Genomic DNA, 60,400 nt, shown 5'->3' on the forward strand with positions numbered 1-60,400 from the left:
AACACCAGACTTTCCTTGTGAATTAGTAGTCTTAACCCACTGAAAAGATTCGAAACCAGTTCCTAAGAAAAAAACCTGCATGTGCTGTGGGCAGCCGCACCACTCACAGTAACCACAAGGTGGAAACAAGCTCGCAGATGCAGCCGTGACAGGGGAGACAAACCCACATATCTGTGGAGGAGGTCCCTGGATAACCGAGGAGGCACAGCCAAGCTCACAGCCTCGCCATAGAAAATGTGAATGCAGCTTCCGATGCATCAAGCGGTGTTGTAGCAGGGGTGATGGTTACCTTCTTTGTAGTCACTTGAGTGGGCCGTGCAGATGCTTGTCACTCTTACGCCAGTAATTCAGAGTAATTCTACTGCTCATGTGCCAAGACAGCAGCATTGTTTGTCTAACAGCGTCTGTGAGCAGGACCAGGCTAAGGACCCTTCTGCTAGGCTTTGGAACCAGCAAATCCCTTTGGAACACAGTCGGGTACCCTAAAGGAAGTGTGAAGGTTTTGCTTTGAGACCAATTCTAGAAATGTCAGATTTTTTTGGGAAACTTTCTTCCTTTTGTGAAAACTTTTGGACTCCTTAGAGTAGGTTATTTCTTTCGTAACTCTTTCTAAACTCACATTGCCTGATTCTGCCCAAGAAAAAGATCACGATTCCCTCTTGTCTGGAAAACAAACAAACATCTAATGCTTGGTCATTTATTACTGTTCCTCCAAGTAAATCATTGCCAGGGACTGGTTTCTTAATGGTGTTGAGTACACGCCCTTCCTTCTGAGGGGACAGATTTAACTCACTCACACTTCCTCCTTTGTTAGAAGAGCTCTGAGTCTCAGCAGCTGGATTGCCTCAGCTGGGCTCCACTTTCTCTCATGGCTCTTGCAGATTTTCCAGCCTCCCTTCCTCCTCTGTGTGTGTGTCTGCTGCTGGCCTCTGGCTTTGTCCAGGCAGGCAGGCTGCTGGTGGTCCCCATGGATGGGAGCCACTGGTTCACCATGCAATCAGTTGTGGAAAAGCTCATCCACAAAGGACATGAGGTGGTGGTAGTCGTGCCAGAGGTGAGTTGGCAACTGAGAAAATCCCTGAATCTGACAGTGAAAACATATTCAATTTCTCACACCCTAGAGGATTTAAACCGCGAGTTCGAGATTTTTATGGATGCTCAGTGGAAACCGCAGCCCTCAGGACTGGTTCCTCTACTAACAAGTCCAGCTCAACAGTTCTTCAATTTACTGTTTTCGCACTGTAGGGATTTGTTTAATGACAAGAAGTTAGTGGAGTACTTGGAGCAGAGTTCTTTTGATGCTGTGTTTCTGGATCCTTTCGATGTGTGCGGCTTAACTGTTGCCAAGTACTTGTCACTCCCAAATGTGGTCTTTGGCAGGGGAATATTTTGTCACTATCTTGAAGAGGGTGCCCAGTGCCCCAGCCCTCCTTCTTATGTTCCCAGAGCTCTTTTGAAATTAACAAGAACCATGACTTTCACGGAGAGAGTGTGGAACCACCTGGCCTACATGACAGAACGCACATTTTGTCATAACTTTTTCAAAATTGCTACAGAAATTGCCTCTGAAGTTCTCCAGGCCCCAGTGACCATGAATGACCTCTTCAGTCAAGTGTCCATATGGTTGTTACGCACTGACTTTATGTTGGAGGTCCCTAGACCTATGATGCCCAACATGGTCTTCGTTGGCGGGATCAACTGCCACCAGGGAAAGCCGATTTCCAAGGTATTTTCTCTCTCCTTTAGCACATGAAGGGAGGTGTTAAGGAATATTATTTTAACTAGGCAAAGATGTGTTACATTTGTTTGTGCTTCAGAATATTACTTTAACTATGAAAAGCTGTGCAACATTTATTTCTGCTACCTTTGTTAATGAATGTAAAGATGTGTTACATTTGTTTATTTACTTTTGTTGCATTTGTTTAACCATGGAAAGGCATTTTTTTTTTTTACCTTGCCTGCCTAGGGCACCTGATTGGTCTACTCAAAAGCTGAACAGCCAATAGTTAGGCTGAGAGAGATGGGAGGGGGCTGACATGCAGAGAGAATAAATAGGAGAAATCTAGGCCAAAGAAGAGAGAAGGGAGAAGAGCAAGAGAATAAGGGAAATTTATGAATATTGCTTCTTGATTTGTGTGTACATCACTGACATTCCTGTACGTAATCACCAACCTGCATTGTTTTAGGAAACAGAGTGAGAAACACAGTAAGAAATGAAGCCTCATGTTGCTCATTCCTGTACATTATCTCTTTTTTTAAAAAATACTCGTAAGAGTCAAGCATCAGTCAGGACATTAGGTTCCTCGCCTTTTTCATCTTCCAGTAAGTGATAGCCATCTTCTAATACTTGTAAACTTAGTGTTATGATTTGTTTTATATATAGAGAGAGAATCACATAAGTGCATACCATATAGTTTGATCAAATCCACCTCCCACTCTATGTTCCCCGACTCCTCCTGTCCCCTTTCACCACAGTGTGTTGTTGTAGATGTACCTTTGTCTTTTTAACCGTCCAATATCGATAGACATTTAATTCCAGGACTAGTTACTCTCAGTCCCTTCTTAAACTCACAGAACTTCCTACTTCTTCTCTTCTCTCAGGCGCACAGGACTCTGGGAGCGGAGTTTCATTAGATTTGAATAATTTTGCATAGCTGCTCCCCAGTCTTCAGCTCTTGCTTTCCTAGCCAGTTGAGTCCTTTCCGTTTCCTTGTGGTGAATAGCACACTCACATCTTCTAACCAACATTACCAGTTACACTCCTCTGCAGTTCAGGGTTATCCACACACAGCCTTTCAAATTTGTGGCCCTCTCCCCAACCCCACACACTGTTTGCTTTAAATGGTAACTTTTTCTTAAAAAATTCAAGACTTCAACATGTTTTGTGTTTTCTGAATCTCAAATATCTGAGTGTTTTTAATCCCTGTAACAGTGATAATTTTGCTTGGGTCAACATTTTTTTGGTTTATGTTTTTCTTTTATTGCTGTTGTTACGCATATTTTACACATATACAAATATAGCTTGCTGAGTCTGTTTTTGTTGTTTGTGTGTGTGTATGGTTTCAGGACTGACCACTTGGTATTGGACAGCCAATAAAGGGTTCATGCCTCAGAAATGCTAACTCTCCTCCTAGTAGTCATCAATTGCCTGTAGTTCTTTGTCTAGGGATGGGACCCTGTGAAATTTCCTCCCTTCTGGGTTAGCATGAACATTGGTATTGCAGTTGCTCTGGTTTTATTTATGCAGGTGGATTGTTTCACAGCAGACTTGGTATTCTGACTCTAAATCTTTGTGGCCCCTCTTTCTCAATGTTCTTTGAGCTGTAAATGAAGGAGCTGTGATGCAGATACATCCAGTGGGGGAAGAGTTAGTTCATTGTCTGTGGTGGGGGTGGGGATGGAGTAGGGGGTTGGTGCTAAGGCTCCTTCCCCTCACCCATTGGAAGCAGAGGCAGCATGTCATTTTGGAGCAAAGAGTCTGGTAGTCTGAAGAAATCACACCCATTTTTCTTGGAGACCACACCAGTTCCAGAGATGAAAGGGTTATTTTTTTTTTTTTTGAAAGTCAATTTCCCCTACTTTTGGGGTCCTTGGAGCCACACAAATTTCTTCATAGCTGTTTGTAAATTGCCCAATGATACATTGCGCACCTCGGTCCATGGCTGAAGATTTTAAGCTTTCTCGATCAGGGAGATGTACAATTGGCAACCCAATGAAGATTACTCATTTGTTATTGCTCTTATTGGTTACCCACTGTCAGTGAGTGTGCCTTGACATGTGTGAGTACATGCCCTCCACAAGGGGATGTTTGTCCTTGTATGCCTCCCCACCCTCCTGCACCTCTCCCTTCCCCCATGAATCAGAGCAACAGAGACCCAGAAGCTGGATTGTTCTGGGCTCCACTTCTCCCATGGCTCCTGCAGATTCTCCAGCCTCCTTTCCTCTGTGTGTGTATCTGCTGCTGGCCTCTGACTTTGCCCAGGCAGGCAGGCTGCTGGTGGTCCCCATGGATGGGAGCCACTGGTTCACCATGAAGATGGTTGTGGAGAAACTCAGCCACAGAGTGCATGGTGGTGATTGTAGTTGTGCCAGAGGTGAGTTATCACAAGGGGACAATCAGTGAATGTTATGATAAAGCCATACATAAAGTCAACTTCTCACACTCTGGAGGATTTGGACCACAAATTCAAGATTTTTATCGACAAGGGAAGACATAAGAAGTACACTTCCTCTATTAATGAGTCATCAAATGGTATTTTTGAAAACTTTTTTAACTGTAGGAGTTTCTTTAATGACATCCATTTGCTGCTGTGTTTCTGGATCTTTTTGGCTTGATGTCTGCCTGCCTAGTATTTTCCTCCTTTCCATAGTCTTCAACAGGGGAATATTTTGTCACCATCTTAAAGAAGGTATTCAATAACCCACTCCCATTTCTTATGTCCCCAGAGCTCTTTTGTGAGTCACTGACACTATGACTTTCAAAAAATGAGTGGGGAACCTCTCTCCTATGCGAGGGAGCATGTATTTTGCCCTTGGTTTTTCAAAACCACCCTAGAAATAGCCTCTGAAGTCTCAGATACCTGTCACAGTGCATGATCTCTTCAGCCAAGTGTCCATTTGGTTGTTAACACATTGATTTAGTGCTGGAGTTCCCCAGATTTATACTGTCCAACAGAGTCTTCATTGGGGGAATCAACCTCCACCAGGGAATGCCACTGCCCAAGGTATATTGCCTCTCCTTCATGAAGAATGAGCTGGATGGTTGGAGCTTTGGCTCCCTCACAAGTACTTGCCTAGTATGTGTGAGGCTCTGAGCTTAATCTCCAGTAACCCTACTGTGCTGGCTAGTTTTATATCAACTTGGCATAAGCTAGGATCAGTTGGGTAAGGGAACTCTAAATTTAGAAAATGCCTTCATAACATTTGCTTGTAGGCAAAAGTTTAGTGCATTTTCTTAATTAGTGATTGATTTACGAGGGCCCAGTTCATTATGGGTGCTGTCCTAGATAGGTAGTGAAAGACTGGCAGAGTGTGGACTTTCACGCTCCCACTCAGGAAAGGCGACCCCCCAAATTACTCACGAGAAGCAGTCTTGATGTAAAAGCATGAGGTCTTTTATATTCCAAGTGCACTGGAGCCCACAGTCATGTGCCACACATGGGTAGAGGACTGAGGACCCTGAGTACAGAATTAAGACAGCTTTTATAGGGTTACAACAAAGCCTGCACATCTTAAACCAATCATCTCATAGCATCCAGAGCCTGCACGTTGCGGACCAATCAATTTAAACCATCCAAGCCCGCGCTTTATAGACCAATCACTTTTCTATAGCCCTGGAGGTCTGCATTTGCACGGGCTCCTGGGTAGGGTGACAAAGCTCATTTCCTGTACTCACATACTTATAGGTCCTGTTGTAAAAAGCAAAGAATGTGACCTTTTGCCTACTTACTGCCAGGGTACAGGGTCTGGAATTTAAGGTATTTAGGGCTTCTTTAGACTTCTAGTTTCCTGGGGTCATTGGAAGTTAGGCTATATTATTCCATCCTTACAGTAGTCCTGGGATGTATAAGAAATAGGCCGAGCAAGCCTTAAGGAGCAAGACAGTGAGCAGCACTCCTCCATGGCCTCTGCTTCGGTTCCTGCCTTCAGGTTCCTGCCCTGGCTTCCCTCAGTGATGGACTCATAAGCTGTAAGACAAAATAAACCCTTTCCTCCCCAAGTTGCTTTTGGTTCTGATGTTTTAACACAGCAATAAGACATCTGTGAATCAGGCTCTGGACATTGAGAAAGAAGAAACTTTGTATTCAACTGTATCTTCTCCTCTATGTTCACTGCAATGAGGATTTCTGCTTCATTGAATCTCTGTGTCAATTCTTTTATGTGGCCCTGACAATTTTATAAATCCATCCTTACAGATAAACATTTGTAGTCACCTATCTAATGTGTTTGAGAACTAATTTCAAATCTTGGCACTAACAGGAAGAGATCATGGGAGTTTGGGTCTTTTCATGGCGTCTACAACTCTTGACATTGTCTAGCTTTTAGAGTCTCTTGACTTTTCTGGGCAAGACAAGGCACTGGTTTCAGTTCTCAATGCTTGTTTTTGTGGGCACACTAGTCATTCACATGTCTTCTTTAGTGAGTTACGCATTCACATTCTATAGACGTCTATAGAATTATAGACAGGAATATTTGATGATGAGCTCCTATGAGCTTCTTGAGGATTTGGCATCTAGCACTTCCGGCTTTGCATGCTCTGCAGGTACTTCTCCACTGATAGCTCTTCATCTTTTCCCATTCAGAATTTTCCCTTTGGGGAAATTGAAGAAATTTGTCTTCGATAAAATCTGCACTTCAGCTTGTTAATTTCTTTACCAGTTAAACTTGTATGCACATTTTCTCCATGCTGCAGTTAAAGTGTTTAATTCCTCCACTGTTAAAAACTTTATTTTACTTTCTGACGAGATTATTATTTTTTTTTTAAAGATATAGTGTAAAAGATACACTGTGTGTGTGTCTTCTCAAAGGACAGCCTTAATGTCATTTACTGTTATTTCCATTATTTGGCCTCTAAACTGAAATGCCTATTTATCATATTTAATTTTATGGAGTTCTTGTGTCTGCTGCTCAATTCTCTTCTTGTCCCATTGACTAACTTGTCCACCCATGATCAGACCCTGTCCTGATTAAGCAGCCTCATAGTAAATTAGTGTCTGGGAAATGTGCTCCCAAGCCCTGCTTTCATTTTTCTGAATTTCCTTGTCAGGCTCCAGAATGCACTTTCCTTCTTAAAAATTAAAATGGTAGCAGGGGAAGAAGAGGGAGGGGACACTGGGGTTGGAATGTAAAAAAATAAATTATTTTTTAAAATTTAAAATTGTTTTGTTTGATTCTAAAAAACAACCAACCAACCAACCAACCAAATAACACCACCAACAAAAAACCTAGTACACCACTAAGGCTCTGTTAATATCATGTAAAACATCTTGTCTAATTTGAGAAACATTAGCAGGGTTTTTCTTTGATATCTTCCTATTCAGAATTAATCTGCTATTTTGCTGCTTCAGATCTTATTTTATATCTGTTGATAAAAGTTTGTTAACTTACTTTATGTGCCTATTTTTTATTACAATTTATTCCTAGGTATTTTATTGGCTTGGGAGAAATGATGTTACAAATGGCCTATTTTCCTTTACTATTTTGAGTGGTCATTGATAAAGTACAGCTTTGCTTTTTGCATGTGTATCTTGCATATTGCCACATTCCTAAACTCTGATTAGTTTTTAAAAGATATTAGCTGTGATATATGCACAGTTTTCCCTTCTGAAATCTATACCACTGGTTTCTTCTTGCTAGAACATATACCTTTAAAACATTGTGGAATAATATTGTTGATTCAGGCCATTTAAATTGTGATCCATTTACTTTCAAGTAAAAATGTTTCCATAAATATGAGCATAACATTCTTGGCAAGTACACTGCACCTAATCTCTGGTATGTCCGTGTATAGTTTGGTTAGGGATGGGTTGTGCTTTGTTATCTATTGTTCTGACCACTTACAAGGTTCAGTAGACCTTGTAACTGGGACATGTCTTCTCATAAATTGACAAGTTCTTATGAGAGGAATGAACTTTTAGGCAAAGGCTTTATACAAGGCTCTCTAGCCTTGTAGATTTAGTTGTATTAAAATGAGGAATAGGGTGGGAAAGATGGCTCAGGAATTATGTGCTGTTCTAGAGGACCTGGGTACAATTCCCCAAACCCATACAGCTGCTCACCATCTGTAACTGGGGTCCCAGAAGATCTGATGCCCCTCTTCTGGTTCTGAAGGGCAATAGGCATACAAGTAGTGCTCAGAGATACAGGTACATACACATACATAAACATTTAAACCATGAATCAAGGCTTTCTGCTCTAGGAACAGCCAGGCAAGGGAGTTGCAACTGGTAAGATCTTAAGAGGGTGAGTCAGTCCAAAGATTCTTTTCTCCCCTTTACTCCCCATCAATAAAGTGCCAAGCACTGCCCAGACCCTGCCTTCACCCTTGCCCCCTTTCTAGGGCGGGACCTGAAATTCTCTGAACAGCAGTGAAACTATTGAGGCTCATCGCACCACTCCAGTGTATAAAATATAACCATATTGTTGTATTGAACCATAGTTTACAGATAAGTATTGTTTTTACATGCATATGATTTTATGTGTCTGCTAAAGGGTCTGTCTATATGAGGGGAAGGTCTTCTAAATGTATAAGGTTATTTATAGATAAGTGTAAAGCAAGACAACTTCACAAAGAAGTGTTCAGAACTCAAAGATAGCCCTTTCACCAGGGCCAAGGGCATGGTATCAGTAAAAGGTAAATTTTCACTGAGTGACATCTAGATGTATGCATTTCTTCATCCCTGTTTCAGGGGAGAGAGTTATCTCTTGGAAAACCACACAGATTTCATGTTGCTAGAGAATAGGATTTCTAGCCTGGGTCTTGTATCTGATAAGGAGGATACATTGCCTGGGGGAAAAGTATGTGTGTAGTTGTGTGGGGTGTGTGTGCTTGAGCGTGCATTATGATGCACAGGTGTATTATGATGTGCAGGTGTGTGTGAAGACTGGAAGTCAATATCAAATGTCCTACTCTGTTGCACTGTATCTTATTTTCCTGAGTTGCAGTCTCACTGAATCTGCACCTCACTGATTTATCTGAACGGTCTGACAAACAAGCCCCAGGACTCTTTCTGTCTCTGCTGCCCCAGTACTGAGGTTACAGGTCCATGCTGTGGTGCTTGGATGCTGCTTCCTGAGTGGCTTGGGCTCTAGAACCCTATCCCAAGAACAGAGAGCCTCACCTCACAGTTTAACCCTGGCTAGCTCAGGCTGTGAGAAAATGAAGACAGGACAGACACACATGCAACAAAGCTGGGATCACATGAGGTTCTCTACCTCTTAGCTGGCCAATGTGGATAATGGCTTTGCCAATTTACTGTGGGCCAGTTGGTCTCATGCCATGCTCCTGTGAAAATATACATTCACTATGAACTTCCCTCACTCAGGGTTTCCTCACCTCTCTACACTTGGAATTTTATGTAGATGTTGGGGTCCAAACTCAGGTTCTAACACTGCATGAATTATTTATGTAACTTGATGAACTGAGTATATTGCTATGTGGTTATAATTATATACGTATGTGTCAAAACATTAGCATGACTGCTAGTTTAGTTACCAGCTCCATACAACCAAGAGTCACCTGGTTTATCTAGATTGGGTTGGCCTATGGGCACGTCTGTGGGGTTTGTCTTTGTTGCCAGAATGGATGTGGAGAGATCTGTCCTGAATGGGATCAGGACCATTCCTTGGTCTGGGTCCATGGGCTGTGTAGAAGTAGAGAGAGCTAGCATTCATTTTTCTCTGCCCTTGACCGTGGACCTGACTAGCTGCTGTCTTGACTTCTCTGTAATGATGGGCTAGAACCTGGACTTGTGAATGAAAATGAGCCCTTCTCCCTCAGCTTTTGTGTGTGTGTGTGTGTGTGTGTGTGTGTGTGTGTAGGTATTAGTGTATTTTAATCATGGCAGCAGAGATAAAACTAGGGCAATTAATCAATTTGACTTTATTGTTTTTATGTTCTAGATTCAGATTTTTCAAGTCTCAAATTGTTCTGTATGTCCTTCAGCATCCTGGAGGTCCCAGGTCTTTTATCCATGGCCTGCAGGTATCTGAAGGATCTGGAAGGATGAGTAACTGAGGAGGGAATTCCTCTACATGGCCAACCTCTCCAGACCACACTCAGAACCTGGTGTGAAACTGTCCCCTGCAAACCTTTGACCCCCCTCCCCCACACTCCAAATGCCAAGTGTCCTTCACTGGTACCTACTCATTATCCACAGAGGCTGGTTCCATCCCAGGGTCCTTCTCCTCATTCCACTGGAGTGTGCCCCATGCCTGAGTTGTTTGTTCTCCACAAATCCCTGGGTGAAAGCTGACCTTTCCCTGTACACTCATGAGAAGTGTGGGGATTCCTGTAACACCTCCCACAGCAGGATTGGGCCTCCTGGTCAACAATTCTTTAGGGTTCAAACTTTTGAGTAACAGACATGCCAGACTCCCTTTTCTAGTGTCAAGTACAGAAACACTCCCCACACTCTCACACCTACACACCCTGTGCCTGTGTGCACTCATGTGTACACACACACACACACACACACACACACTTGCATGCACCTACCCACACAGACTAGTCTAAGAAACAGTAGTCAAATCTCCTGAGCAAAGCTTGCAAGGTCCTTCTCTGTGACAGCTCCTTGTCTTCCTCTCCTGCCCTCTTCCTGCTTCAACCTATGTCCCTTTGGACCTGCTGGGAATAAGAACATGGCTTCCTCCTTCCAGCACCCAGGTGAGCCTGATGATTTTCTGAGCAAGACTGCTCCAGAGGGCCCACATAAAAATCCGAGGTTGCAGTTCCTCTTGCTTCTCCCGGTTTATGCCAACTTGCTCAAAGCCTTTCTCTCTCCAGAGTACTTCCTGTTGTGGAAAGAACCTGGCTCAGCTTCTCAGGAAGGATAGGACTGCAGTGTGTTTCCTTGTGAGTCTCTGAGGGAGGGGTTTCTCAGTGCTGTGTAGACAGATACAGAATGTGGGCACTCTCTGGTCATCGCTCTTAATTCTGGGTAAAAAACAAAACAAAACAAAAACCAACCCTGAGGATGCCTCGCCTCAGCTTGGACTCAGTGACTGAGTCTTTGTATGCCTTGAATGAGGAACTTTCATCTTGGCTGTGTTCCTGGAGCCAGGCTTTGCCCTTGGGAGGTCCCTTAAATCTGCTTTCTTGAGCCCCATCACACTAGGGTGCCAAGGTTAAGGCAAGCTTTGGCAAGCCAGATTATGCATGTGCGTGACAAGATCTGGGCAAGCTAGTTCCTCGACGCAAAGAACACCCTCTGCCTGGGCAGCCTGCTTTCCTGATCCATCACTCCCTGGTCCGCCCTCAGAACAAACACGCCCCTCCCTCTTTGGTGGCGGTTGGGAAACACGGAGTTCAGGGGCTGAATTGCTTCACTGGCTGATGGTGGCTGACGGAGAGCAGACTCCTGGGTTTCTGGTTCTTTCCTAAAGGGCCCTCATCACGTGCTACCTAGCAGCACACTTCTCTAGCCTTAATATCTTAAAGGCAAGTAACAGATTATGTGTCTTTGAATAGATGTGTCTTTGTCCTCATCTCCTGTTCAGAGTTTCACAGATGCCTGCAATTTCCTGAGGGATTAGAGGGCTAAGCTGTACTGGTTCATTATATGTAACAGGCGGTTTTACTTTTTTTTTTTTTTCCTTAGTTTATGCTAAAGGGGTGACTTGTGGAAAGTTTCTGAAGGAGGGGAGCTGGGACCAACTTTGAGATTAGAGAGAAGTGCAAAGAGAGAGGCTGAAGGTTGGGTGGATTACTGATCAACAATAACGAAATCAATTCAGTGTATTGCATAATGAAGCCCGTGTGAAAGCATGGAGGGAGCGGTTTGGGTTGCTGCCAGGCTGCTGAAGATGGGCGCGCTGCTCCAAGAGCACAGGGAACGTCCCTGTCCCTGCACCCACACCCATGGCACTTCTCCATCTGTGTCTTGTTGCACGGTGGGCAACATTCCCTGTAATAGCCGGTGACTGAGTAACGTTAGTGCTATGAGCGGTTCTCACAGAGCTCACAAAGCCAAGTGAAGAAGCCTCTGGTGTGTAGCCAAGCAGTCCAGGAGCTGACAGTGTCTGAAAAGGAGAAAGTCTTGTGTGACTGAGTCCTTAACTTGAGGGCTTTGTCAACTCTGGTAAGTGCCGGAGTTGAATCATACATACCAACTGGGAGGGAGCACTCCACCTCCACCACCAGTCTGCTAACACAAGTGCTGTGTGAGTGAGGAAACAGTTGGCTTTTCCTTCCTCAAGAGGAAGCTGGTTCTGTGCTTCTTGTTCCTTGAGCGAAAATGAAGCACACACGGATAAAATGGAGAGGCAGCCGCAAAGCTAGTCCATTCTCCCTCAGACATGGATTGAGAGCCTCCTGTATGCCAGCCACTGATGGATGCTGCAGAAACAACAGAGAGTAAGAGGAGTGTTGATTGACCCTGCCCTGCCTGTTCTCCTGATAGTCAGGGGAGATGCAATAAATGTGCAATAGGGGAGACAATGATGGCAAAGAAGGGAGGGGACTCCAGAGTGACAGTCTTGACCATGGGTTTCCCAGGGGAGGTATCACAGATGGGACACTAGCAGAGCTCCAAAGAAAGGGGTTGATCAGAGCTGACATCTTGGGTACCATGCATATCTGCTAGGGGGGAGTGTCCCAGTCAGGCTTTTATCGCTGTGAAGAGATGCCATGGCCATGGCAGCTCTTATAAAGGAAAGCATTTCATTGGTGCTGGCTTACAGTTCAGAGAGGATCAGTCCATTATTGTCATGGCTTGAAGCATGGAGTTGTGCAGGCAGACATGGTGCTGGAGAAGGAGCTGAGAGTTGGACATCTAAATTGGTAGGCATGAGGGAGAGAGAGAGAGAGAGATTGTGCTAGGCTTGAGCATCTGCAACCTCAAAGCCCGTTCCCAGGATACACTTCCTCCAACAAGGCCACCTGTTTCAATCCTTTTCAATAGTGCCCTTCCCTGTGAGCCTACAGGGGGCATTTTCATTTAAACTGACACAAGAGGTTTAGAAGGCTGTAGACCTCTGGTCGCATCTGACCTGAGCTTTGCTGTCACTGGAACATGCTAATCATATTTGTTCAGTATTGTGGATGTCATTTTCCATATCTCTGTCATTTCGTGGAGGTCAATGATAGGCATCAATAAGAAAGGCTTGAGCCATTAGATGGAATGTTTATTTACCCTTAATATCAAGCAAATGGGTTTCAAAATACATTCTAGGAGTCCTGTGGCTTTTTTAGTTCATTTTAGGACAGCTGAAAGGCTACACTGTTCTCACAGGAGTACCAAAATGGTTATTTATTTTTCCCAAGTGCATCTTCTTCTAAGGGTCCTATAGAATTGTCTGGAAGCCATAGGGTATGTGACATTGCAATAGAATAAATGAAGAAGGAAATTAGGGATTGCAGCTGTTATGGAAGGGGCCAGACATTAAATGGACTTGAGAGGACAACATCAAACAAAGCCACTTGATAGATTTCTAACCCTGGGCTGACATAGGTTGGCAAAATGGGTTTATTCTTATTTGTATAGGTTAACTAGGAGGGGTTTGTGCATGTCTGGGCATGTCAACTCTAATTTCTGAAGTAGTCCCTTTGACTATGTTAACCCACACGGGCACTGTGATGAGTGTGACATCATACGTTCTGAAGGCCTTTGGCTTGGCTGACTCCCAGGTTGGCTCCCTATAAAACTCACTCCATCTGAGGTATTGCCTGATTCTAGAATTACAAATAAAATCCACTTAAGTTCTGTTTCAAAAATTTGCTTTGAGATTTTATTTATTTTAATTTTGTGTGTGTGGGTGTTTGCCTATATGTAAATCTGTGTAGCGTGAGCACGCACTGCCCACAGAGGTCAGAAGAAGGTACCAGAGCCCACGGAGCTGGGTTTATACATAGCTTTTAGCCACTGTGAGGGAGCTGGGATTCAAACTTGGGTCCTCTAGTAGAGTAGTCAGTGCTCTTACCTGCTGAGCCTCATCTTCTGGCCACCTCCTGTTTTTAAGACAAACACTCATGCACTCCAGGTTGTTCTCAAATTCACTGTGTAGCTGAGAATGACCTTGAACTTTGACCTGTCTGCCTCACCTCCCTGGTGCATGGTTACTGACTAGGCAAGCATTCTATCATCTGAACTTCATCCCTGGTCCTCAATTAAGATTTTTTTAAAGATTTATTTATTTTATGCTCATTGCTATTTTGCCTACATGTATGTCTATGTGAGGGTACCAGATCCTCTGAAATTGGAGTTATAGACAGTTGTGAGCTGCCATGTTGGTGCTGGGAGTTGAACTTGGGTCCTCTGGAAGAGGTTCCTAACCACTGAGCCATTTCCCTAGCCCCTCAGCTTTTTAAACTAAACTTGCCATCATTCTTTCACCATTTGATGACCACAAAGGAATTCTAAGTCCAATAGTTTGTGAACAGATGAGCTAGAAGTAGCTAATTTTAGTTTTCTTTCAAAAGCTACAGGGGTTACAAGACATATCCTTTGCTTAGACAGCATCCTCAGTTTCTTGCTGGCCATAACTGCATTCTGAGCTTATACTGGTTGAGAAGATGGGTGGGGGGTTAAGGCCTAACTTGTGTCACCCCCCCCAAAAAATAAATTGAAGTCAATGCTCAGAAACTTTGAAGATGCCCTTGATTGCAGTCACTGGAGTTAGTGAAGATGGGTCCCACCATAGTAAGACTGGCATTCTTATAAACATACAGTCATATGGACTCAAAGACACTCAAGAGAAGGTGGAGATTAAGAATTTCGAGAAGAAAGCTGGGCAGTGGTGGTACATGTTTTTAATCTCAGCACTCGGGAGGCAGAGGCAGGTGGATCTCTATGAGTTCGAGGCCAGCCTGGTCTACAGAGCCAGTTCCAGGACAGGCTCCAAAGCTACACAGAGAAATCATGAATGGAAAACCAAAAGCAAACAAACAAAAAAAGAATTTGCAGAGGACAGGACTCTTTGTTGCTCTGAACATTGGATATAATATGTCCTCTGTTAAGTTAGTGCTTCTTCCCTGTTGTGAACAAAGTTGACAAAGTGTCACAGCATTGATAGCCATTCCTCCATTGACCTCACAAGGTGCCCCCAGAACCCCCTCCAAGTTGTTCTTAAACAGTAGCAATGCTCCACCGGAAAGTGGGGGGGGGGGGAGTCCATTGTGGAGATAAAGATAAGAAACCTAGATCTCCAAAGAAGGTTGATAAGCTCTGAAAAGTGAGCTGTGTGCTTAAATGTGGTTAAATATTAACTTAGCTTCCTTTATACTAGAGGTCATGATTCAGGGCAAGGGAGAGGAAGGCGGGGAGTATTAATTAAATCACTGGGAGCATTTGAGGGGGTAGGTCAGAGCCCTGTGGCTGCAGGAGTGCTCACTGTTGTTGCTTTAACTTCCTCTAGGATGGCTTGCCTTCTCCCTGCCCCTGCGGCTCAGAGAGTTCCTGCAGGGTTTCTCTTCTTAGTGCTTTGGGGCTCGGTTCTAGGTGACAAGCTGCTGGTGGTCCCCCAGGATGGAAGCCACTGGCTTAGCATGAAGGAGATAGTGGAGAATCTCAGTCAAAGGGGACATGACATCACTGTGCTTGTGCCAGAAGTCAGTTTGCTTTTGGGAGAATCCAAATACTACACAAGGAAAATCTTCCCAGTATCCTATGACCTCGAAGAGCTGCAGACCCGTTACCGCTCCTTTGGAAACAACCACTTTGTTTCTGGCTCCCAGCTGGTGGCTCCTTTCAGAGAGTACAACAACAACATGGTTATCATTGACCTGTGCTTTTTCAACTGTCAGAGCCTCCTGAAGGACTCTGCCACCCTCCGCTTCCTCAAGGAGAGCAAGTTTGATGCTCTGTTCACAGACCCAGCCATGCCCTGTGGTGTGATCCTGGCTGAGTATCTGAACCTGCCCTCTATCTACCTCTTCAGAGGTTTCCCATGCTCCCTGGAGCACATGCTTGGGCAAAGTCCTAGCCCTCCGTCCTATGTTCCCAGATTCTACACCAAATTCTCAGACCACATGACATTTCCTCAACGGGTGGCCAACTTCGTTGCTAGCCTCTTGGAGCACTACCTATTTTATTGTTTGTATTCCAAGTATGAAATCATCGCCTCAGAACTCCTCAAAAGAGATGTGTCCCTACCAATCTTACACCAGAAATCTCTGTGGCTGTTACGGTATGACTTTGTGTTTGAATACCCCCGGCCCGTCATGCCCAACATGATCTTCATTGGAGGGACAAACTGCAAGAAGAAGGGAGAACTCTCTCAGGTGGGTGGATTCTGTCTTCTGGTTGCATCATCTCTTCCCAGGCAGATGTGGCTCCTGTCAGATGGGGCCCCATCCTCTGTATTTGGCATCAGTGGCACCTCACTGGGAAGATGGCTCACATAACACAGTAGTAGGCAAGGGATGCTGGGCTCAGAGTAGCAAGATGCGTGTGCTTGAGGCTGGATGAGTATAGGGCTCTTGCTTGGTATCAGGAAAAAATATGCTTGGTTTGGTGATATGGTGACAGTCTCAGAACCTTTGAATGATGTGATACTTTGACTCGGGACAGACTAGATCCAAACCTTTCCAAGCAGCTCTGTCCCACGCTTAGTTCATGGGCCCTAAGTCAGAGGTCAGTCGATAAAGGTCAGAGGTTATAGCTCCCACAGACTTGCTTTCACATGAGCTATGTAAGCCTGGTCAGTATAGCTGTAAAGGACTATTGACAACTGTGGAAGAATGTGTAGCAGGATGTATGTGGCTTTCAAAATCTGATCGTGTGTCCTCTGGTCTTTATCAGAAAGATGTGGTGGTCCGAGTAAGCATCTCTTTATGACTTAGGGTATGCAACTACTTTGGAAAAATAATAATGTGAGTTTTTAATTCAAAAGAGTTGAGGGTGTCATGCCATTCCAGTCTTTTATCTAGGATTTTCATCTGAGAGAAATCCTCAAACAGACCCCAAGATCCCTTTTTGACATTTTCCCATATGCTGTGATGGGAATGCTTGCCTCCAGGTGGACTGGTGGTTAACGCTGCAAACATTGTGAAAGTCTGATTTGGGTTTTGGGGTGTAGCTAAATAGGAGCATGCTTGTGGTTTACATAGCATGTTAGAGGCCCTGGGTTCAAGTTCCATCACAGGATAAAGAAAAGCAAAGGAAAGAAAGATGTAGGGAGAGAAGGAGGAAGGAAGAAAGGAAGAGAGGGAGGGAGGGGTTATCTCTGTGGTTTTGTTTGTTTGTTTAAAAGAAGATGCTTCTCTACCATGGGGCCACAAACCTGTAGCCAGAGAACTCAGGTAGGTGGTAGATGATGAGTTCGAGGACAGCCTGGGAGGGAGAGAAAAATGAACTGGGAGAATGAGGGAGAGGCTTAAATGTAAGGATTCAGGCATTATGCTGGCCTGCTGGCAGAATGCATTCAGGCAGTACTCTGGTCAGCCCAGGGTTCTAGGAGTATTAGTGTATGCAGGACCCCTTTAAAAGAAAGACCTCTGCCCACTTCCGCTGTTTTTCCAGTCTCCCTCCCACCCCCCCAGCTCTCTGATGTTCCCCTGGGGCAGACAGGACTTTTCCTTCTCTTTTGTTCTCTAGTCACTGTCTCTCTGTGTCTCTTTTCTTTTCCCTTCCCATTCCCCCCTCCTAATAAAACTTCTCACTTAAGCTCTGTCTGCCTGGCATGTTTGTCCCTCTGCCTCGCTCACCCTCGCCCACCGTGGTACCCTGCCAAGGACCCCCTTCAGACTTTATGCTAACATTAAGGGCAGAAGGGAGGGAGGAGAGGGGAGGAACGGTGGAAAGAAGGGAAGAAAGGAAAGAATAAAAGTCTCAAAATGCACTTTCCATTATGCAACGCCCCCACCCCCACCAAAATGCTGATTCATTCTTAACCATGCGCTTTTAAAAGTGTGTCATTTAATCCTTCGTCTACAATGCTTGTGGTGAGTGGCTTTTTGAAGATTGCAAAACATCTTGGCTTCGAATTTCTATTAATCAGTTATGAATGTTGGAGTGAGTCCAGGCTCCCAGTCGGTGTTCAACATCAGTGTCCTAATAACTAGAAAATTATTTAGGTAATACTGAATTCGATGTAGGGCTTCAAGTTTTTTTTTTTTTTTAATGTTTTTACATGTCTTCTTATTTTTCTCTTTTAAGTGAGTTACAAAAAAAAAGCCCTCAAATATAATTTGTATACCAATGCTTACAGTTTAATGATTTTTTTTTTTTTTTTTTGCCCTGGTTTTCTCTCTGTTGCTGTGATTAAACACACTGGCCTGGCCAATAGCCGCTTAAAGAAAGAGGATTTCTTTAGCTTACATTCCTAAGTCACACTGAGGGAAGTCAGGATAGGAACTCAAGCAGGAGCCCTTGGGGGATGCTGCTTGCTGGCTCACTCAGGCCCATGCTTAACTGTTTTTCATATACAGCAGAGGCCCATCTGCCCAGAGAATGGTACTGCTCGCAGTGAGCGGTGTCAATTAATGACCAAGAGCACCTCCCACAAACGTGCCTGACCTAGGCAAATCCTCAATGGAGGCTCCCTTCTCAGGTGACTGTAGGTTGTGTCAAGTTGATAGTTAAAGCCAACAGTTTGTGTACAGTTTTCTGTTCATAAATTTGTCAACAATCACTGTTGCCATTTATCAGCATTTCCAGGCAATCCCAAAGACATCCCTTAACCCTAACCTGGACAACCTTTACCTCCTATCTCCATGGACTTAGGCTTATCTTGGAAATTTCAATTAGAATTTGTGGCCTTTTTGTTTTTGTTTTTTTAATTAACTTTCTTTGTATGTTTTTAAAGTTTACCCTTATCAGGTACTTCACCTTTCTGACTATTTCACATTTTATCAGTGTATCGACATTTACGTTTCTACAGTTTCAATAGTTTCCATTATTGAGAAAAGTGCTATTGTGAACATTTTGGTACAAATCTTTGGATACATCTTTGGTTCTTTTGGATATATGTTCAGGAGTGGAATTGCTGGACCATCTAATAATTTTATGTTTAAATTATTGAGATTTCTTTTCACAGTTGCTTTACCATTTTGTATTTCCATTTTATATTCCCATTAGTAATGAATAGAAGGTTCCAGTTTCTCAACATCTTTGTGAACACTTGTTATTTTCCACTAAAAATCTGTGGCCGCCCTAGTAGGTATGAATGTTATCTCAGTGTTTTTATTTTCATTTCCATAATGGCTCAGTAGTGACCATGCTTATTGGCTGTTTTCATGTGTTTTTAGGGTGGGGGTGACATCAAGGCCATTGCACATCTCTAAATTATTTCTGTAGTTGTGGGAGAGTTGTATGTAGAATGCGTACGTTCTACATGTAAATCACCAGATTGCTTTTCTTTGTAGTTTCCCCGTGTGTGTGTGTGTGTGTGTGTGTGTGTGTGTAAGAGCTATACATGTGTATTTGTGTAAGTGAGTGTAGGCACAGTGGTGCACATCTGGAGGTCAGAGGACAGCTTTCTCCTTTGTCTGAGACAGGATCTACTGTTCCCTGCTGCAGGTCAGGTTAAATGGCCCATGAGCCCTTTGGATTCTTTTGTCTCTGACTCCCATCTCCCTGTATGTGCTGGGGTTCCAGATACATGGGTCCACATCTGGTTTTACGTGGCTTCTAGGGACCTGAACTCCAGTCCTCAGGCTTGATCCTGTAAACACTACCGAGTGAGCCATTCCCCCTAGCTTTCTTTTACACCCCCAAGGCCATCTTTATAGCATTAACGGTTCTGTTTTGTGAATGTGGGATAATCTTCTGTGTGTTTGGGTCCTCTTTAATAGCTTTCAACCATTGTTTTGTACTTCTCGTTTAAGACTCATGCTTTAAGCTGTTACTGAAATATTTTGCTCAAGAGCATTTGTGCATGTGTCTGTGGGGAGGTGTATGTGTGTGTTGATGTCAGCAGAAGCCAGAAGAGTGTGTAGGACCCCCTGGAGCTAAGTCACAGGCAATGCTGGGCCACCTGACACAGTTGACAGGTACCAAACTCTGGTCATCTGGGAGAGTGGCAAGTGCTCTACTGCTGGGCCATCTCTCTAGCCCCTGCATTTTAGTTTTTGGTGTAATTTTAAGTGGGATTGTTTCATTTTTAATTTTGAACTGTATATTATTACTAGTGTATAGAAATATAGTCAATGTTTGGATATTGGTCATGTACTCTGTAACCTGGCTGGATTTATTTATTGCCAAAGTTTGTGGAGAATTTCATAGGATTTTCTAACTAGAAGATCATGTCAACTATAAATAGAGACCTGTATTTCTCCCTTTACAGCCTGGGAAGATATTAATTAGTTAAACCATATGCCTATTTATTTATGCTGCTTAGTTGCCTAGTTAGAGTATATGAGGGAGGAAGACATCCTTTCTTTGTTCAAAGTCTTAGAGAGAAAGCATTAGCATTTTACCCTTACATGCTATAACTAGAGCCATTTGGGTAGATTCTCAAATGAAAACATTGAGACAGTTTCCAACTGTCATTAATTTGTTTCATATTCTTACTATACAGTCAGGGGCTGCTGGATTTTGTCAAATGCACTTCATGCATCTGTTAAGATCAAATTGTGTCTTCTTTATTCGATGACAAGGTATAATATAGCAGTTGATCTTAAGCCAGCTTTGTCTTTTGGGGACAATACTACTTATCCTAATGTAACCCTTCTTATGTGCTACTAGATTTGGCTTGACATTTTTTTGATGCTGCTTATGTGTATCTATTTAGGAAAGACATTGGATTAGGAAAGACATCTATTAGGAAAGATATTGGTTTATATATTAAAGTTAATTATTTAGTGTAGGGTAAGGGTGCACATCCTATGGGCATGCATGTGGACATCAGAGGACAACTTGCAGGAATGAATTCTGTCACCATGTGTGTTCTAGAGTTGAACTCCAGCAGTCAGGATTGATGGCAAGCACTTAGATGCTGAGTTTTACCTCAAACAATTTGACCTTTGCGGGATGGCAGGCTAACACTGGCCTTGTAGGACGAGTTGGAAATGCCCCTCTCCCTCCCTACCCCCCCTCCCCCACTGCTGGGAAGAATTCCAGCTGATGGCGTATCTATGTAGGATTTCTGATTTCTGTGTGAAGCCACTGGGTTTTATACCTCCTCTGTGGGTAATTTTAAAAATCACTAATTCAGCCTTTGCAGTTGTTCTCCACGGCCCTGACTGAATACGCTGCTATATATTTGTTGTTCCAGACAATGATGTTTCCTTGGGATTGTGTCATGCATGCTCATCTTGGGCTTTGCTCATATTTATTGCCATCCCTCAGTGTTCTCTGTTGCCACTGGTCCCCTTCCCATGCAGTTTGTGGTTGGTTTGTCTTAATACCTCATTCTGCTGTACACTTTCCATTTTCCTGGGTAAATGTTTATAGGCAGGATTGCTGAATCTCACATTTCTATAATAAATTACTAAGCCGCTTTCCAAAGCAGTTGCACTATTTTATATGCCTTGCAGTAGTTCCCCAGAGTTTTGATTACTCTATGTTCTTGCTAACGTGTGCTATTAGCAGTCTTTTACAGTGTGCTGGAAGTTCACCCCAGCCACTGTTTGCCTCTCTTTCCTGACTGACAATCATGTGTGCCTAGCACAACTCTTTCCGCGTTACTGAGCACATTTTCAGATGGGTGTATTATCAAATCTTCTGTTCACTTTTATTGTTTTACTTATTTTTAAATTGTGAAGTCACTTTGTATGTTCTAAATACTCTTTGTCAGATACATGTTGTCATTTTCTTAGCTTTTTTTCATTTTTAGAAATGAGTATTTTCAAACAGAAAATGTTTTTGTGTGTGTGCGTGTGTGTGTGTGTGTGTGTGTGTGTGTGTGTGTGTGTGTAGAGACAAAGACAGAGATTGTGGTGTGAGTGCCCCCAAGAGGCCAGAAGAGGGCATTGCATTCCCTGGAGTTGCAGTTAATGGTAGTATGAGCAGGTGGTTGTGAGCCAGCCACTTGAGGGCACTGGGGATGCAACTGACCCATCTGTACCACCCCAGCCTAGCTAATTTTTAACTGTTTTTTTAACCTCTAGGTCCTAGGAGGTATTAAAAGGTGTAAAGATTTGTTCCTGTTTTCTTCTACCTGGTTAACATATGACTAAAGTTCCACTGAGGTAATTTAGTGGAGAAACCCTGTAATGGAATAGGTACACTCTTGCAAGTCTGTTCCTACCACTCTCCACATCCATCTGAAAGGTGCTTACTGGACATAGTTCAGGGGCTGGGATGCTTCACCCACAGTAGAGAAGCTCTTTCTAGAGTGGTGTGTCTTTAAGGCATGGTTCTCCCTGCCACCCACAGTTCTGGATGACCCTGTAGACTTGCTTTCTCTCTGCTGCTCTTGTGCACCCCCTAGTGGGCATCTCCATTTCCTGCTTTCACATGGGTCTCAGAATGAGGCTGCTTTTAATTCACTCTCCCCTCTGTACAACTGTGGGTTCAGACTGACCCCTCTAGAGGGAGAGAGAGAGAGAGAGAGAGAGGGAAGGAAGGAGGGAGGGAGGGAGAAAGGGAGAAAGGGAGAAAGGAAGGAGTGAGTGAGTTGAAGACTATGCCCCAGGCCAAGGGAAGTACTAGCCATTTTCAAAGTCAGTCACTGTTTTAGAACCAACTTTATGAATGAGTCCTGTCCTAATATGCCACTCACCAACTGTTAAACCCCAAGCATTGACTGAAATAGTTTGCTCTTAGCCTTAGGAACGACAGGGTCCCCATAACACCACTTTCTGTCAACAACAGACCCACTTAGGGTGGTGGGAGATCACCAACACTGTCCTTGTGTGCTTTCCCTGAGGCATTCAGTGCAGTCATGGTTGCACATGAGATGCATCCCAAGCCTAGGCAGAGGGAGTGGCATCCTGCCTCTGAAAAATGACTACCTTGCTCAGTGGATGGATTGTCAGCAGCATCATTCTCAGTCAACGGCCTCATTCTCTTTGCTCTTGTGATGTGGCCATTGCAAAGGACAAGAATGGCCACAACCTAGACTTAGGCCATGTTGTTTTGGTCTCATTAGAAGGCAATTAGCACAATCTGACTCCTATGTAGGACAGAAATTGAGCCTTTTGAACAACAAGCACAGAAGTTGCTGGGACAGAGGAAAAGCTACAAAGAGAAGTTGCTTTGGAGAGAGCAAGCAAGAGAATCAAACTTTTGCACATTGTGAGTTGGAGATACACAGGAAGTATACCACAGGAAGTATATTAGATACATAGGAAGCTCAGTGGTGGAATCTAAACACAGCACGATGTCTAAATTAAGCCAATTCTCTCCTGAGAGTCCAACTATAGAGGACCAGATTGGGGAGGAAGGGGAGCTGCATTGAGGTGGAATGATGGACAGCTCAGACAGCCTGGACTCAGAATCCCGAATGATCCACTTGGTATCTGTGAGGTGGCACCCTGGGGCAGGACCAGCCTCCTGGACTTTGATCTACCTGGGTCATGGACTTTCTTCGTCTTGAAATTTGAGCACGGGGCTTACAAATCATATAGTTTGTGTTGTTCTTGGAGACTCTATCGTTATCAGCACTTGGGGCTGGTGGTGACCTTAAGGAGCCCTGATCACAAACCCAGTGAAGGGCCAGATTACTGTTCACCCATGCTCCCAAACAGAGTGCAGAAGTCTGCAGCTCTCAGCATTCAGAACAGAACTTCTCATTTAGTGAGATCCTAGACCTTTGTTTGTCTCCCTTTGGTCCCATGGTGAGAGCAGAATGCTGTGTCAAACTACTGTGCGTAACTGCCTGGGCTGGTCCTGTTCAAGTATGCTTTAGATAAGGACAGCTCTTATTTCACTGCGTAGATATCAAATTCAGAAGAGTCCCCTCGGTAGGTTCATATCACGGAATCTTAAACTTGGGCTCCTTCTAGCTAATCCCATCTGTGACAGCAGCCAGCACCTGCTGATAGTGTTCCCTGTCATTATGGATAAATTTCTTAGTGTAGTATATGAATCAAGCCATGAAGCCAATGGTACCTCTTCGTTTTGTTCAAGTTGTTTTTAGCTATCATCACTGTTTTATAATGTACTGGGTGCCTCTTGAGAATGGGAAGAGAAACTTAAAAGTCACCGAGTAGACATTTTGCAGCTGGGACAAGTGCCTAAGAGAAACAGGTTGAAGCAGGACAGGTTTGTTTTGACTCATGGTTTGAGAAGCATCAGTTCATAGTGGGCTGGTTCTGTGTTCTTTAGGCCTTTGGCAAGGCAGAAACATCATGGCAGGGAGGGAATCAGGGAGTGGACGTTCACATCGCAATAGCTGGGAGGCAGAGTGGGAGAAGTTCAGAGAGAAGTGACATTTAAAGACACACATCCAGTGACCTGTACCCATATCTATACCCCGTTCCCTTAAAGGACAGTGAGGTATGAATATACCCATGGATTGATCCATGGAGTCAGTGTCCTCTTCATCCAGTGACTCAGTGGTGCCACCAGGTGGGGCCCAAGCTTTCAACTCTGAGCCTTTCTATGGGACACTTCAAATCAAAACTCTGGGATTACCCTGGGGACCAAGGCATCAGACACTGTTTGGAGCTTGTTAGATGTGGCTAATAGGGGTGTCCTACGCCTTCCTCAGGAGTTGGAAGAAAAGAGGTGAATGGGAGTGCCTTTGGTAAGAGCAGTGGGTCTTGGGAGTTGTTCTAGGAAGGAAGTGAGAAGGTCAAATTCTTTGGAGAGGCTGTAAGATAGGTAAGAGATGAAGAACAGGCATGGATTTATTCTGCAATGACTAGCTCCAGGGCAATGCCAAGCTGTCTAGTGTCAACCCACTTTGTCTGGTGGCCTGGTGGTAAGATGGTAAAGATGAAGAAACCAATGTAGGAGGCATATGACGTGATGAGGAAGGCCCACCACCAGGGGCTTCTGGAGAGATAGCAATAGGACTCCATGTGCCCATGTAAGGACTCACAAAGGCCTCTACCCTTGCTGTGTTTCTGCCCTGGGCTGAGGACACAAAGGTGCCGATGTTTTCTATGGAGGGCAGCCACTGGCTGAGCGTTGGGAGATGCAAGAGAGACACAAGACTGTGGTCCTGGCTCCGGAGTGAATTCACAATTCAGAGGAAAATATTTTTTTTTTCACCCTGGAAGCCTATACCATTCCTTACACCAAGGAAGACTACAAGGACAGTTGCTTAGTGACTTTCAAAAAGTCTTTGGTCTGAAACACCTGTGCGCATGTTTTAAGGGTGCGGCCTATTTGAAAAAATGTTACCTGCCTTCTGTATGAAGTTTTGCCTGGATCTACTGCACATGTCTCTGATTAGGCATTGAACTCTAGCTCCTTCAATGTGGTTGAAGAGTTCCTGTTTATTCCTGTGATGAGGTACTGGTGATGTACACATCCCAGAAAGAAGTTACTACTGTGTCAGGTCTCTGGTGGTGCCTTTGCCCAGCTTATGGTCCAAGCAGCACCCATTCTTTAAGACCTTTGTTCTAATTTCTCCCATTTCTAATCCTTTCAAGCTCTGTTCGTTTCTTCTAACATTCTTTGGTGAGTTAAAGTATTGCAGCGACTGTAGTTGCATACTTGAGGTCAGGGTGACTACAGAAGCCTGCAGCCCCCCAGCATCCAGGAGGATAGAACTTTAGACTGAGCCACATCCCAGGCTAATGCAAAATGAGGAGCTGGTGGGAAACATCATGTTAAGTTCATGTTACATCACTGTCTAGGCAGGACTGACCCATGTTTTGGCGACTCTTATCCATGGGTGCATACAAAATTCTCAACAGCCCTTGCTTTACAATCAAGTCATCTCATCTTGAGTTTGTATATTCCTTTATTCCCACACTTGACAACAACCAGCAGCTTCAAAAAAAACCAAAACCAAAACAAACAAACAAACAAACAAAAAAACCCCAAAAAACAAAAAACTGTTCCCTGCTCATTACAGAGATACAAATCCTCTTTTTCTGGGACAAGCTGACTTAGCAATGGTCCTTAACTTGTAGTCTTGTAGTGTACTGAGTGCTCCTTGTGGAGGAGAAGCGAGGCTGCAGAAACTTACTTAATAGGGCTACAGTCAGAAATGCTACACGTCTGTAGATCAAAACTCAAGGTACTGCTCAGAGCTCAGGGCTAGTCTGTCAGAATGTGGCTAACAGGGAATGGGATGATGAAATAAAATGGGCATACACAGCTTTGTTTGTTTTTAAATAGGAGGAAAACAAGGTATCCACTAGGATGTCCCCTAAAGAGAGAGAATGTGTCCTGTCACAGTTTTTCTAAGAAGCAAACAAGAAGATCAATTCTGTGTTGGTTAGAAGTAGGGTTGAGCAGGAGCCAAGGATAGAGTTATTCTTCAATGATTAATGTCTGGGAGCCTGTGCCACCCAATGACATGGCCAGGTTGGGCTGGAGATAAGATGAAGAAACAAAAGCAGGAGACATAGCTTGGTGAGGAAGGTCTGCTCCCATGAGCTTCTAAAGAGATGGCTACGGGGTTCCACGTGCCCCTGCAAGGACTAGTGGGGCTGCTCCTGCTGTGTGCCCTGCCGTGGACTGAAGGTGGGAAGGTGTTGGTGATTCCCGTGGAAGGCAGCCACTGGCTGAGCATGAGAGATGTTGTGAGGGAACTCCATGCCCGTGGACACCAGACTGTGGTCGTGGCTCCGGAGGTGTCTATGCACATCAAAAAAGAGGACTTCTTCACCCTCAAAACCTATGCTGTTCCATACACTCACCAAGGATATAAGCAAAAAATTACGCAAAACATTAACTTGGTCTTTGAAAGTGGAAACTATGTGAAGACATTCTTTAAACTATCTGAGGCTCTAAAGAACATATCAACAGATGTCTTGAAGATTTGTGTGAATCTACTGCACAATGAGAACCTGATCCGGCATCTGAACTCCAGCTCTTTTGACGTCGTCTTAACTGACCCCGTTTTGCCCTGTGGAGCAGTCCTGGCCAAGTACTTACGTATTCCTACAGTGTTTTTTCTGCTCTACCTGCCCTGTGACATAGACTCCGAGGCCACACAGTGTCCAAAACCTTCTTCATATATTCCAAGTCTACTCACAAGGCTTTCTGACCATATGAACTTCTGGCAAAGGGTCAAGAACATGCTTTACCCTCTCGCCTTGAAATACGTTTGTCAAATATCTTTCACTCAGTTTGCAAGTCTTGCCTCTGAGCTATTGCAGAGAGAGGTGTCCTTGGTGGAGATTCTCAGCCACGCATCGGTGTGGCTGTTTCGAAGGGATTTTGTGTTCGACTACCCCAGGCCCATCATGCCTAACATAGTCTTCATTGGAGGCATAAACTGTGCCAATAGGAAGCCACTTTCTGGGGTCTGTATTGAAGCCATTATAAAATCAATATTCTATGCAGAATATATTTTCTAATGCTAACTTTCCTTCTAATCTTTTAAATGATTTCTCTCCATTTTTCTGATAGCCTTTCATGACATAAACTATTAGAATTGGGTCCTTCTGTTCTTATTTTCTGTGTAGGTTTTTGCCTGTGTGTATGTTTGTGCATCATATGCAGAAGTGGCTGTGGAAGCCAGAGACAGAAATGAATCCCCTGGATCTGGAATTACAGATGGCTGTGAGCCACCATGTGGGTACTAGGAATCGAACTCAATTCCTCTGGAAGAGAAACCATCTCTCCAGCCTCAGATCCTTCTATTTTCCAGTGGCCACTGATAGGACTAGTGGCTGAGGTGAAGGTCTCTAACAGACTGAAGAGCAGTGGTGGGTCTCTTCTGAGACTGTCCATGTGTCTATATACCATTTTCCTGAGGGGGAGATTTCCTGAATCTGGGCAGGAACAGACATTGAGCTATGACCTTACCTATCATGAGGAGTGCTACTTGCATATACCTAGTAGAGGGATAAAGGCATTTCAGATTGCAGTTGTTGGTTCCATGAGCATAGGGGGGTCTACCCTTTTTCTAGTGTCACCATCAATGTCTTCCCTAGATGTTTAAACATCTACATAGTAGAGTTCTTTTACAGCCTTGGTTAGCTTTATTCTAAGGTATTTGTTTCTTGAGGCAATTGTTAACGCGGTTCGTGATTATTTTCACAATGCTTTCCATTGCTGACTAGAAAGGCAATGGCCGATTTCATATTCTACCACTTTGAAGAAAGTATTTGTCATCTCTCAGAAGCTCAGGTGGAGTCTTTATGGTTACTTCTGTGTACAGCCATATTGTATGCAAATGAGGACACTTTGATGTCTTCCTTTCTTTTCATGTCCTTCTGTTTCTCTCCCTTGTCTTGCTCTGACAAGAATCCTGGCCCTGGATTCAGTGAGGGACAGAATGGATACCTTGTTTAGTTCCTTTGAATTTCTCCCCATTTCCTGTAATGTTGGCTACAGTTTTGTGACACATAGCTTATACTATGTTGAGATATGTTCTTTTGATTTGTATGTTCTTTTTGGATGAAGGGATCCTGGGTTTTTCCAAAAGCCTTTTCTGTATTTATTTGGATGACTTATGATCTCAGTCTCTCTGTCCACTTTAGTGATAGTCTGCATTTATTGATTTGCCTATGTTAAAACAGCATTGCACTTTAGGTACAAAGCCAACTAGATCATGATTGATCTTTTTGATGTGTTCTTAAATTTAATTGGCAAGTACTTGATTGAGGAATTTAGAGAAATTGTTTTGTGGTTTGTTTTTTTCTTATATGTGTATGTGGCTTGTGAATCAAGGTAATGCTGGCTTCATAAGGAGTTTGATGCTGTTCTTACCTTTTTTTGTGAAGTCCTTTGAGAAGTATTGGTGTTATTCTTTGAAAGTCTGGTAAAATTCAAAGATGCTTCATGTGGATCTGGGACGTGCTGAACTTGGAGGTTTTAAGTTACTGCTTTGATTTCCTATTTTATACTTCAAAAAGCACCCAAATGCACTGTCTCAGGGTCCTAGTCTATGCCATTGTGTTTAGATCCCTGAACCCATGTGCAGAGGGTTGAAAAATGTTGCATTTTTAGTTCTATTTCATTTTCAACTCAGTTTAATGTCTTATGCAGTTTGCTTTGACTATCCCAAGGTAAGCATGCAAAAAATCATTAGTGTGTGGTGTAGACCATGTTATCAGCATGGGCTTCTCAGATGAGTGTGGACTGCCTCATCTGGTCAGCTTCTCCTCTGGTCTGTGTACCTGTGTGACAATGGGGAGATGTGTGCTTACGTGGAGTGTCCTGTCCTTCTCCAGCTGCCAACACTGTTGTATAACCAAGCTAGGGCTGAACGACTTGCTAATATGCTACTAAACACCATAGATCCTTGAGGCTCTCAAGTAAATATGCTGCCCTCGGCCTCCAGAAGGAGTATAGTCCTGGGACCAGTTCTGATCGAAAGAAAATATAACGAGAAAAAAGTGAACTGACTTAAATTACTACAGTAGAGGTAATGGGAGTTTAATGACACTCCCTTTCACATTTCCCTAAGTTTTAATTCTGGATTGACATTCTAACAGTTATCAAATGGCCCCTCATTATTTATGTGTAATTGAAAGCCATGATCTAAATTTATTTTGTTTTTTCATTTATTAAGTCAAAATCGAATTACATTCCCTTTCCTTACTCCAACCATGTCCCACTCCCTCATTTGCTCTCAATTTCCTGACTTCCTTTTTTTTTAACTGATTATATATGGACACACACACACACACACACACTGTATGTGTATAAATATATAAATTCAACTTACTGAGTTCATTCAGTGTTGCATGTACACGATTTCAGGGCTGACCAATTTGGGGACTGCTCCTTGGGGGAAGACTCCCCCCATCCTCAGCATCCTTTAGTTGCTTGTAGTTCTTTGTATAAGGGTGGGTTCCTTGAGATGCCCCATTCCACATTAGCATGTGCTAGTGTTAGTATGTTATTGTCCTCATTCGGATCTTGTTTAATTGTTGGGTGAAGCTTTCCTGTCATTTCTAGGGGACATAGTTTCACAACAGATTTTTTTTTTTGGTCGTCTGGCTCTTAAATCTATCTGTCCTCTTTTCTGGTAGGTTTCCCGAGCCTTGGTTATGTGCAGCAGTTGTGTTGTGGGTGTACCTATCCATTAAGGCTGGGCACTCCTTGATCAGTTGTTGTAATCTGCATTTTGACTTCTATAATTGTCTGTTGTAAAGAGAAGCCTCTTTAGTGAGGGTCAGGTGTTACCCTTAGTTGCTTGTGTGAGAATAAATATTTAGAACACAGTTAGGGATTATGCTGGTTTAGCAAAGTGGTGGTAGTAGGTTCTCCTGTAAGATCCATGACCATGTAATTGACTAGGTCTCTGGTACCAGGCATGATTCCCTCCTGATGAGTGGGCATGAAATCTAATTGGAGAACTGTTGTTGTTACCAAGATACAACTACCACTATTGTACCCTCAGGGATAACTTGCCATGTTGTTCATTGTTGTGGTTTATAGGCTTCACAGCTGGATAGGACTTCTGCTCAGTTCCCTTCCTTGGCAGCTCACCTAGAACCTTCCAGAACTTAAAATTAGTCCTCAGGGAGGGGGCTTTCAGGGCAGATCCATCTTTGAGTCTCCAAGTCCTGTGTCCAAATTGCATGGTATCTTCAGCAATGGGGACTTATATTCAACCTCTATGAAGGCCACATCAACAGCTTCTATTATTTGGAAATCCCTTGAACTCTCCTGACTAACCACTTAAAGGGCAAGTACTGGTATTTTCATTAGATAGAGCCTAAGGCCCTTGGGGGGAATTTTCAGCCCATGTATTTGAACTTCATTTAAATTATAAATGTGTATGTATATACATATATACACTTAAATGTATTATACATGATTTTGGGTAAAGAATGATATGATTCCTTATGGTTTTCCAAACATCCTTAGTGTTGTTCCCCCCTCCTCCTTTTCTCTCCTTCTGCACTGATCTCCTTTGCCTCCCTGACTAAGGGTCCTCCAATTTTTTCCCATTTTCCTTTTCATATCATTTGCTCTCTGCTATTTCTCTCTCTATTGCTTTTCCACCTACCTAGGATACCTTTTATTTTCCTAGTTTCAGTGGTTACTCCAGGTCATATGTCCCTCACGTCTGAAGATGTGTAGCTAAGAACTACTTATGAGGGAGAGTGTGTGGCATTTGTCTTTGTGGGCAGCTGAATAGTATTTCATAGTGTATGTATACCGCATTTTCATTATCTATTTGTCTAACGATGTCTGCTTTAGTGGCCAAATGACTCTTCATCATTTGTGTGCAATTGAAAGTCATATTGCTTTTATTTGAGATAGTCTCACTGTTTAACTACATAGTTTCACTACATAGTTCAGACTGGCAGTGATTGGCATGCCTTTGCCTTCATACTGCTGAGATTAAAGATATACACCTCCACCTCAGCTTTTCATTTAAACCCAAAGTATTATTAATATTCTTAACAGCTTTCTCTATGAAGTTGTAAAAAGGAAAGTATAGTTAAAAATGATTCAGAGACAGTATATATCTTACCCAACATTTCCAACAAAATGTGAAATGGAAGACTGACAGTCTTGTGGCAAACACCTTTCCTATTGCCAAGAGCAAATGGGCAGCTAGGATTTCTCGACATCTTTAAAGACATAAAATTAAGAATACTATAGTTAATATCTGCTATGTGCCTCTTCATGATTCGGATCTAGATTTATATCTCTGATGGGATTTGATGTGTGCATGGAAGGCCAGAAACTGAGTATAGGGGGAAAAAAACATACAGAGAAGTGCCAAGGACGGGAGAAAGAGCCAGGAAAACACAACAGAGAAGTTGTTTTTGGAAAGGAAGTGGGATTCTGGACTCTTAGCCTCTGTAGTCACAAAGGATTGCTTTACAGTGACACCTGGTGGTCCACAGGAAGCATTTTGCAAACACATCTGTCCAGTAGTGGGATTTATTTATTATCAGAGTAATTAACAAAGGCAGTGGCTTCTCTCCACATGAAAATTTCTCCCTGTGCAACCATAGCTGACCAGCCTTTGCAGAAGGTCTCAGGTACCTTGAGGTGGAATGCTAGACAGTCTTGGGACATGCCAGTAGACAATGGAACCTCAGAACAAATACGACCAAGGCATGGCAGCAACTGCTGAACACATGTACAAGAAATACTTGGGCTAGGGACCAGACTCCTAATTATATGTGATCTGCGGACCTGCCCAACTCATCTCAGATGACCTTTTCCATTTTAAAGTTAAAATACAGGCTGCACAAGAAAGCACCCCATGCAGTTATCAGAGAAAGCATCCATATCAGAACACAGAGCTGAAATGATCATGAACGAGAGCCTGATCCTAAACTCCAGGAGGTAGTGAAGGCCCAGATTAGTGTCAGCCAGGCCGCTAAACAGGAGTTACAATGCTCATCATAAAGGAGAACAGAATTTCAGATGAGCCGACATCCTAGGCCAGACATAGGATCCATCTAATGAGGAAGCAGGGTGTTGTTTTTTTGTTTTTGTTTTTGTTTTTGTTTTTTTTTTGTTTTTTTTCCGTAGACTGGTCTTGCCCAGGTGTGCTTCAGATAGCATATACTATATTCCATGGAATAGATATCAAACTTTCCACAAAGGAGATTGAAATAATCAAATCATGAGTTCAAAATCCTCCAAGCATTCCCATATTTGATATCTGCCAATTACTTCATGTCCAGAGTTCCTGGTAATTATCATCACATTCCAGGCATGGGTTTATTCTGAATGATTAACTGAAAGTGGGCATTGTTCCTACCTATGACATGCCATTGTGCAAGGTGACTTGACAGCAATATAAAACGAAGAAACTCAGATGGGTAAGGAGGGTTATCCTCTGTAGAACTCAATCCTCCAGTCAAGAATTCAAGATCCTTCCAGCGTTGCCACATTAAACACCTGCCCAAACATCAACTACTGTGTCCCTGCACCAAACTGGAGAGCAAGCAACCTCTTTGTCTGAGCTTGCTTAGAAGTAATTTGTGTGCTTCTTTGCTAAGAGAGATTTTTAAAGAGCTACTAAGTGCGCCATAATTAGTGGAGAGGTTACAATGGATGCCCAGTCATCAGGCAGTGCTCAGACCTCAATGACATCCTGCTGATGTATGACTGAAAAAGACAATGATGAAATGACAAGCTTGTGCAGATCTTTGTTGTGGGAATCGGAGGAGAGAAAGGGTGGTCTCTGAGGTTCATCAGAGAGCAGCAGCAGGTGACAGGAGTCTTTCTAGTACAGAGATGATAAAAGCTGTTTTTCTCTGTGCATAGGGCAGAAGGATAGGACAGAACTGAAGGTCAGGCATGAGTTTATTACACAATGATTAACTGAAGGTGGGCACCAAGTCTACAATGACATGCTAATGTACACCATGGCTTGGCGGTGATATAAGATGAAGAAACCCGTGTTTGGGGCACAGTTGTGTAAGGAAGTTTAGCTTCTGTGGGCTTCTCTAGAGATAGCCATGGGACTCCAGGTGCCTCTGCGAGGACTCTCAGGGCTGCTGCTTCTGCTCTGTGGTCTGCTCTGGGCTGAGGGTGGGAAGGTGCTGGTGATTCCCATGGAAAGCAGTCACTGGATGAGCATCAGGACCATTGTGAGTGAATACTATGCCTGAGATCACTATGGTCCTTGCTCCAGATTTTTTGTGGACATCAAAGCAAAGGACATCTTCTCTCTTAGAACCTCTGACATTCCATATACCAAGGAAAATATAGACATCACCTTCTGGACTAATTCCTAATTTTCTTTGAAATGCAGTTTTCTGTGAGGGTGCCTTTTATAATAATGGGAAGTAAGAAAACAATTGTCAACATTTTAGGTTGATAATTGTAGCACAATGAGGTCCTGATGCCATATCCGAACTACAGTTATTTTGATGTGCTGTTAACAACCCCACCATCCCCCCCCCCCCCGTTTGCAATGCACATGGGAGTTCTTGCTGTGGTTTTTCTGCACCATGCCCTGTGAAATACAGTTTGAGGCCACAGTACCCAACCTTGCCCCTTGTATATCCCGAGGCTAATCGCAAGGCTTTCTGACTACATTAGCTTCCTGTAAAGGGTCAAGAACATGCTTACCCTCTAACCTTGAAGTACATGTGTCATGTGTCTTTCACTCCTTTTGAGAGTCAGATCTCTGAGCTTTTGCAGTGAGGTGTCCTTGGTAGAGATTCTCAGCCATGCATCAGTATGGCTGTTCCTAGGGGACTTTATATTCACTCTCCCAGGCCCATCATGTCCATTGTGATCCTCTCTGGGGTATAAACTGTGCTAGCACAAAGCCATTCTCTCAGGTCTTCATTGGAGCCATAATTTATCTTTACAATATTCTAGTTTTCTAAATATCTCATTCTGATGTGATCACTAGTCTCAGCTTTCCAGGAATTTTTAATCTTGAATTCTCTAATATATCTCAAGGTATCTATAATGGACATTTTAGGATTGTAGTGGTCACTGAGGGAATTGCAATGCCATATGGAAGCAATGTCCAAGGTCTTTGGACTGAGATGCAGCAGTAGGACTTCGCCAACACTGTTTACTTGTCTAGGCACTTTCTTTCTATGGGTGTGATTTTTCTGAAGCTGGAAGGATGCAGAAACTGAGCTGTGACTTGACTCAAGTAGACATTGATTGCTCTAGGATTTTCAGTGGCAAGATAATGGAAGTTTTTTACCCACTAGTCCTTAATGATGCCCTCTAGGAGGACCTGGGTGTGAGCTCACACAGTACCTGTGAATGGAAATAGAAGCAGTCAGCATGTAGTTTCATTTATATCTTGTTTTTATTTTTACTTTCAGGTGCTCCAGAGTCACATGATCAATATTTTTAAATTTCAGTGCATTCATCCAAATTGTTATGTTTTTTATGTTTTGTATGTCTAATGCATTTCTGAGATTCCCCAATTCCTAGAGAAGTGTCTTCTACCTTCTATTTCCTACCTTATAATCAGCAATATTTGCAGATGGTTTGTTAGCAATTTTAATAGTTGCCACCCTGTAGGTATGGAAGATAGATTGGTACCTGTAGGCAGCTGTATTGATATACTTTGCTCTTATCAGTAAGTGACAATTTATATATCCTACCTGTCTTATTACTCATACCTTTACATCTAATTAAGTATTTTAAAAACTCACTTCTGTTGATTTTTCTTGACATAAGAATTCTGTCTATTCAGATAAGATGGGCTTGATTTTATCTCTTCCAATTAGTAAACATTCATTCCTTTAACATTACTGTTTTCTTTCAAATGTCCATGTTTGATCTTACTTTTGTAATTCAGTGGTACTTTTTGTCTTCATGGAGATGTGATGGAGCTTGTCCATATCTCTAACTCTCATGTTTCCCTTGTTACTAACAAGATCTTCTGTGATGATGTTGGACTGCCCATGTGAAATAGGACAGCCTCCCCATGTCAAAATTCTCAGTGGCAGCTATAATTTCTTTGCCCTACAGGGCAACTCTTCCTAAATAATTGAAACTTTAAAAATATATTTAATAATTATATATTAAGTGATCTGAGAGCACGTTTAATTTGTCTGTCCCAAAGTATCACAAAACTGCTGAAATTGTAGCCTGTTTCAATTCTTTTTCATTTTTAACTGCAAATGTTGGAGAATAAACTGTAGCTTTTTCAGAGGAAGATACCTGGCACAGATTTTCACCCAAGTGGGGGAAATTCAGTCTTAAGGTGCTGGGCAGTCAGTCTTCCAGCAAACAATAGTTTGTCTGGGCAAAAGTTTAATAAGGAAGAACATGCAGATATTCACAAAAATTTTAAAAGACCAAGCCAAGACTATTAGAAAGACTTTGCTACAGGTCTCTTCATGAGTCTAGTTGAGATGTAGGGTTCTGACCAGGCAGAGTTAATAGCACACCCATTGTGTAGTTGCTTCCTAGATTATTTCTTCAGGCATAGCATCTAGATCCTTGTGTGCTTTGGGGCTCTGAGCACAGGGCAGACCCTCAAAGTCATCAATATTGTCCCCAATGTGCTCTTCCATAGGCATCCTCCCCAGTCATATTTACACAAGAGCTGTATACTGAGCCTGGAACAGAGATGGGATCCCTCCTCCAGGAAGTGGTCACCTCTTCCACTAGATGTGGTGTTGGGAGTGTTCTTGCTGATGCTGAGAGCAGCAGCTGAAGCAGCAAACACAGTTTTCCGGTCTGATTTCTCAGCTGGGCTGCTCCATTCATTCTGTCCCTTTTATAGACATTCCATGGACAGGAGTGGCCACTCCCTAGACTCAGATAATTCTGCATAGATAGCCATAGAGGGAAAACAGTTCCTTGTAAGAACTGTAGAATGGAGTCTAATCACAAACCACAGGAGGCAGTAGAGGCCCAGATTAGTGCCCACTCTGGTCCTGTAAGGAAGTGCAGAAGCATGCAGCCCTCAGCGTCTAGGAGAAGAGAAATTTGGCACTGGCCAGGCATTTGCAATACATAGTCTCAGACCATTACCGTTAGTTATGTTACAGTTCAGGAAGTGCACCAATCTGGAGATGCAGCAACCCCTTCATTTCTCAAAGCTGACTTAGTGAGAAGAATCCTCAAAGTGTTTCTGAGAATATTGAGGCCAGCAGAGAGTACAATAGATACCAGCTGCTTTAGCTACTTTTCTGTGCTCTGAAGAGACATCGTGACCAAGGCAACTCGTTTTAAAAAGCACATAACTGGAGGCTTGCTTGCAGATCAGAGTGTGAGACCATGGCAGGGAGCGTGGCAGTAAGCTGGCAGACATGACACCGGGGCAGTACTGAGAGTGAACATTTTATCCAAAAATTAGAGGTGAGGGGGGAGGAAAGGAAGGGAAAGGGTGAGAGGAAAGGAGGAGGAGAGATAGTGACAACGACAGCGACTGAGACAGAGACAGACTGAGCCTGGCATGGGCTTGGGAAATCTCAAATCCCACTTGCAGTGGCCTCCTCCAACAAGGTCACACCTCTTAATCCCTCCCAAACAGTTCCACCAGCTAGGGACCAAATAATCAAATGTATGAGCCTATGGGGGCCATTCTCATTTAAAGCACCACACCAGCTGGCAGGTTCTTCTCTGAGCTCAATAGCTGACAAAGAAAGAAATGATTAAATCAAGTCAGTGTGCAGAACCCTGTTTTGAACATGGGACAAACAAGGTGAACTCCGGTGTTCACTCTATAGCAGCCACAGATCACTGGAGTTTAACCAATAAAGAGGTGGGTGATAAGGGCAGTTCCTCATGTGGCGAGGCAGAAGGATAAGACAGTAGTCACTGCCAAGTATGGATTTATTCTGCAATGATTAGTGAAAGGAGGGCACCGTGCCACACAATGGCATGCTAAATGTTAGGGAACGTGGAGATAAGGAGATGACTACACTAGGCTAAGGGTCACAGCCTGGTAAGGTGGGTCCACTACTATGGGCTTCTAGAGTGATTTCAGAAGCAAGGATACCCATGTAGGGCTTGTGTGGCTGCTGGGTTTCATAGATGCTAAACAGCATACACATCTTGGAAACATTGTAAAACATGAGTGGAATCAAGGGTAATGTTAAATCTGGGCCAGTGAGATAGTAAAGGTACTATTTTGAGGTCTGATGACCCAGTTTGATTCACTGGGATGTACATGGTAGAAAGGGGAGGAATGACTGCTATAAGTAATCCTTTGAACTTCAGGTGTATACTGTGGCACATGCTACCCCTTTGAGTGTAAACACTCAGTGTTGCCTTGTGTGCTTTTCCCCGGCAAAGGTTCACAAGAGGGGCACAGTGAATTTGGGCAGAAATGGGTCCTACCTCGAGGAACTGGCTGCCTCTTCTACTAGATGTAGTGATGGGAGTGTTCCTGTTGATGCTGACATCAGCAGCTAAAGCAGCAATCAAATTTCAGGATCTGACTGCTCAGCCACCAGCTCCATCTCCTCTTCCTTTTATGGGCATGGCATGGCATGGGCAAGAGTGGCTACAGGCTACACCTGGGTAAGTTTTCATAGATAGCCATAGAAAGGAAGCAATGGGATCTGAGGTGAGGTAAAACACGCAGAGAAGCGGCAGGTGCAGAAAAAGCAAGTAGAACAGTTGCCTTTGGAAAAGAAGCCACAGAACATTGTTTGGATTCCTGCCCTCCATGAAAGGGTGAAATACAAAGGCTGCTTGCATGGTGCAGCAGGGGTAAAATGTGAGGCATTTTGCTTATAAACAGCTGCTGATTCTGCTCCCGAGAGGGTGGCTTCCTTCCAGGGGGAAGCCTCAGCCTGGCCTGCCTGGCAGAATGATACAGATGCAGAGAGGTGGAATGTCGGAAAAACCCAAGGAGCTTTAGTGGAGAGTGAAGTCATCCCCAGGGCATGTAAAGGAAGGAGGTGGCAGCAACTGCTCATCGCATGTGGCAGGATCAGATTCCTGGTTGTGTATATAGTCCCCATAACTGGGATCCTGCCCTCGCCTGAACCTCAAATTCATCTTTTCTTGAATCTGAGTAGTGCCCTAGAAAATTGTAGTCCATGCTTTTTGGATAATTCCATTCTCGTTAAGTTTCTGATCTGGCATGCATTGTAGAAGGAAACCTGATCACAAACCTCAAAATGCTGTGAAGACTCAGACCAGTGTTCACCTGGGGCCCTTAACTGAGTGCAGGATCCTGCAGCCCTCAGCATTCAGAATAGAACCTGAGACTGAGCCATATCCCTGAGATATCTCTTTGTCCCTTTTAAGGAAATCAGCTTATGGGAGGGAGCAGGATACTTCCAGAATTCACTGGGTATTGGTGCTTAGGCTGGTGTTGGCCACAGGTGCATTACAAAGCATCAGCTTCATCCCCTGGAGTGGTTACCAGATTCTCAAAAGGTCTTACAGCAGAGTCAGAGCCTCTTAGCTTTGAGATCTTTCCAGCTGCCCATCTTTGCAGGCAGGCAGCTACTTCAGATCATGTTACCTGATCCTTGTACTCCTGGAAGTATGAAGAATCTGAAGCATGGCAAAGGGATACAGCAAGTTTAGTCTGCTCACACTTGCTTTGCAGTATCCTGTATGCTGTGATACATTGATTGCTACTTGTGAATTGAAGGACAGACTTTAATGAGCTACTTAATAAGGTCTTACCCAGCAGAAAGGTTCTGGGAGATGAGGGCACCTCCTTGAGTTCAATGGCAACTTACTAACAGTGTAGGTGGTGCCTTGTTTGGGGAGTTGGAAAACAAGAGGTGAACTAGTATGTCCTAGGAAAAGAGAAGCATGTCATGGGAGTTATTAGGCAAGGAAAGCAAAGCTTATGTTTCTGTGGGTGGAGGCAGGCAGAAGGATTTGACATTAGTGCAAGGCAGGGAGAGATTTATCTTGTTAACGATTAACTTAAGAGCACTGTACTACTCAGTGCTATGAAGAGTGATAGGTGGCCTGATGATAAGGAAAGGAATAAACTTACAAAGGAGGTACAGGCTGTGGACAGTTCACTGCTGTGGACCTCTGGGAAGATGGATGCAGGACACCTGGGGTTGCTGCTTCTGCTGTGTGCCCTGCTGTGGGCTGAAGGTGCAAAGGTGCTGGTGTTTCCAATGGAGGGCAGCCACTGGCTGAGCATGAGGGATTTCACCAAGGAGCTCCATGCCCGAGGCCACCAGATTGTTGTCCTGGCTCCAGAAGTGACTCTGCACATCAAAGAAGAGGACTTCTTCACCTTCAAAACCTATCCCTTTCCGTACACCCAGGAAGAATATCAACAAAAACTATGGGGAAATGCCAATAAGAACTTTGAAACACAAAGTTCTGTGGAGTTGTTTTTTGAAAGTATAGCAGCTTTAAGAAACTTTTCAGAACTCTATGCAAATTCTTGTGCAGCTCTTCTGTACAATAAGACCCTGATCCAGCAACTGAATTCCAGTTTCTTCGATGTGATCTTAACAGACCCCATATTTCCCTGTGGGGCAGTGCTGGCCAAGTACCTACAGATTCCTGCTGTGTTTTTTCTGCGCTCCATTCCCTGTGACATAGACTCTGAGGCCACACAGTGTCCAAACCCTTCTTCTTATGTTCCAAAGCTCCTCACAACACATTCGGACCACATGAGTTTCCTGCAAAGGGTCAAGAACATGCTGTACCCTGTGACCTTGAAGTACATTTGTCATATTTCATTCACTCCCTATGAAAGTCTTGCCTCCGAGCTTTTGCAGAGAGAGGTGTCCTTGGTGGAGATTCTCAGCCATGCGTCTGTGTGGCTATTCCGAGGGGACTTTGTGTTTGACTACCCCAGGCCTATCATGCCTAACATGGTCTTCATTGGGGGCATAAACTGTGCTAACAGGAAGCCACTTCATCAGGTCTGTATTCTGTCTTTATCTCAAGAATTTTTCAGGAAAAATAATTTCATTTTTTAACTCTCAAGTGCTTATTTATTAATCTCTCCAAAGTTCTACCTCCCTTTTCCTAAGAGGCTTTGGTTAAATTCACTTACTAAGGTGCCCACAGTGCTATACTTCAGGTTTTCAGAGGCCACTATCAAGACAAAAGGCTAAGGTGAAGGCAGTGGGATTCTTTTGGGACTGCCCATATATCCAGGCATGGATTTTCTCCTGGTGATTATCCTGATTCTGCACAGGAGTTGAGGCATTGAACTGCAGCCTGACCCATCAGAGGGTATGTTGCTTTCACATCATTTTGAAGGTTAGAGGAATCAGTGAATGGCAGTTGTTGATGTTCTCAGGGATGAAATGGTGTGTGTTCATAGGACACTAAAGTACTTAAGTGGAATCAAGCTAATGAGTAGTTTATAGGATCAATTGGACCAGCCATATATCAAATGCTCAATAGTCTATGTGTAACTGAGCAGCTACTGTATGATTGCAGATCTTCCATAAGTAAATTGTCTACTTCAGCTTTTGTATGTAGAAAGCTAAAAGAAAAATTGTCTAGAGAAATCTAACATAACAAAACTTTTTACTTTATCGTAGTGTAGAGGTAGAGAGTAATTTGTATATTTAGTCCGGAGGCCACTGGCTACTTCCCAGTCCAGTCAACTTGTTTGACAGTAACTGAAACTACATTAAATGGCTTAATGGAGATCTAAGAATCTGTATTTAGTGAGAAAACCTGTGATCTGGGTTTAGGATGCCAGGTCTGTAATTCTAGCACTTAGGAAGCTGAGGTTGCATTATGAGTCCAAGTCCATCCTTGGCTATATAATGAGACCCTGAACTAGGATACAGTGAGAGCCTGAGAGGTGAAGAGGGGAAAGGAGAGGTGGAAGTGAGGAAGTGAGGAGAGGGGTTAGGAGAAAGGAGGAATGAGAGAGATGAGAGTGAGTAGGGGAGAGGAGAAACAAACGATTACAATGTGGAACTGGAAATTCTGGAAACAGAAGCTGATACAAATGAATGGCTTCCTAAAATGGAGAAGGTGCCTTTCTTCTAGTTTAGAAGCTGCAGTATATAATCAAAGGGGAGGTGGTTACTTGAAGACAGTAGTTTCTTACAAATGCTTTCAGCTGTGTTGAAGCTAAACCCAAAATTGCGTGTAAACCTGCAGTCACTAAGACTGGCTTTTTGAGTTCTTGATCCTGTTTTAGAAGGAACAGGGCCTCCTAGTCTTCTGGTTCTTACAGTGTTGCTCTTCCTTGCCTGGTGCATTCTAGAAAATTCTTCCAGTGGTTCCATGAGGGGATCCCCTGTTGTGAGATGTGCATGTGTGTATGACTGGGGGGTGCATGTACTCCAACGTGCTTATGTGGAAGTTGAACAACTTCAACTTCTGGTTGCTGGTTCTCTTCTTCCACCATAGGTCCCCAGGATCAAAGCCAAGTTGTCAGACTTGTGCAGGAATGTGCTCTTACAGATCAGATCCATTGGTGGAGTCAGGAGGCTACTCTTTGCACAGGAAATGCCTTATGACCACCATGACAAACCTTTCCTAAAGGCTGACCTTCCACAGGCATGTCTGCAGAAGTGTTTTGAGACTGAGCAATTTTTGAAGAGGTTTTCAAGCTTGCCAGTTCATTAATTTATAGTTGGGCCTGGTGGCACATGGTGTGAATTCCTAAATTTGGGGAGCAGAGTAATTTCTGTGAATTCAAGGCTAGCCTGGCTTACAAAGTGAGTTCCAGTCCAGTCAGCAGCTTTCCATTTCCATTAGTCCAGGATATATGAACAGATTCTTGTGTTTGCTCTCAACTATTTAAACTAACCAGAGCTGAAACTAACCAGCCTCACTATGCTGGTCTCTGCCTACCATGAACTCTCTGCTGAAGATCTTTCTTCTATTGTGTGGTTTCAGACCCACTCATTCTGGTCTACCCAGGGTTGTGATTTCCACATTAACCATCACAGAACTGTATGCTCATTATCCCCAAATCCCTGATACCTCCTACCAGTTCAGATGCAAATCACACCAACATTCTACTCAATGACATTCCCCCTTGTTTTTATGTGTGTGGTGTACATGTGTGTCTGCATATTTTGCATGTGTGTGTGTGCACGCATGTGGAGGTCCAAGGCAGATGTCAGGAATCATCTTCGATTACTTGTCCACCTTATCCAGGGTCTCTCCCCCCCCCCAAAAAAAAAAGCCAGAGCTCGCCAATACGGCTCATCTTGCCTGCCAGCTTGCTCTTGCTCTGGGGATTATGTGTTTCTGCCTTCTGAGGAATACTACATACACCAGATGGTTATGTTGGGTTTCTGAGGATGTTTGTCTAGTCAGCACTGAAACCCTTAGGCCATCTCCCAGCCTTCAGCAACTGTCTTCATTAGCTCCCTGGGATGAAGACAACATTTCTTTCCAAGTCTGATAGTTGGTCTGATTTAGAAACTTGTCATTGATAGAAAGCAGCTCCCACCTGGTTCTGCAGTCACTGTTTCACTGATGTGACTTCTAAGTCACTGATGTGACAGGGGGGGACAGACCTGAATCTCGGGTTTCTTCTATGTACTGTACATATGTCACTGCATGAGGTTACACTTTCAGGGTAGTATGGGTATCCAACATATTTATATAATCTTATTTATTGTGCTTAGGTCCCATGACCTCCGGTAGAGAATTACTAAGTGTGGCAATTTAAATCTCCTTTGCTTGCATGTCTTATGAAGTCTTCATGATGACATTAGAGTGAGGTAGAATATTCTATGGTATATTCTCTAAAGGCAACCATCTTCTGCAAGGTCTGAAGAAAAAGCATCCAACTGTGCTAATGGAAAGGACTCTATTGTTATATACATATTTACATATATATTACATATGGCAATGGAGGAGCTTATCCTTTAAAAGGCACGTCTTTTCAATTCCAGCATCTTCTACTGCTTGAACAAATTTAGGGCTAAGCACTACAAGCCCCACGTTGAGACCTTGACTGATACACGCAGCCCAAAACCTTCCGAAAGCATGGTTCTGGCAACCTGCCTTTTTGCCCATTGATTTGGATTTCAGATTTCTAGCTTATAAAACGTGGGAAGAGCAAATGTGATATACATTACCAAGCTCATGGTAATTCACTGCAGCAGTGACCATAACCTATTTAGTATACTTCCTTCAATGCAACCACTTTTAAAAGTTTAGTTTTAACCTTTCATTTAAACACTGGTCAACTGTTCCGATATCACCGTTATTTTAGGTAAACTGAAAGCTGCCTTTTCAGTTTAAACTAAATAATCAACATATGCATATCTTTCACCGCAGTGTTGAGTGTGGGGAAGTGGGGCTGTATGGCTGCACTTCACAGAACACTCTCTACATCGAATTATCAACAAAATGAACATCGTTCGGTTTTAGGTGCCGTGAACAGTGTTTCCTACCACTAGGACATAATGGTGGTCTGCCTCAGGATTAAGTTTAATGAGTGCCAAAGGCATACACATATTTACAACAGGCATAAAGACCAAGAGAGATCCTATCCCTGAAGTCCCAACAACAAGAGGCACCGGCATCAGCTGTATATAATGTCTTGAATACAGTTGTTCTGAAAGTAGAGTTCCCTTGGAAACGCTTTTAAACGAAAACAAAACAAACAAACAAAAAACCCAAAAAAACAAAACAACAACAACAACAAAAAACAAAACAAAACAAAAAAAGTCCTGATCGTCCTTAAAACACATGTCTTTACTGAGTATCGATGCGAAGCAACTGCTCTTTGCCATTAATTATCAGGGACTTTAACTCTCCATCTTCTTCCACTTCCACCCTTTCTTGTCCATTCTCAACGATTCTCTTGGTGGTGATTTTTTTGCCATTGACTATTTCGGTAGAGGTTGACACCGACTTGAAGTTGCCTGCCGCCCCACCGCCACAGGACATAGAGAAAGAAGAAAGGCCTGAGTTTCCCGGGGAACCGAAGGATGTGAATCCGGTATCTAACGAAGCAAAACCGCCCCCAAAAGCTGGGAAGTCGGTGAAGGAGGCAGAGAAGGGTACTCGGCTTCTGCTTCCCCGGGAGCTCCTCCGCTCCCCAAAGAAGTTCTCAAACGGGTCTCCGAAGAAGTCGAATGAGAAGGGGTCGCGGCCCCCGAAGAACTCCCTGAAGACCTCGGCGGGGTCTCGGAAGGAGAAGACATACTGGAAGGCGTCGTGGAACGGGCTGCCGGCCGCGCCGCCGCCGCCCACCTCGCCCACCTCGCCGCAGCGGTCGTACACCTCGCGCTTACGGGCGTCAGATAGGACCTCGTAGGCCTGCGCCACCTGCTTGAACCGCCTCTCTGCCTCCTCTTTGTGCTCGGGGTTCTTGTCCGGGTGCCACTTGAGCGCCAGCTTGCGGTACGCCTTGCGGATGGCCTCAGCCGAGGCCTGCCGCGGCACGCCCAGCACCTCGTAGTAGTCCACCATGGCGGCTGGCCGGCCCGCGGCCTCGGCGCTGCAGCGCGGCTGGCGGCTGCTGAACGCCCGCCTACCAGCCGGCGCCGCACGCCCTTGTGACGTGCACGCCTCTCATTGGCGGAGGCTGGCGGCGCCTCGGCCTATCAGAATGGAGGTCTCCAAGGGTTGGTTCTGCTCCCAGTGACGCTCAGTGATGCTAGGGCTAGTGATGGGGCCCAAGTCCAGAGGCCTTTGCCCGCTGGTTTGTTTGTTGGTCTGGTGTGAAGGACAAAGGACAACTTAGGGGAGAGGCTGTGATTTCTCTTCTTCCTCTCCCTCCAATTTCTCCTCTAACCCCTTTCTCTCCTCTGTCTTCTCCTCCCTCCTTCCCTCCTTCCCCCCTGTTGTAATAGTATCATTAACATTCCCAGTAGCATCCTGAACAAGAATGCTAGACCGCCTCCCTCCTTATTTTCTCCTCCTCTCTACCTCTCTCTGTTCTCCCCTTCTCTCTCCTCTTCTTCCGCTGTTGCTCTCTCTTATCAGCTGTGTAGATAGATCAAACTATCCTTGAACTTAGTGATGCCTTGCTGTCTCCGCATCCTGCATTGTGAATTTACAAGTGTGCTTCAGAAAGTTGGCTTTTAAAAATGGGTATTCTTGTACCCTGCTCTAAGTCAACTTTCCTTCAGCCAGGTAAGAGGATAGGAAAGTTGACAGGAGTGGCTTTCGTCTGACTCTGAAGGACAGTGGTTTGTGAAGGGCTGAGGTTCTCAAACATTTTGGCTTCAGGACCCTTTGTTTTCATTTATATGGCTTTGAGTTCGAGTCAGATAACAAGAAAGTAAAGCAATGAAAAGGACGTTTCTATTAGCTGCACACTAACATAAATCATGTTCCTTTGAGGAAATAACTTATTCAAAAGCTCAGAATGCTAGGGTATGTTTGCATTCTTTAAATCACTCCAGCATCGGGCTCAATGGAACTGGATTCTCTCGCTTCTAAATTCAATCTACTGTGATTTCACACATGTAGTAACCTTTAGTTAACACTACCATATGCTTATGAGAAAATGAGATATTTTAAAAGTCAGTATTGCCATGGATGGAAATAGTTTTGATTCTGTAAAATTCCTTTTTTAAGGTCCTCAGGGTTCCCTAGCTAATACTTGGAGAGCCATTGTTGTCCTGAACAGAATAATTGGAATTTGTGGGCTGTTTTTGTAGTACTACAAGTGAAAGTTATTGCTTTCACTAACTGTTGTATCATGACTGTGGGCTTCCTTCTGTCCTTGCTTGACACTTGTGCTATCTCCCCTTACTTGTGTTTTATTTATTTATTTATTTTCGAACACTGTTATTACCTGACTTGGTCAGTTATGAGGCAACACACATATAAAAATTAACCTATAAAGGTTACTTGGTTCTAAGGGAAATGGTTAACCAGTGAACTTTTAAAGATTGTATCATGAAGGGCACTATGTCTAACCAGGAGTGCTGGTGCACCAGAAGTCATTGGAGTTTATGGTAAAACCATAAACTTGAACCTCTCTAGGCCTGGCACTTGGTAAATATGAAACAATAATGGAAACCCGATTAGGAGGAAAGTGCAGGTGGATTAACTAACCAGAAGAGCTAGAGAGGAGAAATAATCTTCAAAGGGTGATGCAAGGTCTCAGGAAGGGCAAGGCTAAAGGATTTGAGTTTTCTTGTGGGTCCGATGGAGCTGTTGGCCAAGGCAGGCTAAAGTGGGTACAAACTGACATAGTGAGTTGGAAGGACAGCCTAGAGGAAATAGGACCATGGCAGCTGGATCTGAGAGACTGAGCACTTGGCTTAAGTATTTGGCCTATAGTAAAGGCAGATGAAGTCTGTACAAAGACAGTTACTGAATGCATAGCTATGGACTGGCACCTGGGTTGAGATAATGATTTAAAGCTGAAAGCTTGTCTATGAGGAATGTATCCATTTATACTTTGTCTAGCACACAGACAGCTATGTGAACTTCTAGATTATGAAAGGCAGGACAGAGAAAAATGCTGTAGTGATTTGAGGAAAACTGCCCTTTTCCTCTAGAGGGTCCTTGGCTCATCCACAGGGAAGTGGAAAACATATGTGCTTTGTTTACTGTGAATCTCTATTATTATCCCCTCAAAGGAGCTAGGTGTCCTACAGGTAGCAATAGTAACTTCTAGCTCCAGCTTTAAAAGAAATTCAATTTTAAAAATAGGACTTTCCAAAGATACCACATTCTTCAAGGACCTCCAAAGCAGGGCCGCATTGCTGCTCTGTTCTGTTTTCTCAGCCAGCACAGCACATCTTGCAGAACCCTGTAATTGTTTGGTTCTTCTGTGACCCCTGGATCCCTCCTTACAGGCACTGGCCATTGGTCATCTGAGTTTTGGTTCTGGCACCTAGCATAGCACCCAGTACAGTAGAATTCACTTGTTCCATGCATGTTGGTGCGGGAAGGAATTGGCCTTGCATTTGAAATAAGTTTGGTCTGCTCATGTTCCAGGGCAGACCTATCATTGGATTGCTTTGAAGTGATACTCCTCGTTGGTCATAAGAAATGTAAATTGCCTTGCATTTAGATCAGTGAATGGTATTCCCTGGCCAAGGGTAGAGTTGGGGCCCTAACCATTCAGGTCTACAGTGGCTGCCAGAAGCAGTACACTCTCTGCTTTGTGTGTGGCTGTGGGTTCTATCTCTGGCACCATTTAAATGAAAAGGCTCAAAGTTCTGAGTAAAAACAGGAACAGAGTCATAAAAGCATTGCTATGTTTATGGCTTCTTTGCTCTGTATAAGCTACAAGTGAGTTCTCATGAAATGGGGCTTCCAAGGGTTACTGATCCTAAAGTTTAACTTTTATTGTGAGCTTTGGAATTTTGGTTAAATGCACAGCAAAAACAAAGGCATTGCTATATATTTTCTGCTTACTGAGACTTAAGAGTGATTGAGTGGTTGTGCATGAGGAAGAAGTTCAGAGTGCATGTGTTCACTGGTTGTGGGGTGTGTGTGTGTGTGTGTTGTGTGTGTGTGTCTTTGCTAAAATACAAGCAAAACTGGGATTCTGCTGGGGAAGGGTGAAGGCCCAGGAAAATGGGACTTTTAAGTGCCCCAAAGAGAAGGATCCTATCAGCTGTACTCCCTAACACCAAAGCTTTAAAATGGTTTTTCTTTGTTGTTCCCAGCACAGGCCCTGTAGGCAGGACCTGTACTATGGTAAATATTGGTATTTGTGCTTTCTTCCTCGGACTGTATTGGACATCATTGACTCCACAGAAAGGGAACAAGATTAGATTCTGCCCATACTCTGGTTACCCACTTTGGGAGGCATTTCTGTTCAACAGCTCTTCCCTTAGTCTCTTAGATAGTGCTGTTTGAACAAATCCTTGAACTCAAAGTCCTTTCTTTTGCCTTTTCCCCATTCATCATGGTGGGGTCATGACCCGAGGGTCACAGTTTTCCATTCAACTTCTAACTAGGGCCTGTGTCTTAGCTCTGCCAAGGACTCTGGCAAATGTCTTTGCTTCCGTTGGCCTCAGTATGTTTGTAAAATGAAGGAAATGCCTTCTGCTTTTATGGGACATCTTTATGGGAAAAGGTGTTGCAGAATATTTATCTTGACAACACTTGACTCACAGTACACACCTGACTTTGGTCACCAGAATTCCCCCATGACATTAGGCCAGTGTGATGAATACAATTGTACTTGTCTAACTGCCTTATCTATTTTAATTTGGAATATATTTCCTCACTGCTTCTCTGAGGGGTGTAGTTCTTCTCTAGGAGACCCGACTTCTGCCCATGGACTCATGTGATTTTTCCGCCTTGTCATTTTCTGTCTGGCCTGGTTCCATTCATTTGCACTCTCAATGGGCCCCATTTATTAGCCTGGGCTGTGGTTCTGTCTCTCTTGATAGTGCCTGAGTCCTGGAAAGGCAGGGCACTTATCTGTACTGGTCTTAGCTGCAGTCTTGGGACCCAGTACTGTACTAGATTAAGTACAAAGTAACATTGACAGAGGCCAAGGAACTGGCCCAGTTAGTAAAGTATTCTGCAAACATAAGTACCTGAATTCAAGCCCTAGAAGCCACATGAAAATTCTGGACATGGTTGGGCATGCTTGTGTTCCCAATGCTGGGGAGCTAGAGAAATGAAACTTCCTTGGCTCAGTGACCCCTTAGCTAGTTTACCATAACTGGCAGGGTCTATTCCAGTAAAAGAGCCTACCTCAAAACAAAATGTATGGCCTCTGGGAGACAATACCCAAGGTGTTATTTGGACTACATACAACACACAGACACACAGAGAGAGACACAGTCACAGGCACACATGCACAAGTGCATACACACACACTCTCACACACACTTTAAAAAGTGATGGGCGTGGTTAAGGGGAGCCCCGGGTGGATGATGGGAAGACATTCTATGGGTTTCATGGACAAAAATGGAGTGTCAGAACTTTTTACTTCCTCTCTTTCTCAATGATTTTCTGAGTAACTTTCAGTTTTATTCTTGGGAAGGCATCACACTTTGGCACTTCATGGTAATAACCCTCCCTGACATATGAAAATACTAATTTAATGAATCCAAAATGACCAGAGATGGTTTGCTCCGTATATTCACTCAATGACGTGATTTGAGGAAGGCATTTGCAGACACTTCAACAGCTGTTACTCATTAAGGAACCCAGTAAAGCTCCACCCTCTTCATCTTGAAAAGGAAATTGTTCTGTGGCCTTTATGAGTTGATCGACAGCTTTTGTCATGGGACACAGTCAAACATTAACTGGTTGCGTTTTTTTTTTTTTTTTTGTTTTGTTTTTTTCATGAATCATGAGCAGGCCTGAGTAGACTTCACCGACAGCACCAGAGGGAGAGGTACCATGACTGTGGTGTGCTGGGCTCTGCTTCTTTCTGGCCTTCTGTTGTGTATGTTTGGTCCCTCTGTGTCCCATGCTGGGAAGCTGTTATTGTTCCCTATAGATGGCAGCCACTGGCTCAGCATGCTGGGAGTTACTCAGCAGCTCCAGCAGAAGGGGCATGAGATAGTGGTCATCGCACCTGAGGCCTCAGTGTTCATAAAAGAAGAATCATTTTACACTTTAAAGAAATACCCTGTGCCATTCAATAAGGAAAACTTGACAACTGCTTTCATACAACTTGGGCTTAGTGTCTTCGAGCAAGAGCCTTTCTTGGTGCGTTTGGTCAAAATATACAAGAAAGTCAAAAAGGACTCTGCTATGCTCCTGTCTGGGTGCTCGCATCTACTGCACAACGCGGAGTTCATGGCCTCTCTGGAAGAAAGCCACTTTGATGCTCTGCTAACAGACCCTTTCCTTCCCTGTGGCTCCATCGTGACCCAGCTCCTGGCTCTGCCTACTGTATACTTCTTGAATGCATTGCCATGTGGCCTGGATTTGGAAGCTACCCAGTGCCCAATTCCACTGTCCTATGTGCCCAAGAGTATGTCTGTGAACTCAGACCGCATGAACTTCCTTCAGCGAGTGAAGAATATGCTCATCGCTTTGTCAGAGAACTTACTATGCAATGTGGTCTATTCCCCCTATGCATCACTTGCTACGGAAGTCTTACACAAAGAGGTGACGGTCAAGGACCTTCTGAGCTCTGCATCTATCTGGCTGATGAGAAATGACTTTGTGAGAGATTACCCCAGGCCCATTATGCCCAACATGATTTTCATTGGTGGGATAAACTGCCTTCCGAAAAAGCCCTTATCCCAGGTGTGTATATGAGTGGGACCTCTCCCTGCCTGTGTTCTCCCAGGAAAGGAACCTTCTGTAGATACATGCTGAGCTCAGTGAGTGGGCTGGGATGGTTTCAGGTACTACTCTCTTTTGTTAACTTCTCTCCTCTAAGTCTCCCAGTCTTGAATTTGCCTGTCCTTGTCATTCTCTTCTGACTTACTTCTTTGTACACAGTATTTTGGAAAACTGTATCTTGGGCATTTTGTTCTGTGGATTTCAGTTTAATGTGACTGTCAGAAGAACCGTGGTGTTGGGATGCTTTTTGGAGAAATAGCTGTGTAGTATGAAGTTTGCCCTTGATTGGGGCACTGATTCAGGCAAGAGCTGCTCAAATCTGATGCAATTGCTCTTTAACCCTTATAGACTCTGGTAGGAGACACTGCCTTTATAGTCCTGGTTAAAGTTCTAGATCTTCTAACAGGAAGATCTTTCTCCCTCTTCCAATAGCACAAGGTCTCACGCTTCTGTCTGAGCAAGAGACAATCTTGGCAGGAGAAAGCAATTCACAGACCATAGTCATACATGTTGGGTCTGAAGTATATAGCCGTTGAGATCCTGGAGGCCAGATATGTAAAGATAATGAAGAGACTAAACATAAAGAGACCGGCTCCAAGGATGTGTGCTGGGCTCAAGTGAAAAGCTTATGAGAGGCAGTCTAAGTGGATCCCGGGAAAGAAAAATGTGTTGTTCAGAGCTCAGAACCTAATACACAGGTCTCAGTAGAATATAGGAGATGTTTAAAGGTCTTACCATCGGGGTGAGTTGGGGGAGGGAGAATGGAGAGTATCCCCAGAGGGAAGGCCTTTATTTTGAAGCTTTTATCATGTTTAGAAAGAAACAAGTCAGAGATCAAAGATTATTTGCCGTTAACATGTTGCCTCACTGTTTGGCTGTCCCAAGGACTGTGATATTATAGCCAAGTTTAGGGTATATTGTGCCAAGAAGAGAGGACTCACTTTTGTTGAATCAGAGTGAGGCATTGACCATCTTGCCTCTGTGGATTACTCTTTTGACCTCTGTACACAAAGTTGCATTCTAGTTATAGCCTTAGTTAAATCATACTCTCTAACTGTGGATGTTTATGACCCTACAGATCTGATTCGGTGCTAATCACATACTACTGGCTTCTGAATAGGCATACGAAGGGATAGAAGACAGGAGGGCAAACTAGACTGCGCCTTTCCCAGATAGGATTGCATCTATCTTAAGGAGTAGAGATTCTGGAATGTAGGTGAGCTCTGTGTTATCAGGAAGTAGGGCCCTAGGATGTGAGCAGCCTGACCCCAGGAGAGTAGTGCACAAGGAAGGAAGAGGAAAAATGTGAACTGGTCCTAGGGAAAAAAGGCTTTGGAGCTACCAACTCCAGGTTGCTGCTGATCAAATCAGGGCAGTGATTTAGATGGGCCCAGTGAGGGAGACAAAGGTGTGCCCATGCTCTGACGATTCAGGGAACTGCAGGAGCCTAGCCTTCAGGTGGGTGGAGGAGGGGCATGCCTCTGTGAAGGCTGCCCACGATATGGGATCTTGATATGTTCAAGATAGAGTTTAGTAGAAGTCTTTCTGTATCTACGTGTAGGGAGTCCGAACATGGTTTGCCCAGGAATATTTGGGTTTTAGTAATAAAAGCACTGTGTTCCAGGCAGCCCTCAGCTGCGGGTAACCTATCACATCATGCTATCACGCTGATGCTGTTCACGTACTTTAGAAGCACATTAATCCATTTGAAAGACTCCTGATAGTTAGCTTATTAATTATGTATAGCGGGAGAGAACTGTCATGTCTGTTTCCTGCATAGGACCACAGGTGGGCAAATGTATATGGACGTGTGTCATGTTCAAGGGTGCACATTTATGTGTATGTACACTCAGGTATGTTCCTCTGCTTCTCTTATGGGAAAACAGCACAGTACCTGGATCTGCACCTCCAGGGAACCCCACAGATAACCCTATAAGCAAGAAATCCTCCTGAACTGATAGGACAAGGAGACTGGATTGCCATGATTTTTGTCTATTACTTGCACAGGTTTACTGATTTTCATAAGGGGAAAGTATCTAACTTGTACTCTAGTGTGTGCAGTTCCCATGGAATGTAAGAAACAAGAGATGAATTTTAATTTTCTCTTTTGGCTCTAGGAATTTGAAGCCTATGTCAACGCCTCTGGGGAGCATGGCATTGTGGTTTTCTCTTTGGGATCCATGGTCTCGGAGATTCCAGAGAAGAAAGCTATGGAAATTGCTGAGGCCTTGGGCAGAATTCCTCAGACGGTGAGATGGTTCTGCACAACTCCTTCATATCTGTTTTCATGAGAGCTCTAACTCTAGACTTTAGAGACTAAATTTAGAAATTTGGGTTGTGGAAATACTCTGCCATTCCACAAAGTTATCATTATTGCTATTATTATTTATATTTTTATTTTGCAATTCATTCCAGGCACTTGTACACCATGGTCTGCCTCATTCAGATTTTTCATTTGCTCTAGGAAACTGCAAAGTATGAGAGACAATTTGGTTAAAAATATGCATGCTATTTTTTTTATATATGTCAATGAAGAATATTTCTCCAGAAAGCTATTTTGTTTTGTTTGTTCCTGCTTGGATGGTTTTGCATCCACTTGCATTGCTAAGAAAGTTTCCCTTTGACAAAAAATTGAAGGAATTGAGTGTGGCTTGACAGCTTTTCATACTCATGTTTCCAAGCTTTAGCATCAAGATACAATGTTGCTCCTGAGCTCTGGGAACTTCCCATTCACCAAACCTCTCACCTTGCAGAGCCCATGAGTGTTCTTCTTACTCATAATACTAGCTAGTATAGCAGATTTAAAAATAAACAAATAAATAAATAAACAAACAAAATAATCTCATTAGCTGGGTGTTGGTGGCACATGCCTTTAATCCCAGCACTTGTGAGGCAGAAGCAGGTGGTCAAGGCCAGCCTGGTCTACAGAGCTAGTTCGAGAACTAGCAATACAGAGAAACCCGGTCTCGAAAACAAAAACAAAAACAAAATCACATTGTGCTCTTTGATTAAACCTTGTGTTTTTTGTCCCTGCTAGGTCCTGTGGCGCTACACTGGACCTAGACCGTCAAATCTTGCGAAGAATACGATACTTGTAAAATGGCTACCCCAAAATGATCTGCTTGGTAGGTTGGGGACATCTGATATGTAGGTCAAACCAGGGTCAAATTACAAAATTACAAAATTACATAAATGTTCTAAATGATTGCTTAGCTTGACTGTGGCTGATATATATCACATAATCAACCCACCCCATCCACTCCCAGAGTTTCTACAGTGATCATATATAGATAACAGTTCTTGGGGAGTTTTCAGAATCTAGACATTGTCAGGCTGAAGAACCCGGTGTCTCTCTCTGTTGTGCTCCTCAGGTCACCCAAAGACTCGGGCATTCATCACACACTCTGGTTCCCATGGTATTTATGAAGGAATATGCAATGGAGTTCCCATGGTGATGATGCCCTTGTTTGGTGATCAGATGGACAATGCCAAGCGCATGGAAACTCGGGGAGCTGGGATCTCCCTGAATGTCCTTGAAATGACTGCTGATGATTTGGAAAATGCCCTAAAAAAGGTCATCAATGACAAGAGGTAAGTAAATAAAGGAAAAGAGAAACAAAATACTTGTATTCATGTCTACAGCATTTGCAATCAACACAATATCACAATAACAAATACATAAAAATCTAGATTATACACAAGATAATGTGGGAATTAGTCCTGCTTGTAAGAGAACTTTTTATTTTATCATAGAATTTGTTAAATTTTTTAGTTTCCCTAGGTTTAAATCTTCAACTAAAAATAATGTCATCATAATAGGCATCTCATCTCTAAGATCCTGTAAAGAGGTAAATATTCATTAAAAGATGTATAGGGGTGGTTCTGGAGAGATGGCTTCCTAGGTAAGAGCACTTGCTGTGCAAACCTGAAGAATGAATTCAAATCTCAGCACTCAGGTGAAAAGCCATGCCTTGGCATCATGGAAGAGAGACAGTACAACTGCTGGGGCTTGCTGGCCCCCAGCCTAATTCCAGATCCAATGAGAGACTTTGTCTCCAAGAAATAAAGTGGACAGTGAAAGAGCAGAACATTGCCTTATGGCCTAAGAGTGACTTCATAAACATGGGGGCACACCACACACACACACACACACACACACACACACACACACACACACACACACACGGTGCGATCACTTTGTCTCTACTTGAAATTTAGTGTATTGTTCTCAAGGTTACTGGAACTGTTTTATTTAAAACTTTTGGGAAGACCAGCATGGTGATAGACACATGCAATCTGAGCACTTTAGAGACAGAGACAGGAGGATTGTGACAAGTTCAAGAAGAGTCATGGCTATATAGCCAATTCCAGCCCAGCCGGGGCTACCTAGCAAGATTCTGTCGAAAGACAAAACCAACCTACTGAACACAACCAAACAATAACAAAACCCTCAGACAACAGTTTAAAAGGTGTGTGTGGGGGTGGATGGGTAGTGGAGCAATGGTTAAGAGCACTTGCTACTCTTCTAGAGAACTTGAGTTTGTTTCCTGGCTCTGGGGGTGGTGGTGGGAATCCAGTGCCTTTTTGAGGCCTCCATGGGCACTGCACTCATCTAATTACCCACTCAGATACAGACACATTAACACAATTAAAAATAAAATTAAATCTTACAAGCAATACCACAAAATTTCATAAGAAAAAATGATGGCCAGTGGTAAATTTAATCTAACAACAGTGTGTGTGCATACTTTTGAGAACGTGATTATAAAAGTGTTTTAGGCATTATTGCCCTAGTCTGTTTTCTGTTGCGATAGCAGAATACTCAGAATCACATGATCTATGAAAGGTTAAAGTTTATTTGGCTCACAGTTCTAGAAGTTGTTGGGCAGCTACATCTAATGGGGTCTCACACCGCATCCTCGCACGGTAGAAACCTGGAGTTGCAAAGGATGTGTGACATCCCTGCATGATCACAGCTTGCTCTCATAGTGACAAATTCCAGCTCTGGGACAAAGGCCATCATCTTTCTTAATGGCTTCTCACTTCCTCAAGATTCTACCCCAGCTCTCTGTACCTGTGCACTGGGGACCACATGAACTTGTGGTCAACACATTCAAACCACACTACTCTTCCATCTGCAGTTGATTTCTTTCTTTTCTTTTAACTTGATTCTACCATAACGAACAGTGTAATATAATTTCCTACAAAGAAATAACTAAAAGGCAAAAAATAGGGAACAGTTTAATATTTATAAAGTAACTTGTTTCGCTTTTGCTTTCTTTCCTCCCTAACCACCCCCCTCCCTTCTTTCTTCATTTCACCATCTATCTCCCCTCCTTTTTAGAGAGTGTATAGAGGGTGTGCTCTTCTGGCTACGAAAGGAACATGCTTCTCTTCCTAATTGGAGTCAAGCCTAAGGGGATGCTATCTGCTACATGGGTGTTCCAGGCACTAACAACTGCTTTGTGTTTAGCTACAAGGAGAACATCATGCGCCTCTCCAGACTTCACAAGGACCGTCCTATAGAGCCTCTGGACCTGGCTGTGTTCTGGGTGGAGTATGTGATGAGGCACAAGGGGGCGCCACACCTACGTCCAGCCGCCCATGACCTCACCTGGTACCAGTACCACTCCTTGGATGTGATTGGCTTCCTCCTGGCCATTGTGCTGACAGTGGTCTTTGTTGTCTACAAATGCTGTGCCTATGGCTGCCGGAAGTGCTTTGGGAAAAAGGGGCGAGTTAAGAAATCACACAAATCCAAGACCCATTGAGAAGTGGGTGGGGAGTGAAGGGGAGTTATCAGTCGATTCGCCAATCAGCTTGAAACTTGAAAACAGAATCAGTGTTAAATTATTTTGTTTTTATTAGGGAAATAATTAGCCATACATTACACACCTAGAACATTTTTAAAAAATAAAAACAATCTAATTGCTGGCCACACCCGACAGGGAAGGAATGGACAACACTTGCCACTTGTTGGTAACTTACAGAAAGTTTGGCACTCTGTATTCAGTGACAGCCCCACAGTTCCCCCGCTCACTTCAGCTGATGTGGCCTTCTCCAGTGCTAGTCACTCCTCACTTTGCTCAGGTGTGGTGGGCGGCATGGTCTTTGTAGCTTTGGGGGAAAGGATGATGCTATGAAACTGATGGTACTGTGTTTGAGATGACATCATTGCTTGTGTGAAGCAGGTCTGAATTTGATGAAAACCAAAGTATATTCTTAGGCAAGAATGTCTTCTGTGGTGTTTCCCAAACCAAGAATTTATTAATAAATTCATATAAATTGTCTTTATTATTTCTTTCTCCATTTGGTGTTATATTTGTTGTCAAAATGTATCCTTCCATTGTAAAAGAACTACATGGCCTTGACACAGAACTTGAAAGCAAGAAGAGATTCACACATGTGTGCATACATACAAGAGAAAAATCACCTGTAATTACATTGCTCATTAATGTAGTCAGTACGGATGCACCACGGTTGCTGTGTTGTGTGACATTTTGATGACATTCTGACGCTCCCAAGACTGACAAAGTTTGTTTTGAATCAGAGGGCAGAGTTAGCTACTAGCCGACCAAAATTAACCATGGAGGTTTTGGAGGACTGAGAACAGACACAGGAAGTAGTAAGGCGGGGCTTAGAGAAGACCGTGGCCCCTTTTGGGTGAAGGAGTGAAGGAGATAGGAGGTCACTGGTCACTTCACCACTTGCCTGGTCATTCAGGTTCTTACCCCGATATCTTCCTCCCAAGTCTTTATTGATAAATAAAATAATTAGATAAACACATCTTTGCTGCCATAGTTTTGATCCTGAATCTTCCAAAGGTGCATTTGTTGATGTCTTGGTCCTAGGCCTATGGCACCACTGAGAAGTTGTGGAACCATTAAAAGTGGGGTGGATAAGGAGGAAGTTAGGTCTCTGGGGCAGTTCCTTTGAAGGGGGTGTTGGCATGCAAGCACTTTCCTCTTTCCCCTTGCTATCATGAAATAGGAAGCTTCTGAGACACTCTCCCCGAGTGTTCTCTTGTCTTGCACAGGTCCCAGAGCAACATGCTCACATGACCAGAGATGGAAATGTCTATAGCTAGCCCAAAATAAACCCCTGCTTATGAGATGCTACATATTAGGTATTTGTTACAGTAACAGAAAGCTTACTGATGTGGCTATTGTTTTAATAAATGCACATAAAACATTGCAGATACACTAGATGAGTCTATGGGTTTTATAATATTCTACACTGGTCAGTTTTGCAATGGTATAATGAAATACCCAAGGCAAATAACTTAAGAGAAAAAGGTTGTTTAGCTTACAGGTGTAAAGGCTCAAAGGTGACCCTGCATTGGCTCAGTTCAGTGAGGGTAGCAGTAGATGTCATGTCATAGCAAGAGCATCAACAAACTCAGCAAATATTTTTGAGATCTCCACAAAAATGAGTCTTTTTTCTTTTTATTCTTCAAGAATTTATTACAGTTTTAAAATCACATTCACTCCTCCTACTCCTCCCAGACCCAACACCCTCCCTTACCTACTTAACTTTGTGCCTTTTTTTTTTTTTTAATCTGTCAATTACAGTTCATGTTACCCATATACCCTGGAGTGTGGCCAGCCCACCAGAGGTCACACCCTTAAGGAAAACTGGTCCTGGCTCTCTGTGCTTTTCAATAGCCAATATCTTCTCAGCTAGGGGTGGGAGTTCATGTACACCTCCTTTCTTCATGCTGGGATTTTGTCTAGCTTGAGCTTGCACAGGTCCCATGATGCTGTCTGAATTTTAAATTCATATGTGAAACTGCCCTGCTGTGTCTAGAAAACTGTTTATTCTTGTAGTCATCCATCACCTCTGACTCTTACAACCTTTCTCTCCCCCCTTCCACAATAATCCCTGAGCCTTGGAAGGAAGGTACATGATACAGATGTCCTCTTTGTAGCTGAGCATTCTAAACTCTCTTATTCACGGCATTTGAGCAGTTGTGGGTCTTTGTGCTAATCATCATCTACTGCAAAAACATTCTCTGATGAGGGCAGAGAGATCCTTTATCCTGTGGGTATAACAAGAAGTCATTACGAGCAAATTTAATGCTATGCCCATTTAGTAAAGCAATAGTAGTGAGTATTCTCTTAGAACTATGACCTGTCTAGCCACAGAATCTTGGACCAGAAATCAGTGGCAGACATAAATTTTAACTTATGGAGTGGGTCTTAATTTCAGAAAATTCTTGGTTATTCCCATGACATTCATTGCCACCATTGTACCAGTGAGCATATCTTGCCTGGCCACTCATTATTGTAACTCATAGTGTTCAGAGTTGGGGTAGGATTGGTGACTACTTTTCTCAGGTGGTGTATATAGTACTTTCCATCATACACAAAATTAGCCAGAAGGAGTGGAGCTTCTAGAAAAATACAAGCTTGAGTTCTTTGTGTTCTGTAACTCCAAGTTTATGGTGTTTCCAGCAATAGTGTTTTTATCAAATTCTGGAAAGTAAACAAGAGCATTGGCAACAGCCTGTGATATTTTGGTGTTCAGAATAATCTCAGTGGCCAACAACTCCAAATATACAAATGAAAAACGTATTGAGAAAAAAAAATCAGGAAAATAAATCTATTCACAATAGTCTCAAAAATATTTTGGAATAAATCTAACCAAGGAAGTGTAAGACATCCGATGAATATTTAATACACTGAAAAGAGAAACAGAAGATACCAGGACATGGAAAGATTTCTCATGTTCATGGATTAGTGGGATTAATAGTGAGAAAATAGTCATTTTACCAAAGGCACCTACAGATTCATTGCGATCCATCAAAATTCCTATCTTTACACAAACTGAAAAACTAATAAAAATTTATATGGAAACCCAAAGACCCAGGATAGTCAAAACAACGTCGAACAATAAAAACTGTGGGAATTATCACCTTTCTAGATTTCAAGTTATTGGCCAGAGCTATAGTAATAAGAGCAACATGGTACCTGGCACTAAACAGGCACATTAACCAATGGAACAGATGTGAGGATACATAAATAAGTCCATACACTCAAAGCTACCTATTTTTTTTTTTTTTTGACAAAGAAGCCAACAATACACAGAGAAAAGCTAGCACCTTTCTGAATGATGCTGGTCAAACTGGATAGCTACATGTAGCAGAATGAAACTAGATCATTATACTCCACCCTGCACAAAAATTCAACTCTAGATGGATCAACATAAGAATTGATTAGCCTGTCATTGCTAAAGCCAGCTTTCCTCAAAGTCCCAAAGTTCACAGAGTATAATCAAATTCTGATTCGTCCCAAAACATTACCTATAATGCTCATTGTACAGCACTGTAAACCTTCTTTAGCATTTTCTTCCAAATTTTCTAATTAGGCAATTCTAAACAGTTTGTCCAACCATTGGAGAGTAATGATTTCATTCCTGGTATCAGTTTTCCCTCTACATTATCTTCATGTTACTATAAGGAAACACAGGTTCCAGTTGCCAGAGGTAACTCCAAGGGTGTTTAACAACATAGAATTGATTGGAACAAGACCTTTTGCATAAACTGAAAGCCATCATAACCTTCACTAATGATGAAACGTAGTTGGGCTTACAGATACCCAGCAGAATCTTGGTTTCTCATCCTCTGTTAGGAGAAACCAACCTCCTAGGGCTTGCCCAACACTAAGCTCCTATAATTGTTCAACTAACCAGTTCAGCTACCCTCTGTCAAAATTAAACAATACCCAATGACCCTTGAAACAAAAGGGGGAAATCACAGTCCATATTGCCTTGCTTGAAGAGACAGGTATCCTGGTGCCCTGCCAGTCACCCTGGAATACATCTCTCCTGCCTGTGAAGAAACCTGGAATACCTAATCATTTTCTAAACTGAGGTTTCCATTTTCCAGATTACCCTAGCTTGGGTCAAACTGACAAAAAAAAAAAAAAAAAAAAAAAAAACAGAACAAATCAACGACATAACCATATAACCAGTACAAACTTCCATTTGGAAGATGGGCAGACTCAAGCTGGAATTGTAATGAAGGAACCTTGGGTTACTATAACCCTGAGTCTTATTCTGTTGACCTGCAATGCATGAAGGGTGTACCCAAACCCGATGCTTTTCATTGTACAAACCACTAATCTTGACAAGCTCTCTTAGCTACAGGTGACAGGAAGACACTTTGAGGTCCACTTGGTTTAGAGAAATATACCTATTCCTGGTCTTTGGAGTTCCTTATCTTTTGAGATTCTTCCAGTGAGAACAGACCTCCTCACCTGGCCCATGGTCCAGCC

At 43.3% G+C, this 60,400-nt stretch overlaps 2 protein-coding genes across 6 annotated transcripts; one reads left to right on the forward strand and one right to left on the reverse strand.

Annotated features, from left to right (window-relative positions):
• The first annotated feature begins 853 nt into the window (after positions 1-853).
• LOC127226666 (UDP-glucuronosyltransferase 1-6) lies at positions 854-56,423 on the forward strand. 5 transcript variants are annotated; one of them, XM_051190749.1, is made up of 5 exons: positions 854-1,726; positions 52,244-52,375; positions 53,164-53,251; positions 53,498-53,717; positions 55,600-56,423. In XM_051190749.1, the coding sequence occupies exons 1-5, from the start codon at positions 869-871 to the stop codon at positions 55,895-55,897; spliced, it is 1,596 nt and encodes a 531-aa protein (XP_051046706.1). In that variant the 5' UTR covers positions 854-868; the 3' UTR covers positions 55,898-56,423. The 5 variants fall into 5 exon arrangements, with proteins under 5 accessions (XP_051046706.1, XP_051046702.1, XP_051046704.1 ...); XM_051190745.1 differs by lacking the exon at positions 854-1,726 and adding an exon at positions 15,037-15,937; XM_051190747.1 differs by lacking the exon at positions 854-1,726 and adding an exon at positions 26,108-26,968.
• LOC127226667 (dnaJ homolog subfamily B member 3) lies at positions 43,358-44,453 on the reverse strand. Its single transcript, XM_051190751.1, has one exon. It carries the CDS (start codon positions 44,367-44,369, stop codon positions 43,650-43,652), a length of 720 nt encoding a protein of 239 aa, XP_051046708.1. The 5' UTR covers positions 44,370-44,453; the 3' UTR covers positions 43,358-43,649.
• Positions 56,424-60,400: the final 3,977 nt, after the last annotated feature.

Source organism: Phodopus roborovskii, unplaced genomic scaffold (assembly GCF_943737965.1).
Source record: "Phodopus roborovskii unplaced genomic scaffold, PHOROB, whole genome shotgun sequence".
Classification (NCBI taxonomy): Eukaryota; Metazoa; Chordata; class Mammalia; order Rodentia; family Cricetidae; genus Phodopus; species Phodopus roborovskii.

Excerpts from the sequence above, each read along its gene's own strand:
- LOC127226667 (XM_051190751.1), bottom strand. The coding sequence starts at position 44,369 with ATGGTGGACTACTACGAGGTGCTGGGCGTGCCGCGGCAGGCCTCGGCT.
- LOC127226666 (XM_051190745.1), top strand. The coding sequence starts at position 15,074 with ATGGCTTGCCTTCTCCCTGCCCCTGCGGCTCAGAGAGTTCCTGCAGGG. Across the intron at positions 52,376-53,163 it reads TGGGCAGAATTCCTCAGACG|GTCCTGTGGCGCTACACTGG; the intron begins GTGAGATGGTTC and ends TGTCCCTGCTAG. Across the intron at positions 53,252-53,497 it reads ACCCCAAAATGATCTGCTTG|GTCACCCAAAGACTCGGGCA; the intron begins GTAGGTTGGGGA and ends TGTGCTCCTCAG.